Raw genomic sequence first — 60948 nt, forward strand, 5'->3', positions numbered from 1 at the left:
TTAGGATACGAACATTATACCAATTTATATAATGTATGGGAATATCGTATATTGCATGTTTGCATACATATACATATACATATATATATATGTAATGAATGTATGGGGGTTGCTCGTGCGTAAGTTGCCACCACACCTGGCTAGGTAGCCTGGTTAAACCTTTCCTGACTGGACAGCCCTTCACTTCGTGGCTGTTCAGTCGCTAGCAGAATCCGTCAGTGGGCGTTTCTTAAACTTCTTCCAGCACAAAAGCTCTTTGAGGCCAAGTCTACGCCTACTTTCCCTGCGTGGAAGTCTTCTGCGCAGGGTGGGTGTGGGCAGAGGAGGACCTGTGCTCTCCCCGCTGGTCTCCAGCGAAGAGTCCTGGAGACCCCTCTCCGATTCCCCCAACCGCCCCCCTTTATCCCTGGTGTCACGCTGATTTCCTTCCCCAGCCGATGAGTTCCCTCTCTCCCTGCTTGGCCCTTCTCCGGCATCGCTTGGGAGCCCTGCCTCCACTTCTGGCTCCGATGTCAGTTCCCTGACAATATATATGCTTTTTTATATGTATCTTTTACTTCATTATTCTGTATCACTTTATTTCTTTCAATTGAAATCACTTCAATAAAATATAAATATTATGTATTGTTACTAGAGATCTTTAAAGGAAAGAAAGAGGAAGAGCCTAAAGAACGCTGGTTTTGGTGGCAGCTCTATATGGTTCCACCTTTTCCCAGAGGGGAAACAAACTTCTCCCTATTCTCATTCCTACTCAGATGGGCAAAGACCATCATGCTTTATTGATTTTATGTAGTTTGTCCTGAGAGCCTTTTTGGCTGAAGAGTGAGGTGTAAAAGTTTTGATTCATTAATATTGGATTTGGAGATGGAAGTTGCATGCAGTGAATCTTAGGGTGATTCATGGGAACCCAGTGTGGTGTAACTGTTACAGAGTGCTGGAATATGTCAGTGATGGGGAGTCTCTGTCCCCTCCAGATGTTGTTGAACTCCAAATCCCATCATGTTCGATGGTCAGGAATGATGGGAACTGGAACCCAAAAACCTCTGGAGGGCCACAGGTCCCACACCCCATCCTCACCCAGCCATGAAGATCATTTAGTGACATGGGCCACTCACTAAGTCTAAGCATCTCCACAGGATCTTAATGAGCATAAAGTTAGAGGAGAACCATGTATGCTACTTTGAGTTCCTTGGAGAAACAGCAGGATACAAGTAAGTAAATCATAGTGTAAGAGGCTACAGAGGTAGTCCTCCTTGTTTCCCCAAAACATTGCTTCTATGAATACCTTGCTTTTTGTCTGCAAGTGATGTCCTGTGGGCAGCAGTGCTGTGCTTATTGAGATGGAGATGGGGCAAGACAAGATGGTGGCCCTGCACATCGCACCATCCCCAAGAGGACGCAACTTCCTCTGCTCCCCTCCCCCTCAGTAACCAGCACGGAAGCACTGTAGGAATGTCTCATTTGCTTTCATCTTGTATGGAATTGCTGACCAGCTAGGCAGGAATGGGAGAGAAATTTGATTCGGGGACTTCCGGGTTAGCGCCTCTGGCAATGGCGGAATTCCTCTGATCGGGAGGAATTTACTCCGTGGAAACAGGGTCTGGCCGCCACGGCGAAGGCGGAGACCCACTAAAAATCACAGGCGGGAGAAGCCTGTGAACCTGGGATTCGGCTGGCACCTTTTGCGCCTCCCCTACTCGCGGGGAGACCTGGTTTTGGGGATCCGGAGCGACGTGGGGTGAGCGGCGCGGTGCTTCGAATTGATTGCTTCTTTCACGGAGTGAAGCCGCATTGCTGTTGCTGGAGAGCGCTGACTTTTTCCTGTGGAGAATTCGATTTTAAAGAACTACCCGTGAGTAGAACGGAAAATTGGATCAATAAATGTCTTAATTTGGCACCGAAACGGGAAGGTTTCAAACAGGAAGTCCGCCTTCTCCTTTTGTAAATAGATTGAAGCAAAGACGCTGCAAGCTAAGGTCTTGGAAAGTCTTCCGCAAAGGATTAAACTTCCATCGATTAAAACTATTAAACCCCCCTTGGAAGCAGGAGAAGGGGGGGGGATTTTGGATCGCGCAAGCCTGCAGGAGAGAGTGATGAAAATTAAATCACCACCGCTCTGAACCTGGAAAGGGGCTGCCAGTAGGATTGACGTTTTGAAGTTCATTGGCTGTGAATAGAACGTATCTTGACAGTTAGCTAAATAAGAGAAATATATTATTTCCATTGTCCTCTTCTGCATTTAAAAAGGAGGAAAAGTAACTGAAAATTGAAACTATATTTACTGTTTGAACTGTGCTTAAAAGGATTGACACAAATAGAAACTGTTTCCCTCTAGAGGGAGCCTTTGAAACTGTTATAAGAGCTGAGCTGGGGGAACCAGCTGCAAGATAAGAGACTGTGAGAATCAGGGATTGACCTTGGACTATTTGAGAATGTCGAGAGAAGAAGCTTTAGTGATTGCATTATGCAAGATAAGTCACTCGTTGGAACAACTCCACAAGAAGACAGATGTTATGATTACTAAAATTGATAACTTGGGACAAAAAGTGAACATCAATACAGAAATTATTCAGAATCTGATACAGGAATCTACTTTGACAGGGCAAATTGTCGAGAAGGCGAAGGAGAAAGTTGTTGTTGTTGAACCTAAAGTAATACAAGTGGGAGCCCCAGCCTTACAGAGGCAAATTGAGGACTATAAATTGAGGCCTTTTATGATTGAATTTAGAAAAAGTCAGATTTTGAGGATCGGAGCCCTGCCTGGACTGGAGAAGGAAAGTTGGATAGATCCCTTCATGCAGGGATTTACTGACCTTTGGGATTTGGACTTGGGTCGTGAGGAGATTGGAGCTGTGGGGGCCTTTAGATTTGGAGGAATTTTGAAACATGTCCTGAAATACCTTATGGATTTTAGATTTAACCATGGAGATTTGGCTGACCTGTCGAGAAGGAATAAAAGCATTGCTAGGTTGGAGCTTTCCAGAGATCTGCTCTTCAGCATCAAAGGAAGGAAAATAAGAACAAGATCAGTAGAAGACAAAGTAAAGTGCATGTATAAATATGAAGAAGACCTGCAGAAGGGACTTGGAAAAGAGTTAAGAGCCTCGGACAGAAGATCACCAGGTTGATGGACTATATGGAATTGACGAATGACTGGCAGTATCCGAGACCAGGGAGAAGAGATGGTGGAAGAAGATTGGAAAAAGTTTAAAGTTTATTTTTAGAAATAGAAATATTGTAAAATTATTGAGTGTTAGAAAAATGTTGGAATGAAATCTTATGGCTTTAGTAGAAATGTTATGAGGAGTTAAGCACAAATAAGCATTATAGTATTAATGGAAAATAAGGGTAAAAATAAGTTAAGATATTTATATGACAGAAAATAGAGAAAGATGGAAAGGAATTGCTGAAACAATTAATAGAAGTGGAATACAAAAAGGGAGGTGAGAGGAGGTCGATGAAACAAGGGTATGAAAAACAGAGTACTGAAATGGTATGATGTATGTTTTTAAATTGTTTTTGGTTTGGTTTGTTTAGGTCAACGTGTCAATGTTGTGTTTTGTATTGTTTATATATTGTATTGTATTGTATTGTTTTTTCCCTTTCTTGTTTTTTTTCTTTTTGTTTTTTTTCTTCTCTTTCTTTTTTGTAAGTTTTAAAAGTAATAAATATTATTATTATTTTTTAAAGAGAAATTTGATTCAGTTCACATTGGAAGGTGAGCCTAACTGATTTGCACTTTACAAAACAATAAGAGAACCAAAACACAGCCATCCTTTGAAATTTGCACTTCTCTGAATTTTGGATGCAGTTTCTCAGCCAAGTAATATGCACAAAAATGCATGGATTAATGAAAACCACACACAAAAATATTACAGAAAATTGCTCTGAAAAAATGTTTATATTTGGGGACACTAAAATGCTGATGAATTTTCATAATGATTTTTCATAAGGATTTTTATTTAAATGCAAACTGATGGGGAAATGTAGATTGGAAAAATGAAAACAGAAAACTAAAATGGTCAGATCTGTTCATTACATTACCTATCTTCATTTAGTCTTTGCATGTCCCTTTCTAAGAATAGCAAGTTATTTTTTCACTTCCTTGATTTGGGAAAAAGCACCACACCGATGTTGTAGATACTTTGAAATTAAAAGCTGATACTTGTCTGATACATTTCTGTCAGTGGGAGTGATCAATTAATGACTTTATACTGAGCAGCAGCCTGAGGTCAGAACATTTTTATTCTGCAGAGGAAAAGAGCTATGAAGACGTCTGACAACCATATCTGATCCTGGAAAAGAATCTTCCTTTTATTTATTATGCTGTAGAATGCAACCCTGTTCATATGCTTGACTGTTCCAAGCTTGTTTTAATCAACTGATTCTTGGCTTACAAGAGTTGATGGTATGATGCTACTCATTCCCTCCCATTCTCCCATATTTAGCAGCATTATCAAAACTGCCCCGTCATGGATCACTGCCTTGCCGTGGCGAAGGGGCTTGAAGAACTCAGAGAAGCTATGAACTATGCCGAGCAGGGCACCCAAGATGAACAGGTCATAGTGGAGAGTTTTGACCAAACGTGATCCACCTGGAGGAGGAACCGGCAAGCCACTCCAGTATCCCTGCCAAGAAAACTCCATGGACAAAGACAACAGGCATATAAAAGTTATGACGCTGGAAGATGAGCCCCTCAGGTTGGAAGGCGTCCAACATGCTACTGGGGAAGAGCGGAGGGCAAGTACAAGTAGATCCAGAGCTGATGAAGCGGCTGGGCCAAAGCCGAAAGGATGCTCAGTTGCGGATATGCCTGGAAGCGAAAGGAAAGTCCAATGCTGTAAAGAAAAATATTGCATAGGAACCTGGAATGTAAGAACCATGAACATGGGTAAGTTGGAGGTGGTCAAAAATGAGATGGCAAGAATAAATATTGACATCCTGGGCATCAGTGAACTAAAATGGACGGGAATGGGTGAATTCAGTTCGGATGACCATCATATCTACTACTGTGGGCAAGAAACCCGTAAAAGAAATGGAGTGGCCCTCATAGTCAACAAAAGAGTGGCAAAAGCTGTACTGGGATGCAATCTCAAAAATGATAGAATGATCTCGATACGAATCCAAGGCAGACCTTTTAACATCACAGTAATCCAAGTTTATGCACCAACTACTGGTGCTGAAGAAACTGAAATTGACCAATTCTATGAAGACTTACAACACCTTATAGAAGTGACACCAAGGAAGGATGTTCTTCTCATTATAGGGGATTGGAATGCTAAAGTAGGGAGTCAAGAGGTTACCAGCATGAGGCTGACCAAGCTGCGGGGGGCAGTGGAGGACAGGAGTGCCTGGCGTTCTCTGGTCCATGGGGTCACGAAGAGTCGGACACGACTAAACGACTAAACAACAACAACAACAACAATCAAAACTGCATATATGAAAATTCATTTATCCAAATAGGTGATTGTTTTTCTGAATGCTTTTGTTGCTTCTATATTCCAAGACTGTACAGCAGGGTCAGGGAACATTCTCCAGCCTGGAGGCCACATTTTCTTAGGGGCAACCTTCCACTGGGCACATTCCAGTGGTTGGCAGAGCCAGAGGCAAAAGGAAGAAGAGCAGTGAATGTTCACTTTGTACAATGTTCTAGTTTCTGCACACACCTCTCTCTCCTCCATTCATATAAGGAAGAAGAATGATCAATGTTCAAAGACACATTCCAGCCAGACAAAACCACTTGGGGGGGGGGGGATGAAGTGGCACTGATGAAGGCTGTGGTCTGGGAAGACAGAGAAACTTGAAAGGCCACATTTGGTTCCTAGACATGAGGTCCTAGACCCTTGCTGCACAGTATTTAGGAATACTTTTGGGAAATTGCAACCTTATATCACTGGAGAATAAGACATGAGACAAAGTGTACTGTGTATGTGTGTGGGATGACATTCAATATGCAGAAGATGGAAGACAAATGCAGAACCTTTCTAGGGCTGAAGCTGAGGAACCTCAGCAAGGAACTGGTAGCCATAAATGATGTCAGTTAGAAGAAACTATCTTGAAGGACTTGAGAAGTCTGAATTGCTACTCACTGAATAGATTTTAGCCTTGGGATTTTGCTTTCACTGCTCCTTGGTTCTGATTCAGCAAAGCTAATTAGGCATGTGCTCAAATCCACCATCATTCAATAAAATACTTTAAGGATGAGCTTAAACGGTTTGCTTAATTGAAGTTCTCAAGTGGAAATTAATTCTCTTCTGAGCCAGCTTATGTAGACTGGTTGGTCAAAAGCAGCTTCTGCAAGTGAAGAGTTTCCATCAGCTTTGTGATAAGCCAGAATCTGGGGGTGGTGGAAAAACCCAGCTTTTGTTGGAATTATTGAGATGCTCACAATGCTTTTGCAGTTTGTGACCAATATTCTTAGGCCTAATAAAGGGCAAAATGGGTAGTTCTACATTCTATTGAGCTTCTAATTGAGTGAATTACATTGGGAGAAGGTATCCAATGATCTTCTACTTAAGGGTTAAAATAATAAAAGCACAGCTATTGACTAATAAAGACTTACTTGATTATCAAAATCTATGTAACTTTCAGCTTTTAAATGCAAACAGCAGAAAGTGTTTCTCTCAATAGTCATCTTACAGTGTGTCTGTTTGCTGATGCTAAAGTGAATTTGACATAATGGTAAGTAGTTCAAACAATCTATATTACTGGAAGCTTTCTCTCACATACTATTGATTTTCTTACCCCATCTGCAGCATGCTCAAAAGCACTTCCTATTCTGTTTACCATTGTATACAGCTGGAATGCATGGTTTCACACTGTCTAATGGAATTAAGCAGACCCAGAAAAGCATTTTCCTGGAAAATGCAATGTATTTATTTGTAGCTCAGCAAAAGGTAAGAGCAAATAAGTGTCTTGCTAATTTAACTAGGCAGCATAAGAAGTTTGAATTTGTTAGCTGGAAACAGTTGACAGACAGAGACACACAGACACATACATTATATATGTGGGGGGGGGGAGGACTGTGTGTAAAAATACCTTACCTTGAAGGCAAGTATGTAGGTGTCAGGGTTTATAAATCCCTTTATTTCTGAGGTTCAGGCTGTAAGAACCAGAGCAGCACAATCCTTCATAGGGGGAAGTTATCAAGTTGGAAGAACCAGAAGGTTTGCAGAAATATGTATTAAAAAATCTCTTCAGGGGAAAAAACCCTCTAAGGTAAATACCCCCCCCCCCCAAAAAAAAAAAAAAAAACAGCCTGGGAGGAGTGAAGGATTTTACTTTTGGTAGACCCTCTTCCTGCAAGGGTTGCCCCAAAATTCTGACAGAATGCCACCACAGGCTAAATCTGCAAGAAATAAACCTCCTATGCCAGTGATTTCAACCAGTGTGCTGTGGTACCCTGAGGTGACTTCAATGATAGTCTGGGGTGCTGTGGGCAACGCCGGCCTCTGTCCATCTTTCTTTGCCTCCCTCCTTTGATGTCCTCTCATGTCTCTGCCTCCCAAAAGCTTGCACAGCTGTTTGTTGCAGCAACCCTGGCTACAAGCTCCACCGGCAAATGGTGGCTCTGGGACTGGCCAGGGGGTGCTTCCCAGGTCCTTGTGGGGCAGTGTGAGGAGGCACCCCCTACTGGGGCTGGGAGCAGCTCAGAGACCAGGGGTGGCAGCTGTGGCTGCCCAGAGGATGCCCAAGGAGAAGAGAGGAGGCTGAGGGACTACTCCACAAGAGAGGGTGCTCAAAAAGGGTTTGAGGCTGCCAGCTCTGCAGGCAAGGGGTGACATAACTGGGTTCCTGAGCCCCCCAGGGGTGCCACAGAAGGAATGTAGTTGGTCAAGGGAACCATGGACCAAAAAAGGTTGGGAATATCTGTCCTATGTGGTCAAAATAGTTGGCAGGATTCGTAAGCTCAATTTACCAGAACAACACGCCTTCCTTAACCCAAACTCTAAACCTATTAAACAGTAAAATGCTTTGTATCTGCAGTACTTCCCAAAGTCCAGAGGTCAGAGCTTAATAAAAGGTTATGAGATATCCTAAGACCACAAGGGCTAGACATAGTCTAGAAGATATGGAAGATTTTAGTGAGAAGTTTCAAAGAATTGTCTCTTAAAACAAATATAATGAAATACAAAGTATAAAGAATTTTGCTGGGGGTGGGAGGAGGAACACAGCAAACATGGTACATAGAGACTTAAACAATTACTTAGTTCAGTGTTTCCCAACCAGGTCCTCCAGGATATTCCTAGGGGGGCACAGGTGGAAAATGTGTGAATGGGCCGTAGCACAAGACTAAGGGGCCACAGAGGGAAGTGAGAAGTGAAGGGAAAAAACATTTTTTTAAAAAAATCCTGATTGGCTGGCTATCCGCTTGGCCAATCACAAGTGGGTAAGGGGGTGGCCCACCAGGGCCTAGTGTTCCTTTTTGCCACATGTGCTTTATGGGAGCAGTTCTGGTTTGTTTCTGGAGGGAGAGGGTGATCGCTGAGGCTCCCGTTTTGACCACTAGAGCCCATGTTCCCGAACCCCAAGCCCGGTAAGTGGGGTGGCAATGGGGAGGGCTGGGAGAGCCAGAGCTGCTTGTTGCTGCCGCCAGTGCTGGGTCCTGTGGCAGCCTGGGCCTGACTCTGCAAGACCCAGGGTGCAAACCAGAGCAGAGTCGTCTGGTGCTGCTGACTTGCATCTAGTAAATAACTAAGTGTCTACTCAGAAGAAAGTTGCACTGAGTTCAATGGGCTAATAGGTTTAAACACAACAAAAGAGCAGATAAAACAGCTGTGTCGCATGAAATAATCCAAGATGTGATCTTCCAAAAGACAGTAGGGTCATCTTCAATGGTTTGCCACCCTTCATGGAAACACTTAACCACTCATACATTGTCTTTCGAGTTACAGCTTCATCTCCATACACAACTGTGAGCATTTTGTGGGTTTCCAATGCCGATTGTATGTTTGGATATTTCTCGCTGTCCGATTTCTGTGACCATTCACCAAACTTTCCGGTCACATCTTGTAGATCTTGTGATCTAGATCTAGATCTAGATCCACATCTTGGCACTACAGAAAAGCTGAAGACTATTGTTCCTGTTGCAGGCAGTACTGGTAACTTGGAGAAATTCTATTCCGTATACATTTAATACTGAATCTAACAAATTTGCACTTTCTGAAACTGTAAACCAAAACACATCTATCTTTCAAAACATGCATGTATCTGAATTTTGTCAAAGTAAACAAATCTTTGGTAAACAATCTTTACCAAAAAAAATCAAATATAGGGGAAAGTGTGCATAGAAATGGATATATCAAGAAAAATAACATACAAAATATTGGGGTAAATTGAAAAAAATGTGTACAGTAGTCAAATGTGCATACAAAATGTGTTTATTAGGAGAAAGGTGCACTAAAACACTGATTAATTTTCATGAGGATTTTTTTTTTTAAGCTTACAAATTGTTGCAAAATGTGGAGAACTAAATTTCAGATTGGAAAAATGAGAAACCGAGAACACTGAAATTGACAGATCCTTCCAACCCTACTAAAGACCGAGATGCCCTCTATGATTTCACTCTGGGAAAATGGAGGCACCTATGACATCTGTTTCAGGAAAGATGTGAAGACAGAAGAAGTCCTGATAGCAGACAATAACAGAATGACCACCTTCTTTAACATCCCCCAGTACTGCCAAAAGAACTCCCTACATACTGAAGCAATGACTCCCCCCTTTTTCAGTTCTCCTTAACTTTATTTTTCCATTTTGGAAAATGCATATAACAAACAATCCCCATATATGCCCCCCCCAACAAGAAACATCCTATGTGTATGTAATGTAAACGATATATTCAAATATTAAGCAAGTTTGTATAATAGTTGAGGATTGATTATATTGGTTAGGTGTCTTCTACTTAGCAGATTGCCCCCCGTGTGAGCTGTGGGTAGCTGGCGGTCTTAATATGAGTTTACAAATGTTAATGCATTTATTATTTTTCTCTTCAGATATCTGACAAAGTATGTAAGTTCACACTATGAATGGGATGCTCTCTAGAGGCTTTAGCACAAAATGGCTCAATATGGATTAAGTGATGTTGTGCAAGACAAGAGCTTTGGTTCATGGTAAATAAGTCCGAGAAACCATTCACTGCACTCATGGAGACACATCAGCCTGGGGAAGGTGGGTCAGCCCATAGATAATTGAAGCTGCTGAAGCCTTTGTTTGTACTTCCTCTGAGACAAATTAGACATGAAAGGCAGAATCCATGCAATCCCAGTGCACAAGATCATGGTTCTTATATAATTTGTTTGTTTCAATAAGCCACATGCAGGGGGACGTTCTTGCTGGATTGTGCCCAGTGTTCTCACTGTTTCCATAACTGGCACAGCAGTATCAGTGATGATCCAAACAGTTCATTGTGCTTAATATGATTTTTCACACTGCTTGAGAATTATATCCTAATTATATCCTTTATCTGCATTACAGCGTGTCTTCTTTGGTAGAGTAAATTCCAGCAGTCAGATTAGCAGTAATCTGTTACCATGCTCAGATCAGTGATGGAGCAAATTTCTAACACTGCAAAAAGAGGATTCTTAAATGGTAAAGTAGTAATAGATGGTTCTAAAGGGAGCAAAAGTTAAAAGGAGACTTGGTAGGTTAAGGCAGCGAAGATTTAGAAATGTATGGTGCATACTTTTAATACTGTAGAAAAAAGCAAATAAGCAGGCGGAAGGGCAAGAGGATGGAATGTTGGCATAAAATATCAAATATTACCTTAAACAACTGTGTTTCATGTCCAGGTTGTTCCCTACAGTTGTCTGGAAATCTCAGGAGACATCTCTATGCAGGCTAGCCATTCAAGAGACTTGGGTGGGAAAGATCACTGATCTTTGGGTGCATTATAAATGTCCAGGAGTTTGTTTTTATTAAAATTTTCAGTTCTGGTTCCCATGCCACTAGTGAAAAATGTCTGACTTCTGTTTTGTCTTGATGTGTAGATCCAGTTCCATTTGATTACCCCTAAATGCAGCAATAAAACATGAATGCTTTCTGTTTATTTATTTTAATATTTGCTGGACTGCTTTCTCAATAACTCAAAATATCAGTAACTCAAAGCAAGCTGCAAGATTAAACATTAAAAAAGAAACATCACAAATGCAATGGGTTATAGCCAAAGTTAGATCTTGCAGACACCTCTCTGGAGGGGTTCCTACAACGTTGCTGCCTACACCAAGAAGACCATACCAAACTTAATTCTGTTCCGGCATTTGAATCAGCTCAGATATTAAGTAAAATGTATGGAAGAAGCTGGTTCTGAAGCTCACCCTTATTATGTCTCTGAACTCTCACAAAATAGGGTTTACACTATATTGGCTTTTTTCAGCACTCTAAAATGTTCAACACTCTGCTGTCCCTTTTGGTATTGTAAGAAAATATACTTGTTCCCACCCCCCACCCCCATATATTTATGTGCTGAGAGCCTCTAATATAGTGCTTGGCAGCACTTTACCAGAAAAATATGTTTTAATACCTTCCAACATTTCCCTTGGCATGTAGGATGGATTGATTATCTAGACTTCTTCAGGTGTTTTCTGCAATTTCCCCCCACCACCAATTGTCCATGTTGAGCAGGAAGCTCTGAACTCAGATTGCAAATACATTTGACTGAAGGGACTCAGAATTCCCTTCCAGATCTTCCTGGTCAAGACAAGTTGGACCACCCCGTGTCCCCTACCTGCAATTGGAATTCCCAGCCATAATGCCTGACCAGCAGAAGGTAGACGCAACAGGCAACTTGCTGTTGAGAGAAGATTCTTGATTTATTGTGTACACAACATATAAATTCCAATAAAATGAGTAGGTATGATGTTTCCCATGTGAATGGGTTTTCAAGTTTATTGTTTTTCTGGGAGAGAAAGAAGAGGAGATGATGTTTGTTTTGACCCTGGATTCCTCCAGGATATCTGACATATTTGATTATCAACAAAAGTGGTTGAGATATGAAATGATAACTGGGCAATGAATCTTTGGGAGGTGCTGATCAAAATAAATAAATAAATAATAAATAAAATAAATAAAATAAATAAATAAATAAAATAAAAATAAATAAATAAATAAATAAATCAAGACAGTATAAAAGGTAAAGGACCCCTGACAGTTAAGTCCAGTCGTGAACAACTCTGGGGTTGCGGCGCTCATCTCGCTTTATTGGCTGAGGGAGCCGGCGTATAGCTTCCGGGTCACGTGGCCAGCATGACTAAGCTGCTTTCTGGCAAACCAGAGCAGTGCATGGAAATGCCATTTACCTTCCCGCCAGAGTGGTACCTATTTATCTACTTGCACTTTGACGTGCTTTCGAACTGCTAGGTTGGCAGGGGCAGGGACCGAGCAACGGGAGCTCACCTCATCGCGGGGATTTGAACCTCCGACCTTCCGATCAGCAAGCCCTAGGCTCAGTGCCCTCAACTGTTCACACACCTCAGCTATCTTGAATCCCCCCCCCCCAATTTATTATGAATTTGATTGTGTGATTTTCAGATTTTCCCTTTTTCTTTTTTTACTGATGGGGCTTTAAAACAAGACCTCCGTTTTCTTTCAGCATAAGCACTGTTGGAAAAAAGATAGCCTGAAAATAGAGGGATATTGGTCAATTTCAATAAAAAAAAAATTAGTGAGAACAGCTGTTTTAACATTTTAAGTGACTTGTAGTCATGTGTACTGAAGGTTTTGAGTGCACTGTACTTATCTAGATACAGTACAGCAACTCTAATGGAGGAAGTTAATCAGATTACAAATATGAATGTCTTGTTATAGGCAGCACTCAGGTGACCAAAATACATTTTGGCAGGTTTTATTGTTTGATCAAAAATTCTACTGAATTGCTTTTATTTTTCTTTTCTCTGTCTCTCCCTTTCACAGTAGAATAAAGGTCTGGTGTCAGATTTCATCCTGATCTTCATCAATTACTTCCATTTAACCATTTTAAAGGAGAAAGGCCCCTGTCTGAGACTCTAATCTTGTAATTCTCTCTTGGGCAGCACCTTAAAATGTAATGGTGGAGAAACATTCTGATACTGGGAAATGCTGGGAAGAGCTTTGGGTGGCCTTGGGAAAAGGAAGGTGGATAATTGTACAGGTTCCGATATACAGGCATTAAATTAATGTAACTATAAAACATTTTAAGTGCTCACATCTATTAAATTAGGAACAGCAAATGCTACACAGAGCTCCAGCTTAATAAATTAAGTCTATTTTACAGAATAAGCATTTTTGTGCTTTTTTAAGTTCAACAAGTCAATAAGAGAACATGAAAGGAGCAAGGTTAAATAAATTGCTGTCAGAAGATGCAGGATTTAGCAGCTGTAGTTACCCTAGATTTCAACAAGAATAAGCCGTTGCCATAGCAACCTCATCACATGATTTTCACACATACAGTGGGGCCAGATTCTGCTGTAATTTATGCTGGTGAAAATTTTTGAAACTGCTTTTTTTTGAACTCTGACACAATTCCTTATGCTCTGACCCAAAATTTAATCATCTGCAATGCTTCATATTGCTTGTCTTTTTATTTCCCCAAATGAATCTAACTTATTAAAAACTACTAACCCTGAAGAGGAGAAACATGTAATGAAGAATAAAAGTTGATCTCATTAATAATGATGCCAATAGCACAATGGTTGTATCATTGCCTTATTAACCTACTCCAAACTACCATGCTTCACAATTCAATCCTGGCCTGAAGCTTTCTGACCCTGTCAGGTGATATATTCTTGTATAGGTAGATCTTCTCTGCTACCACCTTTGCAGGACATTACAGGGCTCTGAATAGGGTAGGGAAGGAACTGGGATATTTTCAGGTATGCCTCTTTCAACTCAATGCTCCTTGTGCAATAACAGCATGCGTCTTTGCTTATAAAGTAGAAGCATATTGGAAGCTTCCAGTGGTGGCTAGCTGAAGACTCTGGGAAGCTTATACACAGAACATGGTGGGGATTATGTGTCTATTTCATCGGAGAATCAGGACAGTGCCTCTGCATGCTTAGAAAGCTTCCATGCTTAGCTAATAGTCATGGATAGACCTATCTTCCAAGAATTTCTCTAAACCTTTTGAAAGGGCATTTCTGGGGCTGCCTTCATGTAATTGTCTGCTACATCAGTCACTGAGTGATAACTTTCAACATATAAGTTGTAACATGTAAAGCGCGGGGGGGGGGGGGGGGAGAGAACCTCATTCCCAGAGGCTAGATGTGGTCCCCCAAGCTGCTCTCTCTGGCCCTCAGAATGAGAAAACATCTGAAGTGTCTATAACCAGACTTCCATGAACACTCTATATCCCCATTCTAAGAAAAATTCTAAGAAAAATATATGCAAATATACATTAGAAACTACCAGATTCCCATGTATAGCTGGGGGTGGCTTGGAAAGATGAAACATAATGGGGAGAGTCTACATGGCAAACTTCACTATACACCACAAGTGCCAAGTTGGCATAGCTGGCTGTTTAAGGTTGTTTCAGTTGGAATCCATTTGGCTGCTGGGCAGGTTATATCCCAGTTGGTTTTTCAGTTGTTAACGCAAATAGTAGGGAACATGGCATGTGCAGAACTATTTGTGCACATTAAGAGACATATATTTGCATGTACTGAGATATAAATGGATAAATATCAATATAGATAGTTTAGTGTATGGTGTTTTACTGTATTAAAAATGGTAGGAAGCTGCCTAAAGGCATGGTATAAATATTTAAACAAACAAATATAACTCCTCAGCAGACTAAAAAAAAGGTGTTGCATAACAAACTGACGACTATTTGTGTCTCTGCATTGGGCCTAGAATCTGCTGCTGACAGAACTGGACAGGTGAGAACACATTCAAATATAGTGGTACTTCGGTTTTCAAGTGTCTCAGGAGTCAAACGTTTCGGTTTTCGAATGCCGAAAACCCGGAAGTAAATGCTTCTGTTTTCAAATGCGCCTTGGAAGTCAAATGGCTTCCACTGTGTGTTTTTCCATTTTCTCAACTGAACTTGAAGCTAGCCCTTTTGAACATTTTGGAAGTCAAACAGTTTTCCGGAAAGGATTATGTTCGAGAACTGAGGTACCACTGTACTCTGTTCGTTACATAAAATGCAATTGTTTTCTTGGTAGGGGAGTATTTCTAAAGCAGAGCCTTAATAAACAATTGGTTGGTGGCTTACAAGCTGCTGTCTTTTACAGGCCCTATATGTTTATATTGTTTTATTTTTAATATGAAGAGAAGAAGGATGAGATGTAGAACCTGCTTTCAGCTCCAAAACACACACAATACACACTTATGCACATGCACACACACATGCACGCACAAAGTACATCAGGCTAATGCTTTAATGATGAACTCTTTTGACTTTCATTTGAGACAGATGAAAAATATCGGTGATAATACCACCCTGAGTCACACAAGAACAGACCTTTTTAAAGAGCCTTTATTTCTATGTCATTATCTCAAATTGCCTTGTTTATACATCTGAATTCTGATCAGGTACCATTACTGCACTCAGTTGTCCACATCACTTTTCTGAAGGAAAAATTAATTCTGAATTACTGGCCCTATAACTGCCGACTTGCTCACATTATCTGTCAGGGACATAAGCAGACAAAAGCCGGCTAAGTGGATTTCTGTTAGCTGCCATTCAAAAGGAAAGGGACAGGTGTTGAATGGAGCTTCTCTTCCCAACCCTGCTCCACCAACCACTAGTTAACAATACATATAGGAGGAATTTAATTGCTTGCATCCACCTGCACCCTTGTCATTTCTTGGCTTTATTGATTTTAATGAAAATATTAAGTGCACTTCTAGAGCAGCAGCAAAGTGACATTTTGAGTGAAATACACAGGGAAAAAATGTATAATGGAAGCAAGCTATTACAATTTTAATAGAAGCTGAAAGGAGTAGCATACAGAATAGTGCTTTTCGTATGCTTTTCTTATGCATATAATCAAGTCCCAAGACGAATAATTGGAGACTGAATAAGTGTTTGGTTGTTGTTAAAGAAGCCTTTCACCCTGATATCACCCCACTTAAAAAAAAGTTGTGTTGTTGTTAAGCAACATGGTGTATGCTTTTGGGCATACTTTCTTCCATTAGGTACATTTGGGGCTGCTGCGAAGACAGGAAAGTCTGTATATGAATTACATTGTCAATATCTTGTTGCATTATTTCTTACAAGAATATTTGAGTGATTCTGCTCTGTTTTGTTTTAAAACAATAGGGATGAATGGGGAAGCAGCTTCAATTCATTTCCACTTTATGCAACATCCACCTTCCATGATTTTCTTAGAAGAATTCATGGGATACAACACAACACAATCAAAACAGTTTTAATTCTGTGACATTGGGGGGGGGAACCTTCTAGAAAGAGAAAATATTCTCTTTAACATTCATGTCTGGTATCAATAGGTGAATATTATATTTCAAAAGTGCATGGTACAAGTTTAGAATTTTTCAGAGGAAAGTCAGGGAAATTGGGTAGCAGTATTCTATTATTCATCATGCGAAAGGCTGGGCTGGATGAATCCCAAGCCGGAATTAAGATTGCCGGAAGAAATATCAACAACCTCAGATATGCAGATGACACAACCTTGATGGCAGAAAGTGAGGAGGAATTAAAGAACCTTTTAATGAGGGTGAAAGAGGAGAGCGCAAAATATGGTCTGAAGCTCAACATCAAAAAAACGAAAATCATGGCCACTGGGCCCATCTCCTCCTGGCAAATAGAAGGGGAAGAAATGGAGGCAGTGAGAGATTTTACTTTCTTGGGCTCCATGATCACTGCAGATGGTGACAGCAGTCACGAAATTAAAAGACGCCTGCTCCTTGGGAGAAAGGCGATGGCAAACCTAGACAGCGTCTTAAAAAGCCGAGACATCACCTTGCCAACAAAGGTCCGTATAGTTAAAGCCATGGTTTTCCCAGTAGTGATGTATGGAAGTGAGAGCTGGACCATCAAGAAGGCTGATCGCCGAAGAATTGATGCTTTTGAATTATGGTGCTGGAGGAGACTCTTGAGAGTCGCATGGACTGCAAGAAGATGAAACCTATCCATTCTGAAGGAAATCAGCCCTGAGTGCTCACTGGAAGGACAGATCCTGAAGCTGAGGCTCCAACACTTTGGCCACCTCATGAGAAGAGAAGACTCCCTGGAAAAGACCCTGATGTTGGGAAAGATGGAGGGCACAAGGAGAAGGGGACGACAGAGGACGAGATGGTGGGACAGTGTTCTCAAAGCTACCAACATGGGTTTGACCAAACTGCGGGAGGCAGTGGAAGACAGGAGTGCCTGGCGTGCTCTGGTCCAGGGGGTCATGAAGAGTTGGACACAATTAAATGACTAAACAACAACAACAACATTCCTCCAAACATATGAAGAATCTGCAATTAAGGTTATGTCTGGGGATGCTTGAGAAATGCAATCTTTGGAAATTACTATACAAAATGAACTGGTTTGCACCTCTTGGTGAAATTGAGACTTAGCTATTCACTTAATTTCCCACTTCTCAGAGTTATATGACACAGCTATTGGCAGCTGGAAACATACCAAAATACACTTTTTGAGAGAAATAGCGCATTTTGAGAGAAAATAGTGCATCAGAATAGATACTGAAATAAGTATATAAATTAAATGAATACATATTTGTGTTTTGTTTTTTAAAATGAAGATTGACATGAAAGGAGAATGGAAGGAAATTATGGATATAACATGAAAAAGTGACATGGACCCAAACTGATTTCTCCATCCCAGTTTGTGCCACCATATTAAAATATGGCAAGTTTGTTGATAGACTGCAGTGAGATTAGGTGAAGGACAGTGTCAGCAGTCACTAGCATTGGATTTCAAGCTTTCCCTGAAAGCTGGTTCAGAAGCTTATGCTGCGAAATCCAGTAAAGTCCTAATAGATAACACAGTTTTCATTATCACTTTGAGTGTGCCCTTTTCTTTACAGAATGGCTCCAGTTGCTAGTTTTATCTGAGTGGATAGAAAGTTTCCATTTATAACATCATTTTAAAAAAAAATCTTAAAACTTTGATATAAAAGACATTATCTCTAGATTAGTTTTGCATCTCCATGCTACAGACATTTAAAAAGATGTACTGGGTCTCTTAATATTCTCATCTTCTCTAATAAAAATTAGTAGTGTGAGTGTCTGGAGCCAGTTGGAGGATGGATGGGAACTAACAGATTGAGGTTGAATCCTGACAAGACAGAAGTACTGTTTCGGGGGTACAGGGGGTGGGCAGGTGTGGAGGGCTCCCTGGTCCTGAATGGGGTAACTGTGCCCCTGAAGGACCAGGTGTGCAGCCTGGGAGTCATTTTGATTTATTTTATTTTATTTTTAATAATATTTATTAAAAATTTTCCAGAATAAAAAGGAAAGATAGCAAGAAAAACAAATATGATTTACACTTGGTTTCAGTGGCATCTTTCCCGGACTTCCCCCCCCTCCCCCTCTTGTATTCCATTTCCCTTAAATTGATTCCACAGATTCTTACCCCAAATTTTAAAACCTTATTTGTAATTTTAAATAACCCATTTATTCCAAATTAATTTATCTTATTTATCTTAATGAACCATTTCTCCTTATATTTTATATAATTCCCTAAGATCGACCCCATTTCCCTTCCACGAATTCCCCTATTTTCAAACAACAAACATGAAAAAAGTAAAGAAAGAAATAATATATAATTTTACAGCCTTTGGATTCCAAATCCCCCCCCCCATTCCCCGGTTCCAATCCCCAAAGTTCATCCATTGTCTACTGCCAGCCTGGTGTATCCACGTCTATATCTCAACTCCACTTTGCCGTCTTTTGATAGCTTTTAATTTCAGAAAGTCCAATCTCGAAAAAACTCTCAGAAAAAGTCATTGTTCTTCCATCCAGACCTCTATGTTTAAGAGTCTAACTTAAATTCTATTTCTTGGTCCTTTTAAAGTCTGGATGTTCCAAATACTCCGGCTTCAAATTTGGTCCAGCTCTTATTCCTCAGGTTGCTTTTTCCTGTTCTGCTGCAGAAACCTTCTAATTCAGAAACTTCTTGTTCTCCACAGAGGCTTTTGTTATTCAGGAACATAACTTGCGTCAAGTCCCTTCCTTTCTTCAATAGATAAATCCATTGTCTCCTTTAGTATAGAAACCTCTGTAGACAAAATAATGCTTCGTTTTTGCAGCTTTCCCAAGAGATAACAGATCCTGCTCAAATTCATAGTATTTTTCCACTTGCTGCTACTGTTGCAATGTCCCAGCCTCCCTCTAGAGGGAATATGGTAACTTAATTTCTTTCAAAATCAGACCCAAAAGTCAAATAACTGGTTGCCTTTATTTCCAATAATTTATGTCCAAATTGTAACAAATCTAACCAGCAAAGCCATCGTAACAAAGTTCTCTTTTATTTTCCTGCTTTGACAGCTACTTTGACAGCTGTCAAAGTTTCTGTGTCTCTTCACCAGTCTCTCATATCGGATCGTTCCCGGTTCCCGGGGGGGTTGCATTTTAGTTCCCACAAATCAGTCTTCTCCTCCAGCACAATTATTGTAATTTCCCTTCGTGAAGTTAAAATTTTTTTTCAGGTAAACAAGTTCATCTCTCAATCTTAGTTGTCAAATCCTTGCGTTGAGCCATCTACAACGGGGGGGGGGGCGGACTTCCTTTTTGCACTCCCCCCGCTCGCTCCAAATTCAAAGATCAAATTTCCCTTTTAAGTCCAATCAATTTACTCACGGGTTGTTCCTTTTAGTCCAAATCCGAAATTTTCAAAGAAGAAGTCGTTGCTCTCCGCTGAATGGCATGCGGCTTCGCTGGGCAGGGGAAGCATTGGACTCACAGCACCACACCCCCCCCATCACCCGCTCCGCAGCCTTTAAAAAGGCTCCTTCGCGGGTCGGGGGGCGCAAACGGTGCCCGCCGAGTCACCAAGTCCATGGGCATCTCCGCCCATGGCTTTTGAGGGTCCCCGCGTCGCCGGCACGGCAGGACCCGACCCCTACCCAGCCGACTCCCTCCGGAGCTCGGAGGGAGTCCGCCATTCGGCGATGGCGCCGACCCGGAAGTGCAGCCTGGGAGTCATTTTGGACTCACAGCTGTCCATGGAGGCACAGGTCAATTCTGTGTCCAGGGCAGCTGTTTATCAGCTCCATCTGGTACGACGGCTGTGACCCTACCTGCCCATGGACTGTCTTGCCAGAGTGGTGCATGCTCTGGCTATCTCCCGCTTAGACTACTGCAATGTGTTCTATGTGGCGCTACCTTTGAAGGTGACTTGGAAACTACAACTAATCCAAAATGTGGCAGCTAGACTAGTGACTGGGAGTGGCCGTTGAGACCATATAACACTAATCCTAAAGGATATTCACTGGCTCCTAGTACATTTCTGAGCACAATTCAAAGTATTGGTACTGACCTTTAAAGCACTAAATAGCCTCGGCCCAGGTATACCTGAAGGAGCATTTTGACCCCCCATCATTCAGCCCAGACACTGAGGTCCACTTCCAAAGGTCTACTGGCAGTTCCCTCACTGTGGGAAGTAAAGCTATAGGGAACCAGGCCGAGGGCCTTCTCAGTAGTGGTGCACTCCCTGTGGAACACCCTCCCATCAGATGTCAAGGAGATAAAGAACTACACAACTTTTAGAAGACACCTGAAGGCAGCCTTGTATTGGGAAGTTTTTAATATTTAACATTTTTTATTTTTTGCATTTTGCTGGAAGCCACCTAGAGTGGCTGGAGAAACCCAGCCAGATGGGTGGGGTATACCTAATAAAATTATTGTTATTATTATTATTATTATTATTATTATTATTATTATTATTACTACTGAGATAAGAGTCAATCAGATATCTGTTTCCTTCACGCAGGCCAATCTTACACCTTAATATCTGTTTATATATACTACTGTTGTTCTGTGTATTTTGGGTCTATCATAAAATCAAATATTACTTTATGAAAAAATGAACATTATTTAATACCTTTCAGTTAATAATTCTTGTATGATGGTTTTGTCAGTATACCACATCAATTAGATACTTCAATTGTATAGAGGGGATTGTTTTTTCCTTCTTTTTATCAACAAATTTGTTTTATCAGACGTCCATTTTCTGTCTCCAAAATGCAATGACATTTTTTTTAAGTGTAGGATTGTTCTGTTAACATTAGGTATGAAAGTGGATATTTGTAGAATGATCTAACATGTAGTCCAGCATCACTAAGACTGGACAAATGCTGCCTTTAAAAAATAGAATAGTTTGCTTTCAAAGAGAAGGCAAAGGCTTATCTTCAATCATAGTGCTAAGCACCACAGTGCTAAGATTGGATATGAGATCTCTTATCTCCAGCCCTAGTGCTTACACACCATAGATTAGAGACATCAGCCGAATGACAGGTGTGCATAGTTTATCCAAAATGGCCTTGTGGTCCAAATTCAGAGGCCTGACAGATCTAATTAGGCCCACAGGCAAGAGGTTCATCCACTTCTGCTCGCCATTAGAAAGGCCTTGGGAGCATTTGATGTCAGATAGAAGTATAGCCAACACTGAAGGAAAACATAGACTCCCCTTTTATATTTCTGAGCTGCAACAATTGCTTTTATTATTTGATTTGGTCTCCCAAGGCCTTTCAGAGAGCTTCCGTAAAGCTACCAATACACCAAGCAATAGCTGTGCTGAGATTCAGCCATCTCCTTAACGGCAACCTGTGCGTTCAAAGCTCACATTGTTCGTGCCAGCACAACATGCAGTAAAACCCCTTTGGGGTTTCTACAGTGAAGAGTCAATTCTACTGACTGTCTGACCTTAACCCTCTGCGGGATTTAGGTTATGTAAAGTTATTGGTCTCGTTTGACACAAGGCCTTGAGGCTTAATTGTTTGCTTGAATGTAATGAGCCACAGGGGAGAAGAGTGACACTTCCTCAGAATGTAGAACACATGTTTAACAGAAATACACCTGATGATCAAGAGATGGAATCTGGGCTAAACACAAGATCCCTAGAGTGGTCAGGCTGCCTTTAGGAGTTCCACTGGGACTGGATTCATGCTCCAGGGAGCTGCAGTCTAGGCCAGAAGAGCTCTTGGCAATATCACTTTTTGTGTTATGAAGCAATCCTACATTTATTTACAACTTCAGATGCTACTCAGTGTGTGACTGTGTGTAACTCACACATACTTTTATATGCTCCCTACAAAAGAATGTAGGAAGACATAGTTTTTCATTCTGCCCTGTTGTCATCACACTGCTTCCATTCTGCTGTAATTCATCTTCTTCAAGAAATGATGTCATTCATCTTTCTGTCCACTATGGTGAAATTACATAATTTTGGCCATTTATGTAATTAATTAAGTAAATTAGGTAATTATGTTATTTTACTTCATTTCAATGCAAAGGAAATGCAATGCAAATGAGGGTGGGGAGGACCTAATCAAATATATATTATTTCAGGACTGGAAAGTAACAACAGTGAATACCAATCATATTCACAGGATTGATTTCCATTCTAGACACTGGCAATTTCTGCTCCTGATTCCCCCTTTGTTGGAATTCTCTGACATCCCTACCCCCATGTTGTATGTGAAGTGAAAAGAACATAAGAGCAGGATCTGTGCCGTCACCATGGTGAGACACAATGCTATCCTGCATCCCAACATGGAGGTGAAAAGCTAGTGCAGGCACGGGCCCTCATTCAGTGATAGCATTGTGGCCAATCTACATCAAAACATTTTTCAATCCTATTACGAAGTCACCACAACCTGAATGCAACTTTATTTCCATGGAGGGTCCATAATATTTGGACCAGCCCTCAAAAGGAATGCCATTGCCTCACTGGAGAGTGGCATGTCAAATCAAATCCCCTGTCCTATTTAATTTGCCCTCAAAATAATCAAAATAATCAGTTTACCTCACTATTAAAGCAGAAGTTAGGGTAGAGAGTTTCTACAGGTTTCCAGTGTCACCAAGTCACAGGAGATCAGTCACTTCCTCTGAGGAAGTGAATGCCAATGCTTGATTTCTTCCATCTTTGCTGATATCAGTTCCCCCCCTCTCCCAGTCCAATGACCATCTCTCACAAGATTCAGACATTCACTTTTTCAATGGTAGGTTTGGGTTAAAGGAGGTTGGTTTAATCCATCTCTGTATTTCTGCATTCCCGCCCCCCACCTTTTCTTCCTTTACTTTCCAGCTAGTTACTTTATTGCTTCCCCCTTTGAAATGCTTCTATTTTTAAACCTCCACTGTCTGATGTGGCACATTGTCCAGCTGTCACTTATCAAGACTGTTGAACTCCTTTCATATCTGCTGTATGCTGAATGATGCATGTCAGGTTTTTTTTTCTTTTTTCTTTTAAAGAAGAGGGAGGAGGGAAGCAGAGCTAACCTTGAAGTTATCCACAATGACCGGAGGTTTCTGTGTGTATAACTATAAATACTAGAAAGAGGGAGCAAAGACAGCTCTCATTATTGTGTAAAGCTGGAATAAAGTTCTTCCCAATATACTGAGGCAGGCTGAAAGGAACCAGAATGCATTAAGGCTGACATTACAAGAGCTAGGAGCATACTTTAAGTAGTGTAGAAACAGAATATCTCGACTGGAGAGCTTCGTTCGTATTCCATTTCCTGCTCCTGTCATTTTTGTTGTTGTTGACGTGAGATAGTGGAGTAAAAACATTATTGCACAGTAAAATTCTCTCTACAAATATCTCCTATATGCAGGTTCATTAAGACCCTATTACATAATTTACTTTAAAACTATATTTGGGTGTGTATATTGCTTCTTGCAGGTGGCGCAGGTGGCGCTGTGGGTTAAAGCCTCAGCGCCTAGGGCTTGCCGATCGAAAGGTCGGCGGTTCGAATCCCTGCGGCGGGGTGCGCTCCCGCTGCTCGGTCCCAGCGCCTGCCAACCTAGCAGTTCGAAAGCACCTCCGGGTGCAAGTAGATAAATAGGGACCGCTTACCAGCGGAAAGGTAAACGGCGTTTCCGTGTGCGGCTCTGGCTCGCCAGAGCAGCTTCGTCACACTGGCCACGTGACCCGGAAGTGTCTCCGGACAGCGCTGGCCCCCGGCCTCTTAAGTGAGATGGGCGCACAACCCCAGAGTCTGTCAAGACTGGCCCGTACGGGCAGGGGTACCTTTACCTTTACCTTTATTGCTTCTTGCATTTCTTTATGCAAATGTCTGCCAGCAATGCATATGCAATAGCAATAGGCAACTTTTCATTTGCTGCTATTTTGTTTAAAATCTATTCAGTCTGTTGTATATGGTAGGCACAGAGAATGGGATCCAGCTGGAGGGCAGATTCTGGACTCTCTAATAGGCCACTTTGACAGGTGAGTGGAGTTTCCCACTCGTCAACCACCTGACACCTGCCTTTCAATCTTTGCAGGTGCAGCTTGATTTGAAGTCATTCCAGGAAAGATGATTTAATGGATTTCCAAATTCAGGAATTCAAAGCCATGAATATGAAGGAAAAACTGGCAGTGCACTCCAAATGCATTCCCAATTTTTCCTTTGCAGTCAAAAGTTGGAAATTTTTGAATTTGGCATATTTTTCTGCTGCTGTGCAGCAAATTGCAGCAGAAAAACTAATAAAACCAAACCCCATTCCTGTCATTAAAATATAATAGGCAGTAGCTAATGAAGTCATTCCATTTACAGGAGGAAAGTTGTATTTACAATAGGACTTCTGTGAGTGCAATTCTTCCTTCAGCTATGACGTGACTATGCTGGAACACACACTCCTTCCATGCCAACATCAACAGAGTAAGCAAAACTGGCTCAGGCCAATAATTTGGCAATTACGGTAATCTTTGCCATAGAAGTTCATCATGGTTCTTATCTATTTCTCCATCTCATCCACTCGTACATGTACATACCAAAAGAGCAGTTATGCAATGCTAATTTCGCACATAAGGTTGTCGCTGGGCAAACCTTTACAACAAACATTTGGGCATGTGAAGGCCCTTCCAAAAGAGCCTGGCCACCATAGCTGTGTGAACTCTGTTCATTAGTCAAATGAGGGAAAGGTTGGCATGCTACCTGGACTCTGCTAGAGGTCGTTAGCCAAACTAGTCATTCAGTTTTCTAGTAAAGAACAAGACAAAATACAGGCCAGGCATGGCTGAATTTCTGGCCCATGTTATATATGTGGGTGTTCATCCATGTCTGTTTGGTCCTGTTTCTGCGTTAATCTGATGGTTTCCATCTTAAAAAAAAATCTATGAAAAGTCATAATATGCATTTATATTGTATCTTTAAACATATTCTTCAGGTAAAGGGACCCCGGACCGTTAGGTCCAGTCGCAGACAACTCGGGTTGTGGCGCTCATCTTGCTTTATTGGCCAAGGGAGCCGGCGTACTTCTTCCGGGTCATGTGGCCAGCATGACTAAGCTGCTTCTGGCGAACCAGAGCAGCACACGGAAACGCCGTTTACCTTCCCGCTGGAGCGCTACCTATTTATCTACTTGCACTTTGACGTGCTTTCGAACTGCTAGGTTGGCAGGAGCAGGGACCAAGCAACAGGAGCTCAGCCTGTCACAGGGATTCGAACCGCCAACCTTCTGATCAGCAAGTCCTAGGCTCTGTGGTTTAACCCACAGCGCCACCCATGTCCCAAACATATTCTTACTCAAGTACAATTTTAAAATGTATTTCCATTGATGTTTTAAAGCTGAGAACACGGTTGGAATATAGTATTCAAAAAGTGGGAAAGCCAATGGAAAACAAGTTCTGATTTGCATATTGTTTCTGGAGGTATGGATCAGGTCATTTCATATACAGGTATGCATCTGCAAAGAATGAATTCCTCAAGCATCCCTAAATCATGTGCTCTCATTAGCTTTCAACCCTTTCCATCATCTTGGTGTCTCTGGCTGCATTGCTCATGGCTCAGCTATATTTTCCCTCCCTCCCTCTTTTTTGTGAAGCAGGAAAGCCCATCATCATCTTATTCTGGTGCTTATTCTGGATTTTGCCCCACAGAATTTGTCTTCTGATTTTTGGCACATTGAATAGCATGATAAGTCTGCTTTCACAGCCTCCCTTTGTTCAGAACTGGAATGCATGTCACTCTCAGGCATCGGTTTGTGAAGATGTTTAATACTCTAAGGCATACTGTTTCATTATTTTCATGATGTCTCTGGGTAGTTTTTCCATACTGGTGAATAGCTGTACCTGACTGAATCTCGATCTGTTGTGCGTATGTTAACTCTATGTCATAAATTCCAGATGACTGGATAAGGGTGGAAAAAAGAGGTCTCTGAGGGTGCACAATAGATAGCTGAGTTAAAAAAAAAATATAGAAGATTTTAAATAAATAAATAAATAAATAAATAAATACTCTTACTTCTTTATGTTTCCTTTGTTTGTCAGATTGTTGTTCAATTTTTAAAAACATCAAATACATCATGACTATTTTTTGCTGTTATCCGTCTTGTCTTCTCCCCCGTGAGCCTGAAGATCTTGCAAGACAAATATTAAACTCTATTTGTGTCTATTACTACTTGAAATCTCTATCTCTCTTAATGTTGCATGGTCTCTCTGGAGATTTTTGCATTGTGGTTGAAGTCTAGTCTATACTTCTGTATTTATATATACTTTATAAAGCAAAACTTGTTTTCTTTTTGAGGTTCACACACAAAGGAAACAATCCACTAGGAATATCACCTGCATAATCCCTCTGAAACACCTGGAAGTCCTACAAGCAGATTGTATTCTCTGGTCAGGATGGGTGTTATTTTGTTTAACATTCCACATTCAAATCTGCATATGAATTTTGGCCACCCTGTCCCTCTGCGGTGCACATCTGATCTCACCTACATCTTTCCCTTCAGACAGTTTCCGCTAGTCTCTTCCCCACCCACTGCTTTCCAAGACCCCCTGCTTCTTATTGAGTCTCTGCTTTCATCTTTCCCACTGCTACTACAATTCTTTCTATAGTTCCCTGTACCTCCTTTGGGCCTAGGATTGGAGGAACTCAGATATCGGCTGAGAGCCTTTTGCTGCCCTATCATCACTGTGCGATGGCAGCTCACTGAATCCAGCCTCTCACATGCTCTCCAACATTCTTCAGATGAAAATAGGGACATCTGTATCACTGCTTGAGCATTTCCTCCTGGTCAAGTTCAAAAGTTATTAGAGGAAACACACAAAACTGCAGTATTTTAAGCACTTTTTTTTTTAAAAAAAATTGCCTTTAGGGAAGCCTGATGGAAAAAGAAAACCCCAAATCAATAAATACAACCTACAAGGGGTGTGTGTGTAGACTGTGCCCTCACATTGAAGGCTCCATGGAGTTGAAGAGCACTCCTTAAGCATCAACCTCTGTAAACAACTATCCAAGTAGGATCTGAACCATTGCAAAGCAGTGCCACTGACCTCCAACTCGGACAGTTGCTTCAGAAGGGTACAATGATTGTGATGGTATCAAAAGGCACTGAGAGGTTGAGGAGAATTAACAGGAAGACACTTCCCTTGTCTCTTTCCCAGTAGAGGTCATCATACAGGGTGACCAAAGCAGTTTCTGTGCCAAAACCCAGCCTAAAATCCAATTGACTGATTTTGTACCTTCTAGCATCGATCATTTCATTGACTAGAAAGGAGAAAAATTGCTTTACACACTAGGTTTCCTAACCTTTTAAATGAAGGTTCGTTGTATACCTTTGGTGGTCTTATGCACCTTGCATAAAACACAATGGAATTTATTGTGTCTACTGAAATCCTGCTACTGTTGTTCCAATTGCTGCTACCATCACACTTGTGATTTCTCTTTAGCAGGCCCCTTTGACTTTGTGTGGCAAATGTCCTGGCACACACCCCACGCAAAAAAGGGAGCTTATGCTGGCTTCCCGGGACACAGGTGGCGCTGTGGGTTAGAGCCTCAGTGCCTAGGGCTTGCCGATCGAAAGGTCGGCGGTTCGAATCCCTGTGGTGGGGTGCGCTCCCGCTGCTCGGTCCCAGCGCCTGCCAACCTAGCAGTTCGAAAGCACCTCCGGGTGCAAGTAGATAAATAGGGACCGCTTACCAGCGGGAAGGTAAACGGCGTTTCCGTGTGCGGCTCTGGCTCTGGCCAGAGCAGCGATGTCACGCTGGCCACGTGACCCGGAAGTGTCTCCGGACAGCGCTGGCCCCTGGCCTCTTAAGTGAGATGGGCGCACAACCCCAGAGTCTGTCAAGACTGGCCCGTACGGGCAGGGGTACCTTTACCTTTATGCTGGCTTCAAACATCAGTAGGAGGGAGAATGAAACTCAGTGGATTCTTATACAATAGAAAATCTGTGGAAGAAGAACATGGTGAATTACCAGTCTCTCTCTCTCTCTCTCTCTCTGACTCTGATGTTCTAAAATTAGAATCTAAACCAGGATTAGAATCTAAAACCTTTGGGGTAGGATCTTTTTTAAAAAACAAGAACACGAGTGGAGTAGAGTGTATTTTCCTAACTTCAATAATGTGATTCTTTAAAAGATAGAAATGTACAGTGCTTCCCCCCCCCCAGGGGGTGGTGCAGGGGTACGCATACCCCTAAACATTTTGTGAATCTTTGTACTTTTATCTATTTACTGTATTTATTTTTCCTGATTTGAACTATAAAATGGTGATTTTCTTGAGTCAAAATGAGAGTACCCCTAAACATTTTTTAAAGAAAAAAAGCACTGGAAATATATGCATGAAGTTGATGTTAAATAAATGAGTTCTCTTCCAACAGACTTGTTGCTAGATGCTACAGGCTACTGGTTGTCAGCTTGTTGGAGCCTCCCTTTTAAAGTAAACATCTCCCTAATCTGAATGACTCTTATTAGCGTGTTTCTTATACAGGCTATGTGGCATGTTTTATTTCAATTTACTGATTTGCATTTTGTCCCCCATTACTTAAATGCGTCTCAGTTACAGACAGATTTCACATCCCTAAGGATGTTCTATGGCATTTAGAAGCCTGTTGGCTGCTTTTTAAATTGCATACTGAAATTTTCCTTAAGCTTATAAAAATTATAGCATTAATAAAAATGCTTTGCTTTTCAATAACTACCTTTCATTTGATAGTGCTTCACAAACACTAATTCACTGAGATGTGAGAGGGGCTTCTATTATTCGGAAGCCCGATTTAGTGGCTGGATTTGAATTCTGCAGCTTTATTTGAAAATGTGTACGCATGCTTCCAAAGGCAGATCACTTTGCTTGTAGAAAGGGCTACTTAAAATTGCTGCTAATGCATACCTTCGCTGGGTTATTGCATGCAAATATGGGCTTCACACCGTATTTATCTGACAGCTGCCACCCTCTCTACAGTCTGAACTAATGAACCTTGGCAAGACTGTGCGAACTGGAAACAGGAAGCTTTCAGCAGAACAAGACCAGAGCCCATCAGGTGAGGGTAATGTTGCCTTTTGTGCCTTAATACCCATGAAGGAGAGAAGTTGTGTTCAGTGCCGAATGAACATTATGCATACCCGCCAACATTTTTCTGATGAAAATAGGGACGTTCCACTCCATAATGATAATTTTACTATTTATACCCACACATCTTATTGGCTTGCCCCAGCACTCTGGGAGCTTCCAACATACACAAAAACATGATAAAACATTAAACATAAAAAACTGCCCTATACAGGATTGCCTTCAGACAGCTCAGGGGTTGGATAACTCCATACCCTCCAACATTTCTCCAGTGAAAACAGAGACATCCTAAGGAAAAGTGGGACATTCCAGGATCAAATCAGAAACCGGGACAGCTTCTCTAAATCAGAGGTGTCCTTGGAGAATAGGGGCACTTGTACTGTCTGCATATGAAGCTGCTTACACCAAGTTGGTTTGTTCGTTGATCTAGCCCAGGATCCTCTACTATAATCAATCCAAAATTTGCTGATCTAGCTTTTTTAGATGAGATCTGCCAGCTGGAGTTGTTGGGAACTGAGCTTATATTGTATGTATTTTACAACTGGACTATGGCTCATTCTCCCTAGATAATAGTCCAAATAGGTTTTTTAAAAAAAATAATGGAAGAGAACAGTCTTTGACCTGAACCCTAAGCCTAATTTAGATGTGATACTGACCTAAGTTGATTACTTGTGCAGTATTCCACATGGCAAGTTTCATATTTATATCAGATCTAATGCTTTGTAACATTGGTATTCCAGTTTGGCAACCACTGGGACCACAATAAGGTATCCTACTTTACAGGGACAATCCTCTATTTACATGGCTGCCAGAGGACAGTCTTCTTTTTGAAGGTGGCCTTAATATGTGTAGGCTACCCAATCAAGATGAAGCAATAAATGGTATTCTTTCTAGGTTTCACTATGCAGTTCTAAGTCTGGCAGCAGTTTGAGAAGCACTCGCAAATGCAAAGGCCTCAAGCATGCTCTGTTCCAACTTTTCTAAAGAAACACTTTTGCCTTGTGGGTCAGTAGGTAGAAACCACACAAGCATATCTTACAGTGGCCTCTATTGGAAGAGCTATGTGGTGTAAGTCCAGGCTAAAGATAAAGTAGCATAAGAAAGGAGAGCAGGGGCCTTGAGGGTGACAATTAGTAGCACCTGCAGAGCAGAATGAGTAGGCAGGTCACCTGGTCACAGTCTTATCATGAGATGTATTTCTAGATGAATTTCTATCCCTCATTTAAATGTGTGGGCTGCTGCAGAAGTAAGCATTTGTAGCCTATCAAGCACCATGGCAAATTGGGCCTTGGAATGGCATGTCAGAAAAGCTATGGCCTTGGGGACATTAATCATGATGTAAAGTTATTGTTTTGCTCTCTTTTCTTCATATTGTTGCACCTAATGCCATAGTGAAGTTCTTGTTGTTTAAAAGAATCAGTATGTACACGCAAATAAATAACAGGATCAGGAATATGAGTGATTGACACACTAATTCACTCACAATCATATGCATGATGACTGTGAGTTGCAATCCCCAAGCTGATTGCTGATAGTTCAGATAGACTAGAAGAGAAGGATTAGCATGAATGGCACAATTATTATTTGCTTCCAACACCTGTACACCACACCTACAGTGTTTCCTTTGCAGGGCTTAAAGTAAGTAATGACATTTGCAAATATATAGATTATTACATTTTTTTGAGGGGGAAAATCCTGCAACATAAAATAATAAATCAGTCACTAAACAACAATCTGCCAACACAGAACTGCTGAGTGAGGATGAGTTTATCTTCCGACGTTTGTAGCTTCCCAAATTACTCTCCATCAGTTTAACACAGCATCTTCTACAAATCTGACACATTTTGTCTGAGCCATAGAGAGAACTGGATAGAGGGAAATTGTTTGATTTTCTTCACTCACTAAGACCATAAAAAATGCAATCTACAGGGGTTGCACTTTAAAAGTCTCTTCCATTTTGAAATACTCTATTGGTTATAAAGATGTTCTCTGTGCTTAAACTAAGGGATACCACTGAGACTCATAATAGCTTCCAAGTAGAAGGAACAATGTAAGTAAGTCCTCTGTATATACTGAGAGAACAAGCAAAAAAATTGAGGCGGGGGAGGAGAATGCTGGGGACCACAGATTTAGGGGGGGGTGCACTTGTTTTTGGAATTATAGGTTCATTTTAGTTAATGCCACAACTCAGTTCTAGTTTAATAGCATTTTGTCATCCATACCTCTCTGCAATCAGACCATTCATTAATGTTGCAGCATCTTTTTTCCTAAATAGCATCTATGTGTTTGAAGTCTAGCTAGTGGAAAAAGTAAAGTGCATTGCATATCATTTTTGGGAAGAGCCGTTTAAGGTGAAGCTATTGAGTATATAATTTCTTGTTCAAGTGAGCGACTCAAATCAGTCTGAGAGCATGGAAATATTTTTGCTTTGGACCTACATTCTGGAATATGATTTGAATTAATTAGCAACCTGGGTTCCTTGACACCATTTGAACAAAAGTGCTTAGTGATTTGAATATAACGAGAAGGGTCCTGCATCTTTTTAGCTGGCATTATTTAAAAGGAAATACTTGTGGTTCTCTGTGGTTCTGGAGAAGATGAATTATATTTCTTCTGCAAGGATGGCAGCCTGAGGTACTTTGGTACCTGGACTGGAAAATCTATGTGGTATCTCATAGGGTTTAATAGTAGTAGTAGTAGTAGTAGTAGTAGTAATCATAATCATAAAAAAACAACTGCCAATCTTCTGCCCTTCAATAACACCAAGATGCACAAGATGGCCCCTTCATTCTACCTCAGGTTAAAGCCAGCTCTTAAGGGCAAGCATATAATTTTCTTTGCCGCTGGTAGAGGCAGAATGCCACTGGGAGAAAGCCATCACACTTGTGTCCTGGTTGTGTGCTTCCCATATGCATCTGGTTGTCTAGTGTGAGGAGCAAGCTGTTGGAACTACGAAGGCATATGAAGCACAACCCTTCTTATGTGGTTATATGAGAGTAGTGCAGTAGTGAGCAGGGCTGACGTTGCTCCCCAAAACTGAATGTCACTGCTAGTTGCTGAGAGAGAGGAGGGGAGGGTCAAGGCAGGGAGACTGGCATGGTGTTGGTACAGCAACGAAGCCAATCCACCATTCTCGCCACTGCACCTGCACCAAGCACCCCATTGCCTTGCCCTTCCCCGCTTGGTGACCCGCTGCCTACGTGGCATTGGGAAGCCAGGTCAGTAATGAAGGCTGGGCCTGTCACTACTGCAGTAGTGGATGACCTTAACACTGGGATATCTTTACTAGGAGATTTGCTTAGTAAAGAAGTTTGTAGAATTATAGGACAATCGGCAAACAGGCCCTTTTAGGGAGAATAATCTCTTTGCGCTCAAGTCCCACTACCATTGTATCAAACCAGCTCAAAATTTTGCACAGTAGCAGATCTATTTATCCACTTCCTCAGTTCCCAGTAAGAGTTACTTGGTGATTAGGGAAAGTTTCTGTTTCTTGTTCTCTTCCTTGTTTAGATGACCTCATCTCATTCAAGGTCTCATTATAGTGTTCCTCACTTTCTTGGCCACACATCTGAAGGTGTGTCATGGAGGGCCAGGCAGCATCTCCTCCTGACTCCAGCAAATAAGCCTTGGATGTCAAGAAATCTGCCAGGCCACAGGAAAAATTCTACAGATTCTAGATCATTTTGGACTCAGATTGTGACTCTGTGGCCAAATGAAGTGTCTGGAGTTACACAGTTTCATTCTGGAAAATAAATTTGTGTTTATTAAAATCTGAAGATTTTAGGAAGAAAGAACATGAAATACAAGGCACAGCCTTTAACCTAGCTGAAATGCAACAGACTATTTTAGACTGTTCTTATCCTGAGGCGCACTTTCACCAATGAGGCCTCCTGCTGCGCGCGCACCTCTGGTGTGCAATATCTGTTTTCATCCTGGGGCAAAGTTCGCAGCCGGAGCAGCTACTTCCGGGTTAGCGGAGCTCGTTACCAGAAGCGTTCGTAACCAGAAGTGTTCGTAACCAGAGGTAGCACTGTATTCTAATTTCTATAGCTCATTTCAACAGGCACATGCTGGTTCTTGGAAAGCCAGTGTACCTAAATTGCTCAGGGCAGCTTGCTACATGACATGTCTCCTGTGGTACATAGGAATAGTCTCCATGTGAATAATGCTGTGTGCTCAACCTAACATCAGATCTATGCTCAGCTTGGTCTGATGTCTGGTTGTGGACTAGATAGTTTTGCCCATTTATAACTTCAGAACAATGTCGATTTTCATTGACTGACAGTTTATGTTCTTTTAGGAGAAATAAACCTATGATTCTGATAAAACAGAAAATATATCTGAAATTGTGGGCATATTAATTATGTGGTCCACATTGCTTCTACAGATTGAACCTGCTTCAACTGTGCAACCATTCTCTTACCTTGAATATTAGAAAGCTCTGACCAAGCACACACCACTCACAATTTTACTGCATCATTTCATCTGTAAACTACAGTAGACTATAAACCCCTCAAGCTGCAGTGTTACTGTGTGAGTGGTACCCATAAGTGCATTACCATCATAGCCCATTGTTCCTGCTCTATTTGTTTTCATGCAGATATACTTTGTCATGCTTCATCATGGGTTTCATAATCTTTTTTCTGATGCAGAGACCAGAATTACGTCTACATAAGCATCCATGCATGGAAACATCTGGCCACTTCGTAGGAAAAAAGAATGGTAGGATAAACATGTGGATATTAATTGGGTAGCCAGATTAATTCAAGGTGGTCCATGGCTCTAAATGAGAGATGGATGCTTGGTGCTTCATACATCCCTAATACAAGTAGAATATGACAGTCAAGTAGCCCACCAGGCAGCTAATAGAGCTAACCATCAGCAAAGTCAGAAGCACAATAATGACTGCTCCCCACATCAAATGGGGGGCGCCTTTTGTGTGGCTGTGTGCAGCCCCCACGATCCCATGTGGCTCCCGGAGAGGCGTTGCCAGGAGAGAGTTGGCCAGGAGGGAGGGATCGACCTGCCCACACAACAGTGGGAGGAACTTAAGTGGGAGTTCTCAGTCGGCTTCAGAGCTTCTCTCACCCTGCCCTTCCTCACTTAAGACTTCTTTCACAGGTTAACCTCTTCTCCACGGGTACGTGGGCGCTGCTACTTTATGGTCACTGTTGAAGGGCCGGAAAGGAATTTTCCTACATTGGCAGGTTTTGCCTTCCCCGTAGCAAAATGTCACAATTGTGGCGGTTTCAGGCCGTGGGCGGAATCCTTTAGTCTGTCTTCCCTAAATGGGGGGGGGGGGTGAAGTGGTGACCCACACCCCCTCCTATTTGAGGGGAGACCATATGCCAATTGGTTGTCATTGCTCTCCCCTGCGACAGCGGCGAAATGGGGGGCGGGCTCTCAACTTGAACAGACGTTCTCCAGAGCCAGCCCAATCCCTACACATTCTGGATAACCCTGATGTTCCTCAGATCCCCAGCCAGGGACTGAGAGGGACAAATGCTCAGTGCCTAAGCCAAGGTCTCCCTACATCTGAAGCATAGCTGTCAACTTACAGATTTGAAAATAAGGGACCAGCCTCGAAAATAAGAGATCAGCAGCCAAAATAAGGGATTTTAGTCAACCAGCTCCTTTCCTTTTCCCCATAACAGTCAATTGAAGGAGCCTCTAAAACAAATCCAAAAGCCACCCCCCACGAGATCGCCGCCCGCCATTGTACTCAACCAGCTCCTTTCCTTTTCCCCCACCATGTGCCCCCGCTCCAGACAGACCTTTTCCCCAGCAAAGGTGAGTGGGCCGTCGATGACGTATCCATCCGATTCCAAGCACAGGTATGTTCAACTTCTGAGCCCCTCCGAACCAAAGGCAGAAAGCCCAGCCAGCAGCCAAATGAAGCCTCAAGCAGTGGTTCCCACAGCACAGCAACCCGGCAAAGGGAATGCAGCAAGGGAAACCACCGTCACCTCTCCGCTGGGAAGCGCTGAGCAAAGGCGAGTCCCCAGGCAATGCGGCCGATTTGATCGGCACAAGGCATGCGAGCTCCACCCCTCAATCGTTCTTAGACTCCTTATTGGGTGAGCAACGCAGCCAAGCAACACAGTTGGAGCCTCCCTCCTCCCTGGCCGGCAGGGAGGGAGGGAGAGGAGCTGCTTCCTCTGAAACCCGGGAAATTTAAGGGACATCATCAATAAGGGACAGCAGCGGGAAACGGCGCTGGGATAAGGCAGTTTCCCGCCAAATAAGGGATGGTTGACAGCTATGATCTGAAGCTTTAATAACGTTGTGGCCAATTTTAATTTCATAACACGTTGTTTTGAGTCATTATTCCACTTGGGTGTCGCCCAGGGTTGGGGGGTCTCTGCCTGTTCATGCAATACTTGTAGAAACAAGTGCCTATGTGGCAGCATCAGAAGTGGTACAGCATCTCTGGCATAGCAGTGTTGTGCTCTACCAGTGTCAGGGTGAACAATTCTATCCTGGTCAGTGGGGATAACTTGATTAGGTCAGAAAGCGCTCTAGCTCAGAGGATCTGCTTCACATGCAGAAGACCCATGGTTCAATCCACCTTTTACAGTTGGAGCTGGGCAAGTCTCCTCCTGAAACCATGGTGAGCAACTGCCAATCAGTGTAGGCAACACTAAGCTAGATGGGTGATGTGATTCAGTATAAAGCAGCTTACTAAGTACCTGCCATTTTGACAGCTTTTATTTGCACCACCCCTTGGTCACAACTGGAGACAGAAGTTGCTTGAGTAGATGAATTTGGCACAGCATGTCTTCCATTTTGATACTGTGGGATTTCCTGGAGCAATCCCTGCCCCCACCCGTTGCCCCGCTGCTCCCTGTCAGTGGGCCACTTCAGTGCTGGTAAAAAGGAAAAGGTGTTTTAGACATCTAAATATAAAGGAATGCAATTTTAACATATTGTAGCATTAAGAAGTTTAGAAGCTTTTAGACATAATCTGAAGGTAGTGGAAAATTAGATGCAATGTTACATTAGGCATGTTTTTAGTATTTTCTTCTTTTTGTAGAAGCTGTAATTTTCAGAGTTTAGAACCAATTTAATGTCCCTGGAGTTACAGCTTTTTTGTATCCGTTGCCCATTAGGTGAATTACTAAGCCAAGAATGAAATCCATTTATAATGTATAGAATACTGCAAGATGTCTTAAAAACAGTCTAGTAGAGTGGGGGGGGGGGAGCATCAGGAGTCCATTAAATTTTGAAGACAGTGACTTCTGAGGTTCTTCATATAATCATATAATGGTTTTTGTGCTTTGATAAGATGCATTAGATATTGGAAGATTTATTTAAAAGTTTGAATTCAATAAAAATGTATATAGAACTAATATAAAATGCATACAGCTTGACATTTCAGACAGCTTTCAAAACACTATTTTGCCAAAGAAAGCCTGCCACATTACACTCTATAATATTTATTTTTTTAATAAGATTAATAAACACAATACAAATGACAGTGCCAACATAGTAGACATTTAATAGATATTGCAATGTCAGTTATAAACTCCTGCTTATATATGATTATTCTTCGCCTACTGAACTGTGATCTATGGGGAAGACTAAAAAGGGAGGTGATGATCCAAATCTATTATTCCTAAGATAATGACCTCACTGGTGTTAACACAGGATAATGCAGAAGTACATTTTTATCGCTGCTCATCATATTAGGCATTTTGTATACTTTTAAGTAATTTCTGTGAATGGCACCCACCATACAGTTTCAATAGGCTTTGAGGGTGAATTGGTGGGCTGTGTCCCTAGTTTCTAGGGCACGGATGGAGAACCTGTGACTCTCCAGCTGTTGTTGGACTACAACTCCCATCAGCCCTAGCCACCAGAGTTAATGGTCAGCAATAATGAGAACTGTAGTTGAATAGCACATGGAGGGCCACAGGTCACTTGACTCTGTTTTAGGGGTTTCTATTGTTACAGAAATCATTTCTTCAACAGAACTAGCACAATGAAGTGATGTTTTTCCACTTCAGTTTTGTTGTGCTCTTGAATGACATAACTCAAGCTATTCCCTCCCTACCTTCCCTTATGTGTAGGAAATTGTTTAGCTCTTCTATTTCCTTCATTAAATGATATAACAGAGCACACATTCTGATACAAGTCTATCAAGTCTAGAGCAAAAAACTGTAGAAATTGACCTGTGAAATATAGATTGAGCAACACAAATGGCATTGTGGGGTTTTTTTGGTACATATGAAATAATAAAAGGCCATAAAAAGCAATTATCAAGTTTTATATGGTTAGAGATCTATACTTAATCTTTTACCAGATAGTACATCTCCATATTCTTTATTAGCTACCAATTCCTTCATTGACTTTTTGGTACTCCTTGCTTTTATTTTATTTAAGCAACAGTTTGTTAATAAACATGACACACATCTAAAGCAATACATCATTAATAAGCAGACTGAGCAGACAAGACCAAGCAGCGGCGTAGCATGGGTTGTCAGCACCTGGGGCAAGGCAAGTAATTTGCGCCCCCTAACCCGGGGCAAGGCAAGTAATTTGCGCCCCTAACCCCTAACCCGCTGCCGCTGCCAGCTTCTTCTTGCTGCTGCCTGGGCTGCTGCCATGGAGCTCTGCTACAGCCTGCGCCCGAGGCTCTTCGGCGACTCCGGAGGCGGTGAGCGCGCCCCCCAGATGTTGCACCTGGTGCGGCCGGCCCCCCTGCACCCCCCACGCTACGCCACTGAGACCAAGAGTAGGTCCAATGGTCAAGTAGGCAGTTACTACTTGAGGAAAATGAGGGACAGGTGGGGCTCATCAGCCTGGGAATGTAGCCCATCTAAGAGAAGGAAGACTCTGATCCTAAACTTCCTCTGCCGTGCAACTGTACCCATTCGAAAGAAAGGCTTTGGGAGTTAACCCCAAGGAAAATTTGTACCCACTGCTTTGTGGAGAAGAAAAGGTTAAGGAGCAAATCCTACACAAATCCAGAGTGGAGTCCCTAAGATATGGTGTGTTATACACTTCCTTCTGGCAACTCCTGCAGCCAAGCTGGTGTGAAATGTATTGCTCTGCTTTCCTTTGGACTACATCAGCTGAGAGGGCAGTCTTCTTGTCATCTTCTCACAAAAATGTCCCACAAGGCAGTGGGGGTGCAGGATCAGAGTTTTCCTTCTCATCTGCTGAAGCCTATCTTCACATGCAGAGTTAGTCACTAACTCACCGAGGGTTTGAGACCCATTGGCTCCCCTCACCTGGTTTAGCTAGCCAATCAAAGCCATTTCCCAAGGTGTGGCCACTGTTGCACGCTGACAGCTTCTAGGAGCCGCAGGTGAGAGCTGAGTGCAGGGTGAGGACCAAAGGTGGACAAACTACCCCAGAAAGAGCACAATCTGTCCCCCACCAGAGGTACCACCTCACCCTAACACTCCATACACCTCAGTGGTCAGACAGAGATTTAAAGGATCAGACACCTCTTAAGATATTCCGAACCCAAGTTGCTAAGGGTCTTGTAAATTAATAAAAGAATATTGCATTTGTCCTGGCAGTATATAGCAGCTAGTACAAACAACCAGCAGATTTTAAAACTCTGAAGATCAATAATTTACAATATATTTAATTGACTCTTCCAGGAAAAGCTGGTTCCTGGTCAGTCAGAAATGTGGATCAGTGCTCCAGTTAGGAATTTGATGATGGGTACATCAGTGTAAGATCACTTTGCACAAGCATCAAATTGGGAAGAGCATGTTGCCAAATATTGTCTTTTTGGAAGCACAGAGGTTTTGAACTCTAACTCCCATCATTCCTTTCTATTAGACATGCTGACTAAGGCTAAAGGAAGTTGTAGTCCAAAACATCTAGAGAGTACCAGGCTGGGGAATGTTGAACTGTAGCATTGCCATTTTCCAATATGACTGTAGACATTTTGATAAAAAGTGATTTGCTAAACACTGATTCCCCTTGTAATTACCTTGCATTTGGCAAATTTCTTAATTGCAAGCAACAATACTGGTGTGGCCTTCTCTCCCCCCCCCTCTCCTCCTGCTATCTCCCCTCCCCACACAGCACTGAAAAGGCACCTAAAGAACAAATTGCCGCCTTTGTCTGAAGCCTGTTCGTTCACAGTGGGGCTCTTGATCTGAACAAACCTGAAGATGTCAGACTGTATAAACACTCAGGGAAAGATATGTTTCATAAAGGCTTCTGCTCTAGAAAATTATATGCTACTTTCAGAATGCTTTGCCACATTTAAAAGTGTAATTATACCCTTCTCCTTAATGAGTGACACAGCATATGTTTACACATGTTTTAGCTGACTTATGACAGCACATGGAGAAGCACATTGTGCATTTGGTGGCAACATCTAAACTAAGGAAAGAACAGCATCTGCTAACCTTGCTCAAGTATTTTAGAATGCACAAGGCTGGCAGAGAGCATTAGAGGGGCTTGCCTTCCTTTCCCCCACAATAATACGATTTGATTCTCCTCTACCTTTCTGTCTCTTCATACTTTTTCAGCAGAGAATATTCTTCTGAACTATATACCTACTATATGGAAGTTAACAATAGGACAACAAAAATGGATTTTATGTGCTCTAATGGTAGCCAAGAGGCTGATATTGAAGAACTGGAAGAATAAAGACATGTTCTCCTTTAATCAATGGATTGATAATATGGTAACACCTGAACCCTATAAAAGGATTGCTTACAGACATAGATTCTGCTTGGATAAATTTGGAATGAATTTATACAAAATGTAGTGGGCTATTAATATTTACATCAGTATTAGGATAATAATAGGATAATAATATCAAATTTATAAAAGAATGTATGGGTTAGGTCTATTTTTGTGTATATTCATATAATGCCCCCCTTTACACAGTTGTGTGCTTTGTTCTTTGTTTCTTTTTGTATCACTTTATTGCTTTATAATTGAAATTTATTCAATAAGATATCAATTAAAAATATTCACACTTCTCTGAATTTTGCAGCAGCAGCAGCAGCAGCAACAACAATTTTATTATTTATACCCCGCCCATTTGGCTGGGTTTCCCCAACCACTCATATAAAAACATAGTAAAATGCATATAAAAACATAGTAAAATGTCAAACATTTGAAACTTCCCAATACAGGGCTACCTTCAGATGTCTTCTTAAAGTTGTGTAGTTCTTTATCTCCTTTATATTTGATGGGAGGGTGTTCCACAGGGAGGGAGCCACTACCAAAAAGGCCGTCTGTCTGGTTCCCTGTAACTTCAGTTCTCGCAGTGAGGCAATGCAGCTTTTCAGCCACTTAATGTGTGCAAAAATGCAGATGCAAGGATAAAATGAACATCAAATGCAGTTTTGAAAGCAGTATACAGAATTGCATTATATTATGGGAACTTGCTTTGTAAAAATGTGTATATTAGGATAAAACTTGCACCAAAATGCTGATGAATTTTCATGAGGACTTCAAAACATCAAAAATCACAAAGTGATGTGGAAATGTACAAAGCTGAGTAGAAAAATGAGAAAATGAGGGAAACAAAAATTATCAGATCTGCCCTTTTCAAGTACAAGTACCTGTTTTCAGGTCATTGTCCTATGACATTTTGTAAAGTGCAGTCACACAAATAGAATTTACTGATACAGGAGAATGTAGTGTTATAAGTAACCTGGTCCAGAATTTGTTGTTTTAGAAAAGTTTATTTATGTATGTAACAACAGCAGCAGCCATGTTCTGTGAGCCCCAAAATGGAAAGTGAGCCAGGTCCCTTGTAAAGAAGACTGGCAATTTAAGATGTCAGAATATGCAGAACTTGCAGGTTTAACACAGAGAATAAGAGAGCAAGAAGAACCTATATTTAAAGGAGAGTGTAAAATATTTATTGAATATATGGAAAACAGTTGTACATAGATGAAAACACTGACAGCATTCAGACAAATTCAACAGAGTAAACAATATTTGATTGATGTAAAAGTGAAAAATTGATTTGGATGGTGTCAGGGGTTCAGGAGCAGAGGCACAGGGAAGAGAGGAGATGGAGAGCGAAGGGGAAGAATCCGAGGGGAGCATAGGAGAAGAGGACAGTGGACCGAGGGATTCCATGAGCCTCTCCAGCGAATCGGAAGATTCACAGAAGGGGGCGCCAGTGGCCAGGGGTAGGGGGTTCCCAAGGGGAGCATCCCAGGAGCAAGGGGGCAGCAGGGACTCCCAGAGCAGTAGTTGGAAATCAGGACCAGCTTCCCCACCAGAGCAGAGTGGGGGGGAAGAGTCCCAAGGATCGGGGCCAGTGCATTCCCCACCAGGGAGAGAAGATAAGGCAGGGCTGACCACACCTCCATCGGAGAGTCAGACAAAGGAGGGGAGGTCAGATCCGGCCAGTATCCTGGAAGAGGGAAGCAGTGACAGAAGTAGTGTAACGGTCAGGAGGAAGGTCACTGGGTTGGCGCGAGAGGCAAGTTCAAATGTACAGGAGCGCGGGACAGCAGAGAATGAGGATTGGGAACCGGGTCCTAAAGCCCGCCGGAGGGAGGGGGAGGAGCTAAGCGACTCAGCGTCGGAAGAGTCCAGAAAGGGCAATGCTCCAGCGGGCAGGAGGACCCAGAGGAGGAGAGAGCAGCGTAAAAGGTGGAGCCGGGCTAGGATCTTAAACTGGTGTCATAGGGGAGGAGACTCAGACGGTACTTCGCCGGTCTAGGCTTTAAGACGTAGAGCTGCGCACTGCGGCTTTGAAATGGAAACTAAACCTCAATAAAGACTTTTGTACATAACGACAGTCTGGCGTTGGTCCTCTGTGAGCTGGGACCTAGAGGCAGCTCTGACAGATGGTTATAGTAAAATATGCAGGAAAGTATGATATGTAATATGAACCATCGAAGGAGATGGCTCCATGGAAGGAGAAGAACGGATATTTTAAAGTTTGTAAAATGTTTACTTTGAAATGTAGAAAAATGAAAATTCAATTATACACAGAGAGAGAGAATTTATTGTTTTAATATGCATTTATGCTTTTGCGTACTATGTTAGCAGCTCTGAAACCACTTCTTAGTATAAAAATGGGGGGAGGATTGTAACTAATTATACAAATTATTATACAACATATTATATGGTAACATAGCCTGTAGGAGCATTGATTATATATTTGTGGGGAATGCAATCTCTCCACAATTTTTTGGAGAGAGTACAGACGTGGGGTTTTCCCTTGAGAATGTGCAATGAGCATTTTATTTTATTCACAACTTTATGATCTGCTTCTTAACTATAGGAAGGAAATGGTTCAGATAATATAATCCAGACTGGAATAGGTGTTATCCCCCAAACACAGAAGAAGGCAGCTTAGTGATGAAAATAGCCTGTCAAGACAAGTGAGGACATGGCATGCATGTGACAAGAAAGTGAAATCTAAAATTGTGCATTAAGCATTCATATTTTAGAATATTTTCTCTTTTCTAGAACTGATTGTTTAGTGGTATCCAAGTAGAAAGAATAAAGGTAAGAGAAAGCTGTCCTTTATTAGAACATGGGGGTATTTTTCTATTGTTTTAAATACTGTAGTGCCAGTATTTAAATAACTGATGCACAAAGTGTTTCCAATATCGTTACTGGCAAATCTGCTTTATCTCTTCCTCTGAAAATGCTAAAACAGCTAAGATTGAATCTACAGGTCACTCTCTGAACATTAAAATTAAATATGTGTGCTCCTGTTGTGGAGCTGCAACGTCAAAATGGGCCAGGCCCATAAAAGAGAGACAGATGGCAATAGATGCCCTCCCCATTTGCTCACCTGTCGCTTTGAAGAATGGCTCCAGTGCGGGGGTGCAGATAGTCAAAAGTATGGGTATGTATTCACTGCTACTGCTAAGGCTGAATCCCAGAAACAATAGGCAAGTGTGTCAGTATAATGATGATGATGAAAATAAATAAATAAATAAATAAATAAATAAATAAATAAATATCACTGCACTACCCAGTCAAGGGCTGGGGGTGGTACAGTATAACTAAAATATGGTACACTGGTGTGTGAATTTATCATCTTCATCATCATTATCATTATTATCACTATTACTTTATGTCATGGTACCTCCCATTCGGGAGCTGTGGGTGGTAAAGCATTCATAAAATACAGTAAATTAAAAACAGGTTCATTATTCCTGGTCTAAGAGCATACCTAGATTATACAGTCTAGGTTTCCTAGTATTGTAGATATACTTAAGACAGAAGAATTCCAGAGGTCTCTGAGCGCATCTGGTTTGGCTACTGAGTTTTTTTAGTTTTATATTGTGTCTGTGATTGTGATTTGTTGTAAATGACCTGTGTTGAACCTGCCTTGGTTTGGCAAAGCAGGACCACAATAGAATACCTCTGCTGTCTGTGGGTGTTTTTGAGTTTTGAGTGAGTTGAGTGGCACCACCCTCTCTACTCAATTTTTAGCCCATCTCTAAGATCAGTTCTCCCCTGCAGAGAGACAAGAAGAACAGTGCTTTTTTTTCCGGGGGGGATGCAGGGGTACGCATACTCCTAAACATTTTGTGACTCTAAGTTTGGCCTCATTGAGGGGCAGTATTTCAATATGCCCTGCTCCTGCCAACCTAGCAGTTCGAAAGCACATCAAAGGGCAAGTAGATAAATAGGTACTGCTCCGGCGGGAAGGTAAACGACATTTCCGTGCGCTGCTCCAGTTTGCCAGAAGCGGCTTAGTCATGCTGGCCACATGACCCGGAAGCTGTTTGCCAGCTCCCTTGGCCAATAAAGCGAGATGAGCGCCGCAACCCCAGAGTCGTTCGCGACTGGACCTAATGGTCAGGGGTCCCTTTACCTTTACCTATTTCAATATGAGTAGGAAAATGAGAGTACCCCTAAACATTTTTTTTTTAGGGAAAAAGCTCTGAAGAAGAGAAAAAGTGATCATACACGTACTTCAGTTTTTAGGGGACCCTGGGTAGAAGTCAGATCCAATAGAAATAATTTGAGCCTTGAAAATCATATAGAGCTAAAAGAAGTGGGTGGGTGGGGTGTCACTTTTCCAACTTACTCCTTCAGCTTTTCAAGGGAGAACAAGGTAACCATCATCACCACCTAATGACCAATGAGGTGAGGAGAAGGGTCAGAGGCCTTGAGGGTGCCAAGTGAAGACCTCAAGGGAATTGTTGCACCCACAGTCATCATGTTGGTCACCCCTGCATTCAAGTTACTTAAAAGTATTCAGAATCATACACTTCTTAGTGGATGGTGCTCTATCAAAGATGTCTGTCAAAAGATTCTGGTTAATTCCACAAACATTGGATCAAATCTGGACAGCGTCTTTATGTCAGGAAGTCTCCACACAATGGTCACTATTTCTTCTGCTTGAGAAACTGTTCTGTAACTTCTAATTCATAGTTCATGCACACACACAGCTGTTTGCTCAGAATCAAAGACCCAAATAATTGCCTAAACTAGTGGAACTGACAGTGCACATCAGAGTATAAATAAGACAAAGCGTTATTCAGGGGAAGAGGATCAATACATTTTCTCTCATGTGAATACTAGCTTCACAGTATTCTTTCTAAACAATACTTATAAACTTGCTATATCTTATCCTCCCAAATCCATACACAGAAGTTCTCTCAGAATTGGAGCTCAAATGAGGCATAATTGCTGACTCTGTTAAGAAAAGAAAATGAGAGGCCATTGGTGAATTCCAGGGTATAATAATAAAAAAATGACCAAAAACCTTTCGTCAGAAAATAAATATTGCTTAGTGCCATTTCTCTCTTTGATTAAGATCTCTCACTAAGATAGCAGGATTTAGGATGATTCAGATGCACAAGACCCTTCTTCCCAATGGAAATGGGGCACAGAATTATCTCATCAGTACTTCTTCAATAACACCCCACTTCTTAGGAATCCTTGGTTAAGGTCCTCTAGTTCAAGTAACTAGTTCCACTAGTGCAAGCCCACACTAACTCAATGGGGCTCTTCTCTCTCCTGTGCATTTTGTTTGCATTCAGGGGGAAACTACCCAATTCACTTATTTTGAACCAATATTTGAACTGAAACATTGCTGTCCTTTGGAATTCACAAATCTCTGAATTTTGTGATGTGGTTCTTCAAGGGACCAATGTGTACAAAAATCCATATATTGGGGGAAAGTGTGCATAAAAATGTGTGCATTCTTGAAAATAACATAAAAATGTGTTATATTATGGAAACCTGCTTGCAGAAACGTGTGGAGTATATTAGTCAAAACTGCTAACAAAATCATTTGTGTGAAATTCTCACTAAAATGCTGGTGAATTTTCATGAGGATTTAAAAAATATATATTGCAAATCATGGCAGAAATGTGGAGAACTGGAGTGGAAAAATGAGAACTGGAGGGAAACCAAACCTAACAAATTCACCCATCCCTGCTCCCAACACAATTTGAATGGTGCATAGAATCCCTCTCAGTGATTAATGTGAGGGTGAAATGCCCCTTCCGTTTCTTGGTCTAATTGGAGGTATACAAAACAACTAGAACCATAGATGCACTGCCTCTTCTAGCAAATGCCCATATCTCACTAGGAAGAGCTACCACGTGCCTTGTAAACCACTCCTTCATGACAGTGAAAGATCTTGTTGAACCCTCCTCAAACAAGCAATATGGGATGAATAGAAAAAGCTGACTTCAGGGCTAGTGCACCTCAATGCTGATTTATGGTTTTCATTCATTTCAGTAAACGCACATGAAGGTGAATCAGTTTCTTCATTTGTGTGAAACAAAAGTTTGAATAACATTGGATCTTCCTGCTCAGAGTAATAACTTACTCCTTTTAAATTGTCCATTATAACTACTTTTTCTCCTTCAGCATTTGTACATCAGCAGATGCAGGACAAAATGGTGAAAGTCTTTCTTTGGGTTCAGTGTGAATGCAATTGAAATCATATTATTGTAACGCCAGCCTTGGTTATTGTGCATCTGGAGATAAAAAGTGTAATTCCTAAGAAAAGTGCCTTATTGTGCAAGTCCTTCCATTGTACAATAGATTATAGTTTTATCTAGCATCCTTTGTACTGTTGGTGATGTATCCTGAGCCACTTTTCAACATGCAGAGTTAAATAATAATAGTGTGGTCCCTGTGTAGGCAAATAGGGCAACCATTAGAGACTCAACTGTAACTCACAGACAATCCAGAATAATAGACTCTCAGAGAGAATGCAAGAGGTTTGGCTTGTAGGATTTATCATTCTTCCTAAAATACTGTTGAATCATATTCTATTATGCTGAGGACAGTGGTGGGGAGGGAATGACTTTTCTTCTGGGAGCTAGATTGCTAGGAAAGAGAAGTTAGGTGTGACTACAGTAGAACACAACAGGCCTGTGAAAATTGGAATATTGTAAGGAAAACCAATAAAGTATGTGTGCTTAAATTGGAACATAATTATCCTGTTCTTGTGGTTTGCTTTCTGGTTGCTCCTGTGGTTTTTGTTTTTGTTTAAGTTGTCTGTTATCAAATTTATTGTTGTGATTATTTTATTTTATTTATTAGATTTCTATACCACCATCATAAGATCTCAGGATGATTCACAGAATAAAATACAGGATAAAAACAAGTAAATAAGTAAAACTAAACAGCAAAACATTAGACCCCCCCCCCTTTCCACACACACACATTTAAAAGGCTGTAGAATATTAAGCAGCCCAAGGCCTTGTTGAAGAGGAATGCCAGGCGAACCTCCCTGGGAAGAGCATTCAATAAACAGGGAGCCATTACAAAGAAGGCCCTTTCTTGTGTTACCACTATCCAGACCTCATGTGGAGGAGGCACACAAAGAAGGGCCTCAGATGATGAACGCAGAGTCCAGGACAGTTTATAGAGGTGGAGGTGGTACTTCAGGTGTTGCAGTCCTGAACCATTTAAGGCTTTATAGGTCAAAATCAGCACTTTGAATGGGGCCCGGAAACTAATTGACAGCCAGCGCAGTCGGGCCAGGATCAGAGTAATATGCTCAAACCATCTTGTGAGCAACCAGGCCACTGAATTCTGCACCAGCTGAAGCTTCTGAACCATCTTCAGAGGCAGTTCTACATATAACACATTGCAGTAATCCAACCTAGAGGTTACCAGGGCATAGACAACAAAAGTTAGGCTATGCCTGTCCAGATAGCGGTGTAGGTAGACCACTAGTCAAAGCTGTTAGAAGGCAGTCTGAGCCATTGAGGCCACCTGAGCCTCAAGCGACAGCAGAGAATCCAGGAGTACCCCCCATGCTACGTACCTGCTCCTTCAGAGCAGGCGAAATCCCACCCATCTGGTCTAGGGAACTACTCACTTACAGTGTCTCAGTCTTATCTGGATTGAGCTTCAGTTTGTTGGCTCTCATCCAGTCCATTATCGAGGCGGAGGTTCCAGAGGTCGTCCAGGGCTTTGACAGGAGCACTGGTCAAATCAGCCGAGAAATCTCCCAGAGCTGTCTGGAAGCCATTGGCTCCATCAGTCTCTGAGGGTGGACCATCCTAATGGGGAAAAGATGCTGAAAGCCTAAATCTCAACAGGAAGTAATCTGACCATGGCAATGGATTTATGTCAATATCCCCCACTTTCAGGTCGCCCTCTTCCTGCCCAGTAAAGAAAACAAGGTCCAGAGTGTGGGTGTGACCTGCCACATGTGTTGGGCTGTTGACATGTTGGGACAGCCCCATGGTTGTCATGGCAACCATGAAGTCCTGAGCTACCCTACAGCCAGTCGCAATAGTCTGGGAGTCTCCAACGCCGCCTCTGAGACCAGTTCAGTCAGCTCAGGCACGGAGACTGCTGGGCAGTGAGGCATGTGGTAAATCAGCAGAATCCCAAATCTGTTTCAATTGCCTCACTCCAGGAGATGACACACTCCAGATCCCCCCAAAAAACTGGACAGAGAGCCTGGAGAGAGAGAGAATATCTCTATAGACCACAGCAACTCCCCCTCCCCAACCCTCAAGTCTGGCCTGATGCTGCACCAGGTACCCAGGTGAGCACAGCTGGGTGAGACCAACACTCAGGTCTCAGTGATGCAGGCATCCTCATCCACAATCAGGTCATGGATGAGAGGATCCTTATTCACAGCTGATCCGGCATTTAGCAACAGCACCCACAAACCCGAGGTCTGGCTGATAGGACAACCACAATTCCAGAGGAAGGGCTGGCACACAGCACAGTCACCAACTGCCTATGTCGTGTGCCCCTTACTGAGCCCGCCCTACCTCCCACATCAAACCTCTCCCTGCCCTGAACAACTGCAATTGGGGCCCCTCTGCTCTCCTCGGCTCCACTTCTTCCAGGCACGTTTTTCAAATAAAACAACACCCACCCGCATTTATAACTCAAGTTAAAAACACCCTCCACATTAAAGCAATACTTTTCCCACAAGGGGGTTGGCCCACACCCTCATTCCACCCCCAAAGTGCCGCCCCCAAAGGGGTGAACCGCTTTGGTGTTGTCCCCTTCAGTGGTGACTCTAACATCATCGTGTCTGCTGTAAAATAAGCAGTGGCTCTTCATCTCTGCCCATCCCTGCTCCAATACACCTTTAGTCCTCACTAAATGCCTTAAGAAAACTCTGAAGGGGGGAGGGGGAGCTACCACTGAATAATCTGTTAAAACTGAGGATAGGTGTAATTTCAAACAAATAATTTCTTTCGATATGATTCCACTTCAAAAAGAGAGAGCGCACACTGGTTGGAGCTGTACCAAAGCACACTTCAAATGCCATCCATTATTCACAATTGGTGGTCTCTGATGTGTCACTTAGCACCTTCATCTTCAGTCTGTGTACTAATTTAACCTTGAACCTTGTTCCTTTTTGTACTTCAGTTTAATTCTACCTGCTTACTTTGCCACTGAAATAGGTAGCTCCTTTTGTCTCTGAAATGTATTGTGTCATCCTTTCTCTAATACTCCATATCATGACCATGGCATTGCCAGACACATCATGTTCAGTAACTAATACTGATGGCTTTCAATATTGCCTAATGACAGAAGACTCTAATCTCAGCTTCATTATATGCATACCCTCCAAAATTTTTACAATGAAAATAGGGACATTCCATTCCATAATGATAATTTTACTATTTATGCCCCAAACATCTTACTGGGTTGCCCCAGCCACTCTGGGCAGCTTCCAACATATACAGTATAAAAACATAATAAAAGATTAAAAATTTAGAAAACTTCCCTATGCAGGATTGCCTTCAGATGGCTCGGGGATTCAGATGACTCCAGACCTTCAACATTTCTCCAATGAAAATAGGGCCATCCTAAGAAAAAGTGTGACATTCTAGGATCAAATCAGAAACCAGGACAGTGTCACTAAATCAGGGACACCCCTGGAAAATAGGGACACTTGGAGGGTCTGTTATATGTGCTGTTTCTTTTGTTCCTATAGTTGTAGCAAAACATTCTTTGATTTCCTGCCTATCATGCAATTTACTTTCAGAACTACCCTCTGTAGATTTTTTCCTCCTGCGTAATCCCTCCCCCCCCCTCTTTTACAGGCCCTATCATTAGATAGTAAGAGATGGCTGCCTCAAGCTCCCTCAAGCTATTGGAACAGCAGTGGTGTCAGCCTCTTGAGCCCCTTCCTGGTCTTTACTTTCTCCTAAACTGGTGCCTGGAAGCCATGATGTTTGCTTGCTGTTAGCCTGGCCACTCTATCTGATTTGCTAGTTGCCTTTTCACAGTCAGCTCCACTAGGAAAAGCATCAGATAGGGCAAGCAGGCAGGCAACTCAGCCTATATATTCCAGTGGATATCATTAATACTAACCAGTTTTCAGCTCCAATGTGGCACGAGGGGAGGGGACCTGGGGAGGGGGACAAACCCACCCTGAATGTTGCAGCAGGAATGAGGGCTGCATCCCTTATCTGGTTGGGGCAGATCAGCTGGAGAGTTGTGGGTGTTTTTTATCCCCAACATGGCACAATAGGTGTGAAGGATGGGCCTTCCCCACTCCACAGCTGATCAGCTGAGGGGAGTTTTCATCCCCATCAAGATGTGCTGCTTATGGAGGGCAAACTTCCCTGACTGGTGCATAAGGATGAAAATTGAGCTATTCGGGGGAGGGGTGTGGCTTCAAGAGAGTACGGAGACCTAAAGAAGAGGGCAGGTGGGCCACAATGTCCTCATGCCTGTTTTAGCATAAGGAGGCATTTAAGGGCAACAGTAAAAGCTGCCAAAGACCTGGTGGTAATTTTCCATGCCAAATGCATGGAACATTTGGTCATCTCCCATGCAATATTTTATAGTGCACTTCTCATACATGGTCTTCAAAACCCTTTGGTGAATTATGTGTTTTTTGTTGCTGTGGGTGGGATACTTGGATTTTGATAGCAGAACTGAAGGAGAGGTTTTCCCAGTGCAGTTATGCTACATAGTCCTGTCGCCACCATCCCATTATAAAATTTGACCTAATAGCAGCTTAGCAGGTGATTTGACATGGGGAAATGCTATGGGGTGAAAAGACTAAACGGCCACCTATAATATTGGCCTGGTCAAAAATGGAATTACCCCATGGCTGTTTTAAAGTAAAAACAAAACACCAAACATACCACAAATTCAATCATGGATTTTTGAGCATGTTTTGGCACAGAGGCAAAAGATGTTCTTGTAGTTGTATCTACCTGCCTCCCCATCCATCATCTTAAACTGTGTGTGTACAGGACCACATCAAGTGTCATCTATCTGTGATCTTTGAACATCAATGAAATCATTTTATGTATATCCCTGCCCCACATGCTTGTAATCAAAAACATTCAGAGGCATGTCTGAAGCATATAACATTCAGTACACTGATGCTTAGGGCAGAATTCCTTTATTTTTTCCTACAGGCAAGACAGTCCGTTTAGGAAGACTGGGTTGTTCATATTCAGGGGCACAGGAAGGGGTGGGGGGCTGCAGCCCACCCCGGATGTCATCCTCGAGGGTGGTGACAAAATGGCACATCACGGAGGGCGGCACTTACTGCAGGGCCTGAGAGTGACATGGTGGCTCAGGGCCCTGTGCTGCCCGAAACCACGCGGACTCTGTGAGCAACTTGCCACGCCGCCTCCTGGGCAGATTGCCGCGACACCCCCATGCGACACCCCCGCCACTCCAGGTGCCAGAGCAGCTAGCTGCACTCCTGTTCATACTAAAGTACTCATCTTACACCTGTGGAATTCAGTATGAAATCTGAAGTCCATCAGACCAGAAGGGTGAAGTTGGAAAAGCAAAAGTGCTTAAAGCTATAGCTGTATCTTATACAGGTATGGAGCTTACCCATTCAGACCAAGCACATCTCTCCCATAGACAGATTATTTTAAGTTTTTCTACAAAATTTATAGGAAATGTATCAATGAAATGAGTCACCTCTATCAACAGACAAAGCATGGACAAAATTATTGCATAGAGAACAGACATTTATTTGACCTTTATCAATTGAACCAAGATGTGTGCATGACTTTCCTAGTACCTGTCTATATGCATGTGTCAATCAGTGGAACATGGGTACTGTGACGTGTTTATCTACAAAGGAATCTAGAAGGCTGGAGCTAAATCAAAGAGAACAGAGAAGGTTAAGTTGTAACTAAATGCATCTGTCGGCTCATCCAAACACACCCACATAAGAATTCCCAGTCACTTGAGTCTCCAAGGTGTTTGAAAACGTCTGAAGACTTTCTTTAAAAACCAGATTAGCATGTATCTTAAAAGTTAGACTGCAATACTGTTTAACTACTCTATTTTTCCATTATAGGCCTGTCAGTAGGAATGTGTTGCCCTATAGCATATGACAAGTGAAAATGCTGGTAATATTGTTTTTCATAGACGGGGCGGGGGGGGGGGGAGTACCAAAGAAGCAATTTCTAAGCTAAAATGTCACCTGTTAGATGTATGGGACTCACTATATTTGTTGCCCTGGTAACAAATGGTGTAAAATGACTCCTTTGCACAGCTCCATCAGAATGATTGCATCCTGGTTTCCCCATCATTTTACAAGAGACTGTTTTCATTCTTCCTTCCTGACCGTATTAAGTGTAAAGAGATTGAATTACGGTGCTGTACCTTCTCTATCCTATGTGGATTTAAGAGTTGATATTGATGTACCGAGAACTGTGTTCTTCTTCAAGAAAAAAAAGCTACAAATTATAATGAATTTGACTTTTATGTATCGACCGTTCAAGTAGCAAAGCAGTGTTTCTGCGCCCAGGGGATAGACATGGCATAATCAGCATTTTTCACTTGAACGAATCCAATTGATAAAGCAATATACTCGGTGTCACTTTGCTTGATCTCCAGGTTTAACAATAGTCATGCTAAAAGTAGATACATTACTCCATAAATTTTGCCCATAAAAAAATCTGCTAGCCATTGCTTTATACAGCTGCACTCTTTCCAACTTTTCACTGAGCAGGGCAGAAAATGTCACGTACAAGAATTTTACTGATAACGTGCCAACGGCAGACAAAAGAACACACACAGCATCAATCCACAAGTATTCAAAATCTGGGAAATGCAGACAATACCAGCTTTTATAGGTTAAAAGTTATAGTGGTCAATAATCTCTAAATACTGTCAGTTATTTCACTGTTTGAATGAACCATGGATGCTAATGGTTTCAAACTGCCATGAAACAGTTAATTTTTAGAAATAGAAAAGATGCTATAAAATTTAACTTGTGTACAGAGAATATGGCTATAGTCACAAGTGGCTTGAATCATAACAGCATGGAAACATTGAATTGTGGAGTTGGAATCTCAACTAGATCATATGTTTTTATGTTTTTTAAAAATCTAGTGGTTACTTTTTGAACAACAAAAACATTTATTAATTCCAGTTTTTGAAACATGTAGATTATAAAATGCTAAAAACAAATAAAAATGTTGGGGGGAGTTATTGTTATTTAATGTTTGATTATTTAATGTGTGATTAAGACAAGGTGCATTTAAAGCAATGCGGAGATTGAGACAGATGCATGTTGGATTATTGTAAGGTTTGTCTTTAATACCAGAAAGAACAATCTTAATGACCCCCCACCCCCACCCCTTGCAGCTGGGTCTCAATCTAGATTTGGGCCTCAGACTGACACTCAAAGGCAAATTATCTATGAACATGATGTGCAATTTGGCCTTGAGTGTCTTCCACCTCCTACCAAACTTTTGACACATTGTATCAGCGTCTTCCAAATTTCAAGATGCAATGAAATACAAAGATAGATGATAGATAGATAGATAAAAGCAGAATAAATCTGAACAAAAATAACTGCAGACAAGAAATATGAAAGAATTATTTTTAAATTAGAAATAGGTTAATTAAGAATTATTTTAATTAATATTTTAAAAATTCAAATTAAATATGAATGTGGCCTTTTTTTCTTTCTGATTAAATCAATCAATGTGAAGAAGATTAGGATTTCTAATAAATAATGATCAGCACCCTCAAAAAGCTACAAATCTTTGGAAGATTGTAATTATCAATTGCAAATGGATTTTAGCTTGCAGTGTGGTTGGAAAGGGAAATGTGGTTGAACAGACACACCCACATTCACCAGTCGCTTTGAAGATACCACTTTGCATTGGGTGAAGCTGCAAAAACCTTGCTTCAGAAATGCTCCTCACTATGTGATTCAAAATGGTTCTCCTGCTCCCTTTAGAAAGAAAGGCTGAAATTCTACTTTTAGTAGCCTCTGAGAAAAATGTCTGTTTCCCTCCATTCTCTTCCCCCTGCATCTATATGGCGAGAGATAGCATAATTGGACCACCTGCTTACAATCATCCTTGACCTTTGGATAAATAGAGGCCTCCACTTTGCAGTGCTCTCACAGTCTTTCAGCCCTCGTGAGCATAAATGGTGCTCCTTTTAAAAAGGGATATCTGATTGTCAAGCTAATCCAGTGGTGGCTGGCTAGAAATCCTGGTATAACAAAACCACTCATTGCAAGATGAACTCTGACCCCTGCTCATGAATGTGTGCATACCATGTGTATGTATCACAGAGAGACTTTTGACAGATGTATGCTTCTTTCCTTCCTGTTCCTTGCCGTCTTGCCTAGTGAGGCCATAGAGGTTGCTTTATGGAAATCTCACCTTCTTCCTCCCTCACCACTGAAGGTCGTTTTCAAATCTCCTCTGACAGTTCTAGCTGATCTGATCATAAATCACCCAAAACAGTACATGAGACCTAATCAGGATCTTGCTGGCTAATATAGTCCTGCTGATTTTACGTAACAGGTACTCAGCGATTGTAAATTTGTCTGTTAGTTTTCACAGGTTGGTAAAACCCGAAAGTTGCTGTATCACAAGCGGGCAATGTCTTCTAAAATCTTTGAAAGCGAAGTTTCTTCTTCAAGGACTACATTATAGTCTAATGGCTTGGCATCAACTGACCTTCTTCATGATAAAGGCCTACCCTATGGAACAGCCTGCTTTTAGAGATTAGGCAGGCACTAATAGTTGCATGCTTTCACAATCAATTCAAGACTTACCTTTTGGCCCAAAAGTACTAATACCAGTACTCCAGTGCCTACAGTTTGCTATGGAATTATTATTGAATTCTTTGAATTTCTCTTTGTATTATTGCAATTACTGTATTTTGATTGCTGTGAACCACTTTGGTATTTGATGAATAAAAATAGTATACAAATGATTTAAAATCACCTTATGCAATCAGCTGATGTGGACAGTGTGCTGGTGGCAACACCAAGGCCACAGGTTTAATAATAATAATAATAATAATAATAATAATAATAATAATAATAATAAATTTTATTATTTATACCCAGCCCATCTGGCTGGGTTTCCCCAGCCATTCTGGATGGCTTACAGCATATATAAAAACATATTAAAACATCAAACATTAAAAATTTCCCAATACAGGGCTGCCTTCAGATGTCTTCTAAAAGTTCAAGGAGTTCTTTATCTCCTTGACATCTGCTTCCCTGTAACTCCACTTCTCGCAGTGAGGGAACTAGCAGAAGACCATTGGAGGAGGACCTCAGCGTCCAGACTGAGCGATGGGGTGGAGACGCTCCTTCGGGTATACTGGGCCATGACCTTTTAGAGCTTTAAAGCTCAGCACCAAGATTGAATTGTGCTTGGAAATGTACTGGGAGCCAGTGAAGATCCTTTAGGACTGGTGTTATATGGTCCTGGCAGCCACTCCCAGTCACCAGTCTAGCTGCTGCAATCTGGATTAGTTGTTTTCAAGTCACCTTCAAAGGTAGCCCTGCGTAGAGCGCATTGCAGTAGTCAGGGACACCTGCATGTTGCTGCACTGCAGGGGGTTGGATTAGATGGTCCTCAGGGTCCCTTCCAACTCTATGAAACTATGATTCTATGAGAACATGCTTCCTCAGCCCCTGTCCCTCCTGGCATATCAAATCTAGTAGAGGAGGACTAGCTGGTTGGTCCAGAGTGTGGTTAAGGCTTTGCTGTGTGAAGAGATGCTTCTTCCTGCACTGAAAGTGGCAGTGGTGTGACCGTTCCTACAGAAACCAGCTCTGGACCTTTTGTGTTTTTTAAAAAATAGTATTTATTCGAATTTTAAAGATTACAAAAAGAAAAAAGAGAAAAAAGAAAAATAACAAGACAGAAAAAATACAAACAATTAAAAAAGAACAGATCAAACCTTTACATAGCTTTCTTTCCTTTGCTTATTTCCTTGACCTCCTCACACCTCCCATTTTTGTATTCTACTGTAATTCAATTTGTTATTTCAGCAAATCCTTCCAACCTTGTTTTTATCTTAATAATTTGTCTTAATATACTATAATTTTACATTCTCTCTTTCACCAATTCATTTTTACTTAATCCTTTATGTCATTTCTACTAAAACCACATAATTTTCTTTTCCCAACATCTTACTAGCAATCCTTAATTTTACAATATTTTTGAAGATAAACTTTAATTTTTTTTTCCCAATCTTCTTCCACCGACTCTTCTCCTTGGTCACGGATTCTGCCAGTCATCTCAGCCAGTTCCATGTATTCCATCACCTTCATCTGCCATTCTTCCCGGGTGGGTAGATCTTGTGTCTTCCAATACTTTGCAATGAGTATTCTTGCTGCTGTTATGGCGTACATAAAAAAAGTTCTATCCAGCTCTGGACCTTTTGGATTAGAACAGCTCTTGGCTAGATGCCAATACACCCTTTGGGAGGAAGAGGGCCATAGTGGGGCAGCTGCAGGCATTCTTGGAAAACACAGATTATTTAGTTCCATTCCAATCTGGGTTCAGGCCTGGCCACGAAACTGAGTCACCATTGGTTAGCTTGATAGATTACCTCTGCAGAGAGCGGGACAGGGGAAGTGTAACCCTGCTTCTGCTTTTTGGTATCTCATTGGCATTTGATACCATTGAGCATGGTATCCTCCTAGACCAGCTCTGGAATATGGGAGTTGGGGGCACTTTCCCCATTCCTACGTTCAGGACCAAGTCCAGAGCGTAGCATTGGGAGAGTGCCTTTTGGCCCCCTGGCAACTACATTACGGGACCAATTTACCTATAAGATCACTTTACCCCACATGGGCCCACTTGACCGCATTGATCGGCTGAATCAGCACTATTACTGGTGCCACATAACACCTGTTCTGCATTTGTAAGAGCTCCATAATTTAGTCTGGCAGCACTTGCGCTTTGGAATTCATTGCCTATTGAGATCAAGGAGGTGCCTTTACTGTACCCTTTTCGGAACCTACTAAAAACATTTTTGTTTTGACAAGTCTACCCAGATGCGTAGAAAGTCGAGGTAATTTTAACTTTTGTATTTTTTGTCGAGGTAATTTTAACTTTTGTATTTTTTGAAGTATGGTTGTGAATTTTTCTTGATTTTCTTGTTCTATCTTTTTGTAATCAGCTTTCAGTTTTTTAACAATCAAGCGGTGTATAAATTTTATTAAATAAATAAACAGTATATCTATATTTCTATGTATTTCATAGAATTATGATTCTATGAAACTTCATAAGTATTGTGTGTGGAATCCAAGGGAGTGCTAAGTGGGATATGTGCACAGGGAATGAAGTCCACTCACAAAGGAGGACTTTGCCCTCTCTCCACCACTGCAGAAAATGTGAATCGAACATTAATGGTGCCCTGCACACCCTGGATGCTCACAACTGGTAGGCTTGATCCGCTCTGCAGGATCCTGTGCCTGTCCATTTCATCCACTTTGGCCAAAAGGAGAAATGTTATAGCCATTTTTAGATTACCCAGAAATACAGGTCTTGGAAATCACAGAGCAATTCAGAAAGAGCTCAAAAAATTTAAAATAACATACATATAAGATTAATGTTGGGGCCCATGCACATTCCTACTCAATAGCAGAGGGCTCTGAGAAACCAATGCACAGCATGCCAGCAAACTAGATTAGAAACAATCATGGCAACTCGTGAGCACAGTCAAAGATGGCTAGTAGAAGAAGGAATAAGAAGAAGCGAGAGGGATCCAGAAATGAGAGGATTGAGGAAGCTGCTTTTGGGCTTCCCATAAGCTTCTGGCTGGCCACTTTAGAACCAGATGCTGGGCTAGATGGAAATTTGGTCTGATTCAGCAAAGTTCTTATGCACAGGGCTAACTAAGAAACCATTATTTCTTTCAGTGCTCATGAAGGAAAAGGGGTGGGAAGGGTTGCAGTATACAATATTGTCAGGGGCTCAGGAGCAGAGGCACAGGGAAGAGAGGAGATGGAGAGCGAAGGGGAAGAATCCGAGGGGAGCGCAGGAGAAGAGGACAGTGGACCGAGGGATTCCATGAGCCTCTCCAGCGAATCGGAAGATTCACAGAAGGGGGCGCCAGTGGCCAGGGGTAGGGGGTTCCCAAGGGGAACGCCCCAGGAGCAAGGGGGCAGCAGGGACTCCCAGAGCAGTAGCTGGAAATCAGGACCAGCTTCCCCACCAGAGCAGAGTGGGGGGGAAGAGTCCCAAGGATCGGGGCCAGTGCATTCCCCACCAGGGAGAGAAGATAAGGCAGGGCTGACCACGCCTCCATCAGAAAGTCGGACAACGGAGGAGAGGTCAGATCCGGCCAGTGTCCCGGAAGAGGGAAGCAGTGACCGGAGTAGTGTAACGGTTAGGAGAAAGGTCACTGGGCTGGCGCGAGAGGCAAGTTCAAATGTACAGGAGCGCGGGACAGCAGAGAATGAGGATTGGGAACCGGGTCCTAAAGCCCGCCGGAGGGAGGGGGAGGAGCTAAGCGACTCAGCGTCGGAAGAGTCCAGAAAGGGCAATGCCCCAGCAGGCAGGAGGACCCAGAGGAGGAGAGAGCAGCGTAAAAGGTGGAGCAGGGCTAGGATCTTAAACTGGTGTCATAGGGGAGGAGACTCAGACGGGACTTCGCCGATCTAGGGTTTAAGACGTAGGGCTGCACGCTGTGGCTTTGAAATGGAAACTGAACTTCAATAAAGACTTTTGTACATTACTACAGCCTAGCGTTGGTCCTCTGTGAGCTGGGACCTAGAGGCAGCTCTGACAAATATGATCTAGTAAAATGATGACTTCATATTTCAGCTCCTCTAATTGCATACAGTTTTATCCAGGTTAGTTACTTTGTATAAAACATTCTGACATGATATTTCCTGACACAGTAGCAGTTCATGGGAGCACACTCATCTCCCTAAATTGCACTCTTAAAACAGTCTTGAAGTGGCTTAAGCTCTTTTTCACTAACCCAAATGTTGAAGAAATAATACATGCAAAAAAGGAGAGAAGGTTTATTTCATGCAGACTGCTCAATCATTCATACTGAACCATGCAATTCCCTCATCTTCCATGGAAATCAGTACCATTTCTGTGTGGCGTAATGTGAATAATTGACCTCAGTCAAGACTTTTGAATCCTGGACATGCCCTTATTCTATAGTAGAACTTGGACTGGATAAACTTTGACCAAGGCCAGTCTGGGGGTGCTCACTGCCTCCATGGCATGAAGCATCTTCTGTTGATTTTACTGGTGTGCTAGTTGGACAAAGACTCAGTGTTGAGCTGTACAGAATCACCTACATGATGGCTCCTGAGTGCCCTTGCTATTGCTTAAGTTGCCTTAAAACTCTAGATTGCCGAAGACATAAATATTTGTCTGAACCTGATGAACATAGATGAGGGTACATTATTTCACCCACCCATTTGGCAGTGATAGCAGCAAAGAAAGTGTACATTCTCCAGACTCTCCAAGTGTCCCTATTTTCCAGGGACAGTCCTGAATTTACAGAAGCTATACTGGTTTCTGATTTGATCCTGGAATGTCCCGCTTTTCCTTACGACGTCCCTATTTTCATCAGAGAAATGTTGGAGGCTATGTTATGCAACCCCCGAGCCAAGCTTTAGAAGACAACTGAAGGTAGCCCTGTATACAGAAGTGTGTTTTAAAATGTTTAATGTTTTATTATATTTTTATATATGTTGGAAGCCACCCAGAGTGGCTGGAGCAACCCAGTCAGATGGACAGGGTATAAATAATAAAATTGTTGTTGTTGAATAAAAAAGGTAAAGGCACCCCTGGCCATTAGGTCCAGTCGTGACCGACTCTGGGGTTGTCGCGCTCATCTCGCTTTATTGGCCGAGGGAGCTGGCATACAGCTTCAGGGTCATGTGGCCAGCATGACTAAGCCGCTTCTGACGAACCAGAGCAGCGCATGGAAATGCCGTTTACCTTCCCACCGGTGCGGTACCTATTTATCTACTCGCACTTTGACGTGCTTTCGAACTGCTAGGTTGGCAGGAGCAGGGACCGAGCAATGGAAGCTCACCCTGTCGCGGTGATTCGAACCGCCGACCTTCTGATTGGCAAGTCCTAGGCTCTGTGGTTTAACCCACAGTGCCACCTGTGTCCCAATATATACCTGTTATTCAGGATAACATATCATGCATCTGATTAAGTGGACCACAGTCCATGAAAGATGAGTCCATAACAGATTTGTTTGCACCACAATACTTTTTGTTTTTTTAATTTACAGGAATCATTACCACTGATTTTTACCAGGTGAAAGTGATGTGTGACATTGCTTTCAGTTTTGAAAGACCAGCCTCTCATGCAGCTGTTCTGAATTCATTTAACACAGTTTTTCAGGTAGGCTGGAGCCTAGGAGGAACCTTCTGGAGTTAACCTGTAAGACTGGAAGATTCATGATAGATGCCTTACTTCCTCTAGAATTACCTACACATTTAAACAATAAAAAAGGACGAGTGAATAAAGATAGTGGATAAGTAGCTAGCTTAGGCATAATAAAATCAACTTTTTCCATTTACCTGTTTTGCATTCCATTTTGATTTGATCATTCTACTTGTCCTGCTGCCAAATGTCAGGGTATTGCTCCCTAAATTGAAACACAAGTGCATACTAGGCGCAATATTCAGATATAACCATGATTACAGTAAAGAGAAATAGCTGCTGTGCTAATTTCCCTTAACAGCCTTCAAAGTGGCATTTTATCCAGGTTTCATATGTGTGTCTCCTGTTGGCTTTAACTGGAGTCATGCTCTCAAAAACTCAGAACCCCCTGCTTTACCAAAAACTCTCACAAATTAGAGAACAGTGCTTCTGCTCAAGGTACAAATTGTACCTAAGTTTTGCAATCAAATTCTCCCAACAGCATCTTGCCATGCTAACAAATGCCACGAGCATCA

The 60948-nt window shown here is 41.9% G+C and overlaps 1 long non-coding RNA gene across 1 annotated transcript; it reads left to right on the forward strand.

The window, feature by feature from the left end:
* The first annotated feature begins 28217 nt into the window (after positions 1 to 28217).
* Positions 28218 to 60469, forward strand: LOC307227106. The gene is made up of 3 exons (XR_013843814.1): positions 28218 to 28294; positions 29289 to 29367; positions 60392 to 60469. It is a non-coding gene; the product is annotated as an uncharacterized lncRNA (long non-coding RNA).
* The last annotated feature ends 479 nt before the right edge of the window (positions 60470 to 60948 follow it).

The sequence above is a fragment of the Podarcis cretensis genome, assembly GCF_951804945.1.
Source record: "Podarcis cretensis genome assembly, chromosome: 11".
NCBI lineage: Eukaryota > Metazoa > Chordata > Lepidosauria > Squamata > Lacertidae > Podarcis > Podarcis cretensis.